The sequence below is a fragment of the Lepisma saccharinum genome, assembly GCF_977018435.1.
Source record: "Lepisma saccharinum chromosome 12 unlocalized genomic scaffold, izLepSacc3.1 SUPER_12_unloc_1, whole genome shotgun sequence".
Lineage (NCBI taxonomy): Eukaryota > Metazoa > Arthropoda > Insecta > Zygentoma > Lepismatidae > Lepisma > Lepisma saccharinum.
The window spans coordinates 9,886,938-9,959,026 of record NW_028142891.1 but is presented as its reverse complement, the minus strand read 5'-3'; the positions used below and the strand labels follow the sequence as shown (position 1 = coordinate 9,959,026).

Below are 72,089 nucleotides of genomic sequence, written 5' to 3'. Positions count from 1 at the left end.
TTCATCCAACCTCTCGTTTAATTTTTCCCCTGCAGCCGACAGAAGAGTGTCGAGATCACCGCACCTCAGGCCGCTGATCTCCCGAAGATGGTCCTTGAGAACTATTTCGCATCCCATGCGAAATGCCGGCGTCGTTCTAGCTATGATCACAAGTTTATTAACATCTCCGTTAACTACCTTTTTGAATATTTTAGATAGTAGTTCGTGCGGCAAATCAGTTATGCAAGCCATGTTGTTTTTTTACTGTATGTTATTTATATACCCCACCCCAATTTTTGTTTCGTGTTCATGGCGATGGTGGTGCCTAGTGCTGCAACTCTTTCACCCAACGAAGCGTCTCTGCTCACGAACCTTTCGAAAGCTGCGTGCTCTAACTTTCTGTCTGCTTCGTGACGTGCATCCAGATCCGTCTGCGTGGTGTTGTAAGCAATGTCGTGATCTTTGCATGCTGCGTCCAACGGATTCACACCCTTGTCTCCTCTCTCCAATCTTTTCTCGAGTTTGGTACCCGGTCCGCAGTACTGGTAGCCAGGTAAATGCATCTCGAAAGGTAACTTGTTGATGATGTCGTTCACGAGTCCCTTTCCTTCGGCCACGTTCCAAAATTTCGGAGGCAGCGTGTTGATGATTTTGATCAGGTAACCTATGCCCTTGTCGTCGTTCACGATGAAGTTGGAAAGTTTCGTGCTGATCATGTCCACGATGCCAACCTTCTCGTTGTAGAAATTACGGTTGCCTGCATTCTCCTCGCCGGCTATCACCAACAATCGGTCCACGAGTTTCCTCACATCATCTACCCAAACGAATTCTTTGGGTAACGTGTTGTAGCGTTTGACGCCGCTGCCTGTTTTGACCTGGTTCCAAATCGGTTTGATGAGATTCCTGTACTTCTCGCCGCTGCTTGATTTCACCCTATTCTGCGAGGCGTCGTTGTTCTGGTACAAGGCATCCGTCATGATCAGAATTTCCTTGTAACTCTGGTAATCTTCGTCGGTGTAATCTTTCGGCTGCTTTTTGGCGACGAGTTCCCACAGTCCCACCGTACCCGGATACCTGTTCCAACTATCCTTGTCGCCTAAATTGACTTTAATGTCGTTGCCTTCGAAGGTCACCTTCGATTTCCCAATCTTCCACACCACACCGCCGCCTTCGTTGGTTTCCATGCTGGGATACAATCCGAACACTTCATCCTTGTCGAATTTCCCCGTGCTCAGGTAGTCTCGTGCCAAAGGTCCCAACTCGATATTATCCGAAGACGACGTGCTGCCTATGGCTCGACGTCGTGCCGGTGCATCCTTCAGTTCGAACGGCGTCGAAGGAATGCTCGAAATAGGCGTGGGTACGGCGTAACTTTTAGCTGCGAGCGGTACGAGTTCGTTGATCAAATTTTTATTTTGTTCCGTGACACTTTTAATTTCTTTACCTAGACCGCTGATGGCATCGATCACAGGTTGATCCTGACGTTTCTTCTCTTCGTAGAATCCGCGATTCTCGGATTTCCAACCTTTGAAGCGTTTCGCGAGGTATTTTCGCAACTTGAGATTTTCGTCCTCGATTTTTCGTTTCGTCATGACGTTATTTATATACGTCGTTTCTCACAACGTTGCAACGTTTAGAAAATCGTTGATTTTGTTTCTGTATTTTCCATCGTTGGGTTTTCTCGTCATGTCGATCGTCGCGAATCCCAAATCGTCACCGTTCCAGCAAGAACAGCAGCGTTCCGAAAATTGATTGTAGTTCATGTCTCCGCCTACGTAGTCATCGTACGCATGCTTGAGGTTGGTCTGATCTTGACGAAACAAACATATGAAATTAGCGTTGTCGCGCACTAACTGTTTTGGAATTTTGGAAAACGTTTGAGCTAGGTAAAAACAATCCATTCCTTTGTGACGACCTTGCGTGAAAAAGTTGCGAATTTCATTTTGATTTTCCAGGATGGCGTCGTCGAACACAACAACTGAATTCTCACGACAATCATCGAGTGGTTTTATTTCCGAGGCGAACGTTGCAATGTCCAGACCATCGTACAGTTTCATCAGTTGCTGGTATTTGGATTGCTCCAAACTTTTCGAGAACACGTACAGGTGCCTGTTCTTCCAATCTAACCAATTCGGTGCGAGGAGAAAATTGTCCACGAGCAATGTCGTTTTCCCACACCCCGAAGGACCTACGATCAGACAGCGGATGCTGTCGGGAAGCAACTTGCCGTTCTTTTTCTTCGTTTGACTTTCCGGATCCGGTAGACGCTTCACCACGTTCCACGTACTCACAAGATCACTTCGTTCGCGTCGATCCAACTCTTTTCCGGAAGTCCCAGCCATTTGACAAACAGTTTGTCACCTTTCCTACGCAATATTTTCTCGATGAGGTACGTGTCGGGGTGTTTCGTTTTAGAGAGTTCCTCTTCGTAAAATCTTCCTTTCAAAATCTCGCCGCTACTATCTTTTATTATATACGTGTGTCGGTTTCCGGGTAAAACTCGAACCACCGTAAAAAGTTCCGTGCTCCAATTTTTTGTGAATCCCTTCTCGAAGGTACGTTTGAATTTGCTGATCCTCACCTGGTCTCCAATTTTGTATTTAGCTTTTTTTGTCGTGGGTGTGTACTTTGGACAGTAAACTGTAGAAATTAAACGCTGCTCGTCGGACTTGGTAACGTCGGCTGGCTTCATGCCTATCGTTCTGTGTACCGTATCATTATAGGTGTCGACGAGTTCCGGCAGGATGTCGACCCATTAGTAATTTCCCCGAAGCGTGAATCGTTTCCACATGTGTGTTTTCAAGGTTCGATTGAATCTTTCCACGATGCTGGCTTTGATGTGACTGAAGGTCGAATAATGTCGAATCTTGTGTTTTTGAATAAACTTTTGGAATACGGCGTTGTAAAATTCCTTCCCCTTGTCCGTTTGCAGAAACCGTGGTCGTCTGCCGCCGCTTTCGCGAAAAATTAATTTGAATGCTTCCGTGACGCACGTCCCCGTTTTCGCCTTCAAAGGTAGAGCCCATGCGAATTTCGAAAATGTGTCTATGACGGTGAGGAGGTACTTGTTGCCCTTGTTCAATTTATGTACGTTTTTTAAATTGCCGCTACTCATCTCCACGAGGTCGCTTTGCCAGAGGTCGTCGATGCCCTTGGTTACCACAGCCAAACGTTCGTAGTTACGGCGTGCAGGTTTATGCAATTCTTCGACGATGGCTTGCCTAGACATTTTTTGTTTAGAGATTACGTTTCAAGAGAAGCACAAGCGTGATGGGATTCAAAGAGGGTGGCACTTCGCTCGTGTTTTGAATGATCAGCTTATCGCCGGCACTCACGTCGAAAACGGTAAGATCTTCGTCTTCGTGTATTTCATATATGTTGCGCGTTTCGTTCCAACGTGCCAGAGGAATATTTCCTGCTTTCTGGACACCACGATTCGATATCAAAGTCATGGTGGGAACGCTAGCTTTTCTGCCGTGAGACCAGTACGAAAATTCGTTTATCTGAATCGTGCCATCGAGGAGAAACTTGTAGTACGGATGATAAGGATGCAACATGTACAGTTTGTTACCTTCGACGAACGTGGAGATTCTCTGTTGATTGGGTACGCTGTTGATTTCGATGGCTTGCAGAGAATGCAGTTTAGCGAATTTAGTGTCGACGCTAACGAGGTTGCTGTGAAGCTGTCCCAGTGTATTTTGTACGGGCAACAAATGCTCGATTATGGTATCCGTTACGGTAGAAAACGACGGTTTGATTTTCACTTCCACGTTCAACTGCTTGTAGTTTTCGTTGAGTTCTTGCAGCTTAGCACCGAAAGAGGCCAGCGTCGATTCCTGCGTGGATTCCAGCACTCCAACTTGATCTCTGATGTTGACGACAATACTCTGAAGGTTCTCGACTTGATTCAATTTCGAACTTTTCTCGGTAAGATCGTTCACGATGCTTCGCATCTCGGTAAACTGCATGTGAAGATCGGCGACGCTCTGCGAAGTGGGCAGCATCGACACCAGCGAAGCAAGTTCGTCTCGAATCTGTTCCACGTTCGCCGTTTCCGTTTCCAATCGTTTCAGCATACGTGATATGTTCCTTTTCAAAGCGTGCAATTCTTTGGAGGTGGGGAGATTGGCCACTTTACTCTCGAGATCGCTCAACGAACTTTTGATGTCGCTCGAATCGGATAGTGCCGTCACCGCCGTTTTCAATTTTTCCAAATCTTCGCTCGAAGGCACGCTCGTCCGTAACGATTCCAAGTCACCCTGTATGTTGTCGAGTACGTGATGAAAATGAGCGAGATTCGTTTCGACGTTCAAATTTTCTAAATATTCGATCTTCTGCTGAACCGTGCTCAGCGTGTCTTGAATGCTCGTCAACACTCTTGCTTCAGCGTGAATATTTTTAATTTCTTCGTTGATCAATTCCAGAGACGCCTGAAGCGTAGCGATGGTGGTTTGAATGTGTTCGAAATCTCGATAGGCCTCCAATTGAATTTTTATGTTCGCGACGTTTTTACCGATGACCTGCAGTTCGTCCGACGATGGTAGGTTCGTCATTGTATCTTCCAAAGTCTGCAACTTGGATTTAATTTCTTCCAACGTGGCGGTGAATTCTTCTTGTAATTTGGAAACGACGACGTGCAAGCGTTCTACATCAATATCGTTCACCACGGTTTGAAGTTCGGAGAAATTCTTTTCGATTGCGGAAGTTCGTTCTTCGATTTCGAGTTTCAATTTTTCCAAATCTTCATTTTTCGATTGAAATTGCTGTAATTTGGCCAAATCATTTTGAAGCGAATCCACGCTCAACTGTATATTTTGAACGCTGTCGTAAGAAGGTACGTCGACATAATTTTTTATGAGCGTTTTCAGTTCGGAATCGATTTTCAGAATGGGGTCGAGACATTGCGTTTGGAGCGTGGCGATTTCCGACTCTAAACTTTTGTTTAAGGTCTCCTGCAAAGCGATCAAATCGGTCCTCAACTTCTTAACTCGAATGTCCAACATGAGAATCTCTTCTGCATGGTCTACACGCTTGGTGTTGCCGAAAATGTCGTTAGGCATTTTTGGTTAACGGTTATTTATAATAGGATAGACGATTCGTAATTCTACGAAGAGTGGAATAAGTTTGTCGTAATCTCCGAGGAGTTCCACGTACAGGTAATCTCCTGCGGAAACATCGTACGTAATGTTAGAAAGCATTTTGTCGTGCTTGATTCGAAAAATGTTCTTGCCGGTAGATATTTTGATTTCGCCTACGTTTTCCGGATTCACGGTGATCCGAAGTTTCCCCTCGATCGGAATTTCATAGAAATGTAAATTGTTATTAAAAACATAAAACATTTTGCCCACATCGTCATCCAATTTCGTCCAAATGCTGTTGAGGTGAATAATCAACAGACCGTTGAGTTTAGTTAACGCGGAAGGTAGAAATTCATGATCTGTCGTCGTGCGGTGTACAGTCTCCATTGTTTGCTTTCGGAAACCAAAAAGATTCATGTTGGTTATTTAAAAAAAAATTGAGGTCGTATCTAATATAAATAACACCACAAAAAAATGTGCAATTTTTAGTAACTTCATCTTTTTTTTCTTAGCAAAAGAATGGAGAAGAAGGAAGCGAAACGTGCATGCGACCAATGTGGGACATATATATCCATTTCTCACTTGAGAAGACATCGGAAGAATGTGCATGGCGAAGGATCAAGTAAGAGAGAGCTCGATGTTGACGATCAAGCGCCACGAAAAAAGCAGAAGAGTGCCGGCGAAAATATTCGAAATATTTTAACCGAGGAGACTTTCCAATCTGAAGAAACATCTGATCTAAACAACTTTTTTCGCTCGGTCAAAAGCAAGTTAATTTCGTCTATCACCGAAGCTTTGTTGCAATGCTCGTTGAAAATCCACCTCATCGTTTCCGTCATTTACGAAAACATGAAAAAAGAGCGAGAAACTTTCCATCATTACACTGGTGTAAAGAGCCTCCACGCCGCCGACGTCGATGAGGTGGATGCCATTTGCAACCAGATGTTTGACGCTTTGTTGAACAAGCACGAGACTTTCCAAAAACGTGGATCGGGTTGGACACTTTGCGGTTCGCCTCACACTTTAACTTTGAAGGTGGCACGATACAACCCGATGGGAGCATCCAGCTACATCAATTTGCCTCCGGAAATAGCCAGTAAGAAAGCCATAATCAACATTCAAAATGAAGATAACAGATGCTTTTTGTGGTGCATCATTGCCGATCATCACCCAGCCAATAATCATAAGCATCGTTTATACCACTACAACAAGCCAGAATATCTCTCAGAATTTGAAAAACCTATGGCTGGCATTAATTACCCTGTAAATCTACGAGACATTAGTAAATTTGAGGCACAGTACAAGATAGATAAAAACGAAAGTATAGCAGTACACATATTCGGATTAGACAAAAACAACGCCATCTACGTTCTCAGACACAGCAACATTAAAAGTAATCGTGTCATCAGATTACTCCTGATCGAAGATGACGATAATTATCATTACTGTCTAATTCAGAATCTTCCAAAATTAACAAGAAGTCAAATTACCACACATCAACATAAAATTGGAGTATGCGACAGATGCCTGAGTATATTCTACGGTCAAGGAAAAAAGAAGGCTGATGAAGAACTCCGAGATCATCATGAAATGTGTAGTAAACATCCGGCCGCGGCTATCAAAATGCCTTCTCGAGACATGACATTTTCCAACTACAAGGCATTACTCTGGCATCCCGTGGTGATATGCGCCGACTTTGAAAGTTTCCAACTTCCACTCGCCACATGCGAACCGAATCCCAGCGTATCGAGCACTACCGAAATTCTACATCACGAAGCCTGCGCTTTTGGATTGATGGTCAACAACACAGGCAATGTTATTTTACATCGCGGCAATGATGCTCCACAAAAATTCATTCAAACCCTGAAGCAGATGGCCATACAATTCGCTCCTCTACTAAGAGAAGACAAAGCAATGGAGTCTCTTACCCAGGAAGAGAAGGAAGCATACGACCATGCCTCTCAGTGTGGTGTGTGCGAAAGTAACTTCACCCTCGAAAATGTCAAAGTTCGCCACCACAATCATCACACGGGAAAATATGTGGCCCCCGTGTGTAACAACTGTAATCTTCAAATCAAAAAACCAAATTTTATTCCTGTATTCATTCACAATTTGGAGGGCTACGACGCCAAAATCTTCATAAAGGAGATGGGATGCGACGCTCAACCCATTAGCGTCATAGCTCGCACCAACGAGAAATTCATTTCATTCAGCAAGAAGGTGGACGTTGGAAATGGCAATCACGTAGAAATTCGCTTCTTGGACTCCTACAACTTTCTGTCTTCGAGTTTGGCGACACTCGCGTCTCAACTCACCGACGATGATTTGGTCGCCACCAGGAAATGTTTCGGCGACCAACATTTAGCACTGTTGAGACGCAAGGGTGTTTACCCCTACGAATACATGACGGATGCTTCCAAATTCTCAGAAACATCGTTACCACCGAGAGAAGCATTCTACAGTCGTCTTAGCGACACCTGTTGCACCGAAGAGGACTACCATCATGCTCAGTTCGTCTGGTCTACATTCTCTTGTCAAACCATGGCCGACTATCACGATCTGTATCTGAAACTAGATGTTACGCTATTGAGCGATCGTTTTCATCTCCATCGCTCGAGAGGAATAGCAGCATATGGTTTGGACCCCGCTTTCAGCTACACCACACCGGGTTATTCTTGGCAGGCGATGTTAAAATCCACGAAGGTGAAGATAGAACTCATCAAGGACGTCAATCAACTTTTGTTTGTTGAAGAGGCAAAACGTGGTGGAATCGTCCAGTGTCCCCTTCGATACGTCAAGGCCAACAATCCATATGTTGCCGATTTCGATGCAAAAAAACCGACAAACTTCTTGGCATACTGGGACATGAACAACCTGTATGGTTATGCCATGTCCGAGCCTCTGCCCATCGGAGAATACGAATGGATGAGCGAGCAGGAACTTCAAGATTGTTTGGAATGGAGCGAAGATCATGAAAATGGATGTTTCCTGAAAGTAGATTTGGAATATCCTGCATCGCTTCATCGAAAACACCATGGATTTGCGATGGCACCTGTGATGGAAACGGCTCCGGAGAAGAAGCTGATGCTCACCTTCAAGAGCAAAAAAAATTACGTGGTGCATTATCGTCTCCTACAATTCTACCTCCGGCATGGATTGGTTTTGAAGCGCGTGCACTCGGGATTGAAGTTTAGACAGACCAGGTGGCTAGCACCATATATCGACGGCAACACTCAACGTCGAGCATCAGCTTCTTCTTCCGCAGACAAAGACCTATACAAATTGATGAACAACAGCATCTACGGCAAGAGCATGGAAGATGCGAGGAAAAAAAGAAATATCAACTTGGTCTCCGACCCGAAGAAAATAAACAAGCGCGTCGCTCAGCCCACGTACAAAAACTTCACGATACTGAGCGACACGTTGGTATTGATCGAACGTGCTCTCCACCACATAACATTCGACAAACCAATCGCCGCGGGAGTCGCGATCCTCGAGTTGTCGAAGCTGGCCATTTACAAGTTTCACTACGACATCATGAAACCACGCTATGGAGAGGCGATCGAGGTGGCGTACACCGACACGGACAGCTTCGTGTACAACATCCACACCGATGATCTATACGAAGATCTGAAAAACATGAGCCAGCATTTCGACTTCTCCAATTATCCGAAAGATCACCCTCTCTTCGACGACAGCCAGAAAATGACGATCGGGAAGATGAAGGATGAAGTCAACGGCCGCATCATCACAGAGTTTGCGGGTCTTCGAGCGAAAATGTATGCCATCAAAATTCAGGATGAGACCGAAATAAAAAAGGCAAAGGGGGTGGGGCGTTCGAGCACAAACAAACTAACCGTAGAAGATTACAAGTCGTGCTTGTTCGACAAAAAAATCAAACGCATGACCGAACATCGGATCACGAGCACCATCGACCAATTGCATACATCCACGATCAACAAAGTGGCGCTTGATCCCCACGACACCAAATTGTGGCTACTGGACTGCAACATCCACACCCGAGAATGGGGATACCATGACGAGGAAGAAATCTGCTCGCACCATTAGACTTCCGCATCAAAAAAAGTACGTAATATTTCTTGCACCACTTTTTTTTTAAAAAAAACAATTATTCAGACTAATTTTTGCATTCACACTTTTTTTTTATATTTTTCTATTATTTTTTTAAAAAAAACAATCATTCACACTAATTTTTGCATTCACACTTTTTTTTTTATATTTTTCTATCATATTATGTACACTATTTTGAGGATATTTTTTTTTTAGATGCTGCACCCTACGGAAACTTTTTTAGTTCTTACACATTCCATTCTTAACCAAATTTTTTTCTTCTCTTCAATCATAAAACACACACATTACACATGGAGGTTCTCTGTAGGGAGTCATGGGGGGGGTTAAAAAAAAAAACCATGAAACTCTACAGAGGCATGACTTTGTTAGCCGCGGCCATTAGAACTGTGTTGGGCACCACGCACCCTCGCGAGGTTATAGGGGCCAGGTATCCTAAAAAAACAACAATTATTATTTTGTTTGTTTGCTTGCGTCACAATACAGGTGTGTGCGCGCGTGTGTGTGGCACATCGTTCCCCCGAGAGAGGTTTACAAAGGTCACGATATACGGAGTTGGAAAATTACGATATGGCGCATTCGCTCATTACTGTTGCCAGCCATGGGTCTCTCTCTCTCTCTCTCTTCATCTTACACCAACGTTGGCATCTCTATTTTTTTTTAGTAGTAAGTAAATTGCCAACACACTCTAGTTAATAATGCTACATATTATACACACACACGCACACACATACTGCGTTGCCATCCACCCATCTCTCTCTCTTTTACAGCAGTGCCGGCTCTCCTTGCCCAGTGTGTGCAGGTTGGCAAAAATTGCTTTATGCGCTGTAAGGCAAGCCTCAAGCAAAATTGCCAGCTCCTTGCTTTAGGTTAGGTTAAATCAAAAAAAATCTTGGTGATTTTTTTTCGAGTGAGGAGTTGGCAACGCTGATCTCCACTTGAGGGCGGTCAACCGGGTTGATTGCACAATCAAAATTGCCAGCTCCTTGCTTTAGGTTAGGTTAGAGCAAAAAAAATCTTGGTGATTTTTTTTCGAGTGAGGAGTTGGCAACGCTGATCTCCACTTGAGGGCGGTCAACCGGGTTGATTGCACAAGCAAAGTTGCCAGCTCCTTGCTTTAGGTTAGGTTAGAGCAAAAAAAAGCTGTGGGTAAGCTGTCGGTTGTTTAACTCTTCCCTTTCTCTTTTTTTTCTTGTAAAAGGCTATGGCAAAAGTACCAGTGGGTTGGCAACCTTGCTTTATGCACTGTAAGGCAAGCCTCAAGCAAGGTTGCCAGCTCCTTGCTTTAGGTTAGGTTAGACCCAAAAAAAAATCTTGGTGATTTTTTCGAGTGAGGAGTTGGCAACACTGCGAGAAAATACCTCAAGCAAGGTTGCCAGCTCCTTGCTTTAGGTTAGGTTAGACCCAAAAACAAAAACCTTGGTGATTTTTTCGAGTGAGGAGTTGGCAACACTGCGCGCGAAAAGTAGGTCAAAAGACCCTTCCAGAGTCGCCGGTTTCACCTACTCTCATTGTAGGTTAGTTTTAATCCGTAAAACATCGTAAAAAACAAATTACGCTGAGAGTAGAAGCCTATTAGCAGGTCGTAGTAGATTACACTGAGGGGGGGCTTACAGTAAGAGGGGGGTAGCCTTATAGGAAAATGTCGTAAGTCATTTCAAATGTAGGTCAAAAAAACGAGATGGCATAAAAAATAGCTTAAAAAGTGATGCCAGAGCTTTTTCTGTCCATTTTTTCTTTCATTGTAGGTTAGTTTAGTGCGTAAAACGTCGTAAAATAAAAAGTAGGTCAAAGGGCCGGCCCAGAGTCGCCGGTTTCACCTACTGATGACGGCACGGACAGCATGTTTCCGGGCTTGCACCCAGCCCCCCGGATCATACCTGCAGATCCTCCGGACTTCCCTCCTCCGGGAACTTTCGGTGCAGTGCCTCTCCATCATCATCCGCCCGGAGCCGCTCCGCGACTCCTGCGCCGGACCCACAGTGCGTAGTTTGCGGGAATTTTAAGGCCAGTGCCCATGGTCCTTAATTCCTTCCCTTTGTTCTGTGTTCCCAAGGCTGATGATCGCGATGTACGTGTAGTGTATGACTGTTCACCGTGGACCACGTGTTACTCATCACTTCCATTTCACCTTCCTACAGCAGCGGATCTCGCGGGCGTCATTACCATGTTACCATTACAATTTGCATGTCCACACCATGCAAATTTCCATGCCGGACAAATACATCGCCCTCCTGCGATCCGCGCCAGCTTGGCTCTTTCAATACCGGCACATTCGTCGAATTCTGCGCGGCTATATAACCTGGGCTCAGGGGACCACAAATTTGACTCATGGAGTGGCATACTTGCTACGTGCTGAATTTAGTGAATTTTGGCCTTGGATTCAAAAGTGCTTACGTCAGACTCATAGTCGCCCCCTGTCTCTGTGGCCCCCAGTGCTTCGAGACCCGGTGGTGATTTTCACCGACGCCACGATTTCCTCTATGGCCGCAGTGTTTGCTGATGGACGCATTTTATTTCAATATTTGAACTTGCCTGTGAATTATATTGGTTTCTATGAGTTCCAAGCAGGCCTCGGGGCTCTACTGTGTATGTACCCTCAACCTGTGTCTTTGTTCACGGGCAATACTACTGTGTTTTATAACCCTAGGCGTAAGATTTGTCATTATCCAGATTTGATGTTTATGTCTTATGTAGTGTTTAATTTGTGTACCTTTGATGTCACATTTGTATTTTCTGAATTAAATAAAGCGGACGGCCCTTCGAGAGCCGCCGATCCCTTCGGGGGAGTTTATGAGTTTATTTTATGTGATCCCTGAAGTTGCATGACAAGCTCATTTCTACTTTTCATTTAACCCAGTCAGGCAACTACAGTGTGTCCCAAAAGTCCCTGAACAGCCATCCTAGAGACTTGTCTCGCAGAAATTTACATGATTTGAGTATATAGTAATACTGTATGGGTAGGGGGAATATGAATGCTGTGTGACCATCGCGGTGGCCATCTTGGTATCCGCCATATTGGATGGAGGTCAAATTTTTTACATGGGAAGGTATATGTGTGGCACATAATTTTAGGCTAGAATTGCACCAGAAACAAGAATATGAAGTCAGTTGTCAGATATCTTTAATCTGTGAAAAGTTATTGACGCAATGTTGAATAAATGATGACGTATAATAAAGTATGGAAATTATGATAACTGATATCATATATCTTTTGTTGCAGGTGTAAGTGACAAAGAACATGGATGTTATCCAATGAGGAACAAATTGAGATCGTCCTCATTTCCGCCGAAAGGAGTTCACGGGACATTGCCAATGACTTCAATCAAAGACATCCGCTTAGGCCGCCAGTGTTTCATGTTAGTGTGGCCAATGTGATGAATTGGTTTAAAGAAACGGGTGCAGTGCACGATAGACATCGATCGGGCGGACCAAAAACCGCCACAGATGAAGAAACAACAACGCCGGTTCTGGCATCATTCGTGAAGTCACCCAAAAAAGTATTTGGCGACTGTCCGCCCAATGTGGTGTTAGCAAGAGTTCGATTAGCAGGATTATGCAAGAACACAAGTGGCATCCCTACAAGATGCAAATACATCTCAGTGAAGATTATCCTGATAGGGTGGTGGAGTTTTGTGAGTGGTGTGTCGTGCAACTTGAACATGACCCTGACTTCTGGCGAAACATTCTGCATAGCGATGAGACATTTTATTATACCAATGGTCAGGTCAACCGTCAAAACATGCGGCATTGGTCCTCTGAGAACCTGCACTGGGTAAACTTGGGGAACGTGATTTGATTTGAATTTAAAAATTTTGGGTGCGTCAGTACTAAGACTATTTTGCACCCATCACATTATACGGGGTCCAGCCCCTTATAGTTACACATAACAACTCTTAACGTTGCAGAACTAAAATCATAAAATATTAAAATTTTCTGACTTTCATTAAAATCTGAGGCTGTAAAGGAGCACTCTGTACAAATAAGGACAAAACACAGAACAACACAAACAAAATTATACTGGCCATAGTGCCAGTCGCCAGAGCCTCGTTAGTTTGCAGTCCAGGGTGTACTATGTGGAAGTGAGGTTGACTATTGGGTGCACTATGTGGAAGGATCACCCCTTACACCCCTCTTTCACTCTTGAAACACTTTTGAATGTTGGCTTGCTGCTTCCGGAGGGAGAGGAGGTCGCTCGGGGAGCTCTCCAGAATGAATTGTGATCGGCTAGGCGATGGACGTATCCGTGCAGCGCTCCAGTTCTACAGCTTCTAACTCTACCGAACCTTTGCCTTTCTCTCAGAGAACTTCTCCACTTCGTGCAGCTTCTCCTTCATTGTACACGGAGGCCAAAATCATCGACCAATCGCGCAGTGAGCTGACTCCAACCAGAGACTTGTGCTTGTGCGACACCCCGAGAGCAACTTTTCACCCCGCGGTGCGCACCATCCAGACTACATTGGAAACATATTGGTCCCCCAACAGACACAACGACGAAGGTGTCCCGTGTGCTATGGATGAGTTCCGGGATCTACTCCGGCAGGAGCTTCGGGGCCTGAACGACAGCATCGACCGAATCCAGGCCCAGCTTCCCACAGCTCCTCCAGCACCAACGGTAGTTCCCCAGACATCGCCGGGATCGCGGTACAGGAACCACCAGTCCCACAACCAGAATTAGATGTCGACGCGGCAGTCACCAATCTCCGAAATAGAGTCAACGACCCGCAACTCCCGACGAGGGATCATTGGGAGATCCAACACCTCTTGCTTGAAGCAACTTATCGTCAACACTTCTCCGCGGAACACACCACCTTGTTTCTTCGTCATTTGCGAGTGCTTGTGATTGCGCTTTCCCGTGGGTGGTGAGTGGCGGCGTACAATGACGCCCAGTGTACGGTGTCCGGCATCACGATTAAAGAGCCTCCACCGGTGCCATGATCAGCCTGTAGACGTGGACAAACTTATAGCAGAGGACGTAGGACCCAGCCCTTTCGGGCCAAGACCGAGGTGCCAACATAGGCGTCTCCCCCTTCATCCGATTGCCCCCCTGCTAGTGCCTGAGGACCCTGTGCCCGATCCAATCGAGTGGCCTGACCCTGATCCAGCGATCATCTTCGACAACCTCGCCCGCAAGTTGGACTATGCTCTCGAAGTGCCCCTGGATGTCGTTGAGATTTTAAGACTGGGATTGGTCGCGCCCGCTTATTCAGATGTTGAGTGACCATCTCCACAAACGAGACGACACACAGGAGCCTCCAGAACAACCACCACAGCAGGGACAACCGGCAGAGAGACACCCAGCCAACCAGGATGGGCTCGACAGCATGTTCCCGGGACTTCGCCGGGCGCCTCGCATCATTCCAGACATTCCGCCGACATTTCCCATCCCAGGGGCCTACGGAGCCACGCCGATATTTCACAATCCGCCATTCATGGGAGACTCGATTACGGTTGGCGAGCACATTGAGCACATTTTGTAGCGCAATAACTTTCACAGATTAAAGATATCTGAAAACTGACTTCATATTCTTGTTTCTGGTGCAATTCTAGCCTAAAATTATGTGCCACACATATACCTTCCCACTTAAAAAAACTGACCTCCATCCAATATGGCGGATACCAAGATGGCCACCACCATGGTCACCCACAGCAATCATGTTCCCCCTACCCATACAGTATTACTATAGGGTCATTCCATGTCAAGTGGTCTAGTTTCAGAAAAGTGCCACGCTCGACCATCTTGGATTTAGCTTAAATTTTGTATGTAGAGTACCACATGTCTAAAACGAACTTTGGTAAAGTTTTAGATTCTACAGTAGAATACTTATTGAGATATAGCCATTTGTTTGACCCCATACCCTGACCACGTAACGTACGACACTGAGATTTCACCAACTTTGATACCTAATATCTCTCTTGATATTCTTTTAAAATGAGTGAAACTTAGCTAGCTTGTACAACTTTATGCGCTCTATTTTATGGTAATAATAACTATTATTTCTGTGCACGCTGTAGGTAGATAAATTATATCAAAGTCGGCCAAAAAAATGGACTTTTAAAAAAAATTGAAATTTTAAAGTTGCATAGTTCCTTCAATAATTATTTAATAGATGTCAAATTTGATGCATAGCATGTCTACAAGTTGTCCTTTAAAGGTTTATAATTTCATTGTGGTAGCTCTTTCTGTTACTTTACAAAGTTAGTGTAAAGTTGACAATTTGTGTAAAAAGTCAAAAACTGAGGTATTTTAAATTCTATTTTGCAGAAAAGTATCTTCTAGAAACGTTTGAAAACCACTTCCATTGGAAAGAGCATGTCTTAAAGCACCTAGAAAAGTAGATTTGATTGACTAACGCCAGCATCTAGTGCCAAAAAAAGAGGGCCAAAGTTGAAAGTCATTGCCATAGCGACAAATATAATTCAAAATGCAATCATGCTGTCATTTAGATTTCTTGATTTTCTCATATGTGTTGATATTATTAGACAAGTTTTCGTTCATAAACGAGCACATTTAACCTATTATACAGATTTTTAGATTCCCATTAGTATGATATAATTTGCTAATTGATTTAATTCGAAATGGACGTCAGCGAAGCAATTGATTATGATTCTCCTATAACCGAATGCACTGTTGGGCAAAAATTGTCATCAAAATGTCACCATGGTTCATTTTATTCCAACAAAATCGGGCTAATTTCTGTTAGCAGCTTGTCAGCAAATGAAAAATTACTTATTGCTCGACGATCAGAAGTTGAGCTTATGGACAATGAATTGGTCTGTTTGCATCACCAAGGAAAATACCTCCTCAAATACGAAATGAGCCAAAAATCGTGTTGCAATCCGTTTGGAAAGCAGAACCACATGATCAAAGGTGGCTTGTTAAAGGTCACTTTAGCCATGTCTGAGGAACTGAACAAAGTGACCAAAGTGAATGTAAAGCCAGGTCAGAAAATTTGCATCAAGTGCAAAGCTGAATACGTTTCTAAGACTGAAGTCACAGCAACTTCTTCTTCTGACGAATTTGATTCAAATGCATCCGATAGTCTTGATCAAAGCTTGACTGCTTTAGGCACTTCTCCATTGAAAATCCGTAGGATAAGCAGCCAAAACAAAGCTGGCTATTTGAAACACAAAATTGAACGTGCACAAAATGTGATAGCAGAAAAAATCATGTCCGTCTCCGGAATGACAGATGATATTGCACAATCTAGTCGCTCTGCTGAATGCAGTTTGTGTAATGATTACACTGACCTTATCAAAGAAATGAAAGCTAAAATCGAAATATCCAGTAGATCAAGAAAAGTTCAGCTGCTGACTATGGCCCCAAGAAGTTTGTCAATAAAGGAAACTGTAAGGAAGTTTGGCGTTTCTGAACGCATGGTCAAAACAGCCCGGAAAATTAGGGCAGAAAAAGGTATATGTACATTACCTGATGCAAAGGTTGGCAAACCATTGTCAAAGGAAGTTGCTGAAAGAGTCAGCCGTTTCTATGAAGATGACGAATTTAGCAGGATGTGTCCTGGCAAAAAAGATTATGTTTCAGTTCGGATTGGTGGTATTAAAGTTCAAAAGCAGAAGCGGTTGATATTGTGCAACCTTAAAGAGCTGTACGTGGCATACCGTAATAAATATGGAGCTGAAATCAGTTTCTCCAAATTTTGCGACCTCAGGCCAAAGTGGTGTGTGACTGTTGGTGCGTCAGGCATGCATTCCATCTGTGTGTGCACCATACATCAGAATGTTAAGCTCATGATGCAAAGTGCTAATATTAAAGATGACTACAAAATGCTAATAGAAAAGGCAGTATGTGATCTGAGTGCCAAGGACTGTATGCTGCACCGTTGTCAAAGCTGCCCAGGTGAAGATGCAGTTATGGTTTACTTAGAAGAAATATTCCATGACTGGGATGCAGAGGAATCGATTGAATTCAAACAGTGGGTTCATACTGACCGTGAAACACTAGAAACCAATGTATTAACAGTGGAAAACTTTATTGAAAAACTCTCAAGCAAGATTTGGAAGCTGACAGGCCATCATTTTGTTGCAAAGCACCAAAGTGATTACTTGAAGTCATTGAAGACTAACTTAAAAGCAACAGAATTGATAGTTCTGATGGACTTTGCCGAGAACTACTCATTTGTAGTGCAAGATGCTGCCCAGGGCTTTCACTGGGAAAATTCACAGGCCACCGTGCATCCATTCGTTGCATATTATGTCGACAATATGGGCAACTTGCAAATTGTTAATTGTTGCATGATTTCTGATAAATTGCAACATGATACAGTGTCTGTACATGTGTTTATTCTAAAGTTAATCGAATTTTTGGTGACGCGGACAGAAGTTACCAAAATATACTACTTCAGTGATGGTTCTGCTGCCCAATATAAAAACTACAAGAACTTTGTGAATTTATGCAACCATAAAAATGATTTCAATATCGAGGCTGAATGGAACTTCTTTGGTACAAGCCATGGAAAATCCCCCTGTGATGGGGTTGGTCGCACAACTAAACGGCTGGCTGCTCGGGCAAGTCTCCAGAGACCTTCATCGGACCAAATATTGACGCCAAAAGATCTCTGACTTTTGTGATCAAAACATAAGTGGAATTAAATATATTTTTGTCACAAAAGATGAAATTGAAGAGAGCAGAACGTTTCAAGAAGAACGGTGGCAAGAAAGCAGCACAATAGCTGGTACTAGAGAGCATCACCAATTCATACCAGTTGGCTTAAACTCGATTAGTGTCAGCAAAGTTTCCAATGACACGATAAATTTTGTTGCCAGAATTTCTGATACCACTATTTTGCACTTGAAATTGGCTGAGCTGTCCCCTGGTTGTTACGTTGCCTGTATTTATGACAACAAATGGTGGACTGGCAATGTTGTTGAGGTTTCAATTGAAGAAAATGATGCATTGGTAAATTTCATGCATCCGCCAGGTCCTGCTCATTCGTTTTATTGGCCAGAAAGGCAGGATATATGTTGGATTCCAGAGCAACATCTCATTTGCATGCTCCCTGCTCCTTCAGTCACATCGTCAGGCCGACAATATCAATTTCCAGAAAATGTGCTGAAGGAAGTGGCTTATAAATGTAACAGAATGTGAAGATTGCTATTAATTGAAATGAAGCTGTGGACATCGGCTTAGGAACCATATAAGATACCCACTTTAGGCTTGAGAACCTAGGATAAGCTGCTCAATCATTGGCTTGGGATCCAGGCAGACACCCACTTGAGGCTTTGGAACCTCGATTAAGAAACCAAATCAAAGGCTTGGGAACCTTGACTAAGAAACCCACCCGTGGCTGGTATTGCACGGCTAAAGGGCGTGGCCCCTACGGCGATGGGGCTGCCAGTTCATGTTCATGAACTGGTAGTGACAATGTCACCATGGACCAACGCAATATAATACTCATAATTTCTCTATAAAAAGCATTAAGAGAAGTCTTAACCTATAAAAGGGCAGAATTTGAATATTAAAATGAAAGCTGTAATAAGGAAATGCTTCTCACTTTGGCCCATTTTTTAGGGCATTGTATGCTGGCGTTAGTCAATTAAATCTACTTTTCTAGAAGGTTTAAGACATGCTCTTCCCGATGAAAGTGGTTTAAAAACGTTTCTAGAAGATACTTTTTTGGAATATGGGATTGAAAATACCCTATTTTTAGCCATTTTACAAAAATTGTCAACTTTACACTAACTTTGTAAAGTAACAGAAAGAGCTACTGTCATGAAATTACAAACTTTCAAAGAACAACTTGTAGAGCCACTATGTATCAAATTGGGCATCTATTAAATAAATATTTAAGGAGCTATGTAACTTTAAACTTTCAGTTTTTTTGAAAGGTCAATTTTTTTGACTAACTTTGACATAATTTATCTTGCTACAGCATGCACAGCAAGAATAGTTATTTTTACCATGAAATAGAGCGCAAAAAGTTGTACAGGCTAGCTAAGTTTCATTTGTTATAAAAGAAAATTAATAGAGATATTAGGTCTCAAAGTTGGTGAAATCTCAGTACCGTACGTTATGTGGTCAGGGTATGGGGTCAAACAATTGGCTTTATCTCAATAAGTATGCCACTGGAAAATCTAAAACTTGGCCAAACTTCGTTTGAGACATTTGGTACTAAACATACAAAATTTCAGCCAAATCCGAGATGGTCGAGCGTGGAGCCCTAGACCACTTGACATGGAATGACCCTATATACTCAAATCATGTCGATCTCTGCACTACAATTCTCTAGGACGGCTGTTAAGGGACTTTTGGGACACCCTGTATATTAATTCACCTGTGGTAAATTGATATATAACCATCTATATACTATTTGAAGATTTATTAATGCTGGTACTGCAAAACAAGAATGTGATGTTTGCATAGCCACTGAGTTACAATTAAGACAGAACTGGAAAAAATGCATTGATGTGGAGGATGTATATGGTACCCTCATGCAATTTTTGAATTTGAATTAAAATGTTTTGGGTGCATGAGCACTGAGGCTAGTTTGCACCCACCACACTGCATGGGGTCCAGCCCCTTATCGTAACAAAAATAAAAGCATGTCTGAAAACTAAAATTTCCTTACCTTGGTTAAAAGCTGATGCTAAAAAGGGCACTCAGCACAAATAAGGACAAAATACAGGACGACACAGAATTATACTAACCATGGGGCCAGTCGCCAGAGCCTCGTTAGTCTGCAGTCCAGGGTGTACTGCGTGTAAGTGAGGTTGACTTTTGGACGCCTAGGTGGAAGGTACCCCTTACACACCTAATGGACATATCAGCTTTCATTTTGCATATATTTTCTGTGCTTGAGTGTTATTGCTTATTGGTAACATGAATTATGCAGTAACTTCAAGTTAAGAGACAATCTTAGGAAATGAAGTGCATATTCATGTTCGGGAGGTCAGTTTCAGTAATGAAAAAAGTGAAATTTTGTAGAGCAGTGTTATCAGAGAATTTCCAAAAGTTAGTAAACTGAAGTAAACTTTAGTGTTAATTGGAAAACGTGTATGTTGAATGTTAAATCAAATATTCCCTGTATCAACGCAGGAGAATGAATAAAATGAATACTATGGTAGCAAGTCATTTATTTTATCATCAATATTACTCTCCATTTTTATTTCACCTGTTAATTATAAATATGATTTTAAAAGTTTGGGTGCGTCAGCTCTTAGGCTATTTTGCACCAGTCACATTATAAGGGGTCCAGCCTCTTACCATAAGAAATATCTTAACTGTATCGTTGCATAAATAAAATGTTAAAATATTCTCTTAGGTTAAGAGCTGAGGCTGTAAAGGGGAACTCAGCACACATAAGGACAAAATACAGGACAAAACACAGAATTATACTGGCCATAGGGTCAGTCGACAGAGCCTCCTTGGTCCGCAAAAAGCAGTCCAGGATGTACTATGTGGAAGTGAGGTTGACGCTCAAGCTTCATTCCATAACGTATTCAAACTCTTCTGTTTTATCTTCATCATTATTGGCTGCCTTGAAACTCAAATGTATATTTGTTTAGTGTACTGAAACGATTCGGGAGGGAAGTTTTCGTTGTGCGGCAGTGTAAATGTCGTTTCTTTTCCTTACATATCATAATTTAAAACACGATGCAATTGCGATTTTTAATGGATTGCATGGCAGCAGCGATTTCGTGTTTTCTACGGAGGTAGCTACTTTCAGCAAATGACAACTTACACTTATGCAAGTTGAAAAAAACATTACTTGATAAGTTATACATTCAATATGAAGCAGTGAGGCTGTTGCATTTATATATTTTTGCTTACGTGATTGGTCACTTTGCACGCACGTCATTTTGTGGCAAGTGAAGACAGTTCAGTTTCAATCTTAACTGCGTTCTGTTTTTTATTGTACTAAAAATTGTGCTGCCGTTACATTGTCTGCATTAATAACATGTGTGTCTTCATTTTGATGCCATATTATAGGGTAATCATGCCAGTGAATGAACAGCCTGAACAGCCCCCAGTGAATGAACGTGGCACATATTTCTGTAAATAATAAGGTATTACAAACCCTCCAATCAAAACGAACAACATATGTCCTTTCGGTAGCCTATCGGAAGTGAGATTATCCCTGATTGGCTGTTCTCGTCAAATGATCTCAGAAGAAGAACATGGCCTACTGATCTGATGTGTTGTAAGATTGCTTTTCCCAGCAGAAAATAATAAGGTAAGTTTTATGCTTCACTACTTTAGATTTACTGTATTCCTAATATATATATAGTTAGTATTACCCATTATAACACCGTATTTTATAATACAAATGTGAGGTCTTGGTTTATTATTGTAAAAATTGTTTCTCAAGCAATGTGAACAAGGTCAGGGGGGGGGGGGGTTTGTTCTCTGGAATGAAAAATGCACACTACCCAATGAATGAACACCTGTTCATTAACTGGTTTTTTTATGTAGTTTGTTATTGCAGAGCAAAACGAGAATTTTGTTTCTCTGTAGCTCTCTTTACATGATCTAATCCAACTGAATCATCAAAAAAAGCTTTCTAGCCAGTAATGGAACAAGGGTATTCATTCACTGGTGTTCATTCATATTCACTAAAAACCAAAATCTAGTTAATAAACAGTGTTACCAGAGAGGTCACAAACTGAGATTTTAAATAACTTTGTTACAAATTTAGGAGATGCAAACAAAATTTAGTTATTGAAGTAATTCTAAGCTACTTGTGTCTCCAGTAAATAGTCCTAATTAGTTAAAGAAGTTACCAAGCTGAACATTAAGAAGCAGTTTAGCTCAAGATAGGCGTAGTGTTTTTTTTACAGGTGTAATCGTATTTATTAATAAAAATACCCATGATTGCAAGGTCAAAGATATATTCACTCCAAATATCAGATACACCTATGCACACCAATGTCACAATGAAATGGATGAAGTTAGAAGTTTTGAATTTAGTAAGCTTTGCATAGATTCACACACAAAATCAAATTGTTTCACAAGTACCAATACATTTAAGGTGTTGGTTATCTAGTCTAATATGAGAAAATGGCTAATATTTTTAATGCACCCAAATATCCTATTAGAAGTGATACTATGAATCAAGCTTTCCTGGTTTTTCCATCTGTTTACTTTCTTCTTTCTTTCTCTCTCTCTCTCTCTCTCTCTCTCTCTCTCTCTCTTACTGTGGCAGTAGTAGTAGTTCACTAACTCTTGCTTTTGTTCTCAGATGGCTGACTATGAAGAGGACAATCAGCTTGCAGCTGGTAGGGCCACTACAAAGAAGAAGTACAAGCGGTTCTGCTACTCCCCTGATCTACTGCAGCAGGCTCTTGAACAAGTGAGGTCTCGCACACTTTCTCTGAACAAGGCAGCTGCACAGTTCCATATTCCCAAAGCCACTTTATCAAATAAGCTGACAGGTAAAACCATAGAAGGAAGACGCATGGGTCCACCACCAGTACTACAACCTGAAGAAGAATCTATGCTTGAATCGTGGATTATTGGTAAGGCAAAAGTTGGTATTCCTATGCACCCTGAAGATGTTCAAGATGCAGTTAAAAAGTAATGGATGAAACAGGGAGGAAGAATCCTTTTAAAGAAAATAGACCTGGGGAAAAATGGGTGAAACTTTTTCTGAAACGCCATCCTAACATTGCTAAAAGACATGCTGAAATCATTTCCAAAGGCAAAGCATCTTTAACTGAGAAGTCTGTTCGTGAATGGTTCCAAGACTTGAAGAACTACATGGAAGAAGAAAACTGTCCTGATATTTTGTTGGATGGTGACAGGATCTTTAATGCTGATGAGACAAGTGTCCAAACCTGTCCTAAGACTGGTAAAGTTTTAGGTCCAAAAAACTACAAAGACTTTTATTCAGTAGCACCTGGAAATGAGAAAGAAAGTATTACTGTCTTAGTAAATGTCTCGGCAAGTGGCAAAGTTGTTCCCCCTATGATTATCTTTCCATATGAGCTCAGAGTGTGCCAAAAGAATATTTTACAGGGAAAAGTGAGAGTGGGTGGATGGTGGCAGCAACTTTCTATGAGTACATTGCAAAGTGCTTCTACCCATGGCTTGTTGCAAGCAATGTGACATTTCCAGTTCTTCTCTTAGTAGATGGTCACAAATCCCACATTAACTTGGAACTAAGTCACTTTTGTTCTGAACAGAGAATTCTTCTTTTCAGTTTCCTTCCAAATGCCACCCATGTATTACAACCATGCGATGTGGGCATATTCCGATCATTGAAATCAGCCTGGCGTAAATGTGTAAGCGGGTGGAAACAAAAAGAGAACAAGACAATTACAAAAGTGACCTTTTCTCCACTTTTCAAGGAAGCTTTTGATTCTTCAGGCATCAGTCAAGAAATGATACAGAAAGCATTTGCTAAAAGTGGACTATTTCCATATGATCCAAATGCTGTGGACTATAATAAGTGCATTCAAAATCGACACCGAGAGATTGCCCAGTCAACTGCTACTGTCCACAGTAATGGTGATTCTGCAGTGTTTCTGAATATTTTGGAAAGTGAACTCCCAGAAGAAGTACTGCAGTCATTTGCAGCGAGATCATCAGAAGAGAAAATGGCTACAGAGCACGATCTACTTTACAAAATTTGGCACAAGTACAAGGAAAAAGTCTCAGAAGAGTCCAATGAGGTAAATGGAGTAGGGAAACAGAGTGGAAGGATACAACAAGAACACTCTTGCTCTGAAAATGGCATCTTAAACATCCCAGATGAAGACCCAAAGGTGGTTGTTCAGCCTGTTCTGCAATTATCCCAAGAAATCACCAGAGATGGCTCTGAAGAACACCCAAAGACCCCAGATGATGTCTGGAAGGAACACCTTCACTGGCCAAAACAAGATAAAAGTGCTGATAAGAAAAGGAAGAGAGGAGCAAGAAAGTTGCCTTTTGCAATTACTTCTACCAAGTGGCAAGAGTATCATGAAATTATACACAAGCAGAAGCAAGAAAAAGAAGAAAGACATAAAAAGACGGAAGTAAAAGAAGCCGTGCAATCAGCCAGTAGCTCCATCACAGACAAGAAAAGCAAAACAGGTTCTAAAAGAAAGCAAATGAGGGAAGATTCGGAAACATCATCAGATGAGAGTGAGTTTTCTGTTCATGATACTGATGACAGCATTGGAATCGAAAATTTGTGTCCGTCAGATGACTCTGAGAACTCTTCCACGGTGGCAAGCATTGTTATTAATTCCTATGTGATTGTCAATTACGAAGGAGAGTACTTTCCTGGTATTGTTAAAAACAAGAGGAGAAAACAGTTTGAAGTAAGTACAATGCAAATAAGTGGCCCAAACCACTGGAAATGGCCTGCAGAAGAAGACAAGATATGGTACCATTCTGAGGACATTTTGTGCAGAATTGACCCTCCTAGAATGATATCAGCAACAGCAAGTCGTTCATCTGGAACATATGTCGTACAAGAAATTACGAAGTTCCGAGATGGAAAATAAAAACTTTTCAGAATTTTTCCTAAAAGAAAAACTTGTACCTGTTTGTAACTTTTGCTGATAAAATGTGTATTATGTAACAGTATTCTTCAGCTTGATACAAGTCATTATTTCTGTATTTATACATATATATGTGTGTGTGTGTGTACATTTTAATGTTAGTTGGTCAGTTTTGTTCATCTTCATATTGATATAGCCTAACTTAAAGTTTTATGGAACAGCAGCACTTTATTGTTTTTAGCATGAACGCAGTTTTAAAAATGTGATAAATATATATATACAATTGCATACTGAGTATCTTGTTTACCATTCATCTCAAGTTGGCCTTTAATTTGTTGCAGTGTTTGCAAATTATCTTAATCTGTTCAGTTACTGGGTCATCATGTGTTTATTAACTGGGATGTCGTGTTCATTTACTTGTCTTTTTTATACTCTACTATGTTTTTGTACATAAACAATTTCCAGCAGATCCATGGGAAGAAAGTCTCTATTATTCAAAATAAAGGTGATATTTGGAATGTCAGAAACAAATTTCAATAAAATTTCTACCATTCCCATTACAGTTATAGACATTTTTTTCCTTCAGTGTTCTTAATTGTCCATTCACTGGCATGTTTAACATGTTATTTATTGTCATTAGCAACAAGTAATATGAACATGGACACCTTGCAATTTATGAAGTACAGTAGAGCGTCGATTATCCGAACGTCGGTCAACCGAACGACCGCTTAACCGAACTGTGTACTCGCTCACTTTCAGATATCTGTAATGAAAAAAGTACGTGACTTAGCTGCTCGTAAGCGTGTAGGCTTGCTTAGACAGACCAAAATAAAGGATTTTTTTAAACGTTAATTTTGTGTACTGTGTGTATTGCTCATGCAAAATGCGTATGTAATATGTACATATTTTTGTTTAATAAACTGTACCACATACTATATATTCCTACTAAAGTTGCCTTTGTACGTTACTTTGTAATACATACTTAAAGAGATGCCTGTTTTTATGAATAAATTTACTGTACAGTACTTCTTTTTGGCAAATAAACATGTACAGTTCGATTATCCGAACAAACCAGTTTTCCGAACACCCATGTCCCCCAATTACTTCGGATAATCGACGCTCTACTGTACAAGGAATGCTACGTATTTTTATGAGGTGACTTGGTGTATTACATTTTCTTAGGTCATCATGGTCAACTTTATTAGTTGTATGTTTGTATTCATTTCTTTCGTATGTTTTAAACTACGGAAGTAGTTGTAAATTGATTTGGATGAAAAATGTGGTGGTGGAATTTCAACAAGTGTAACATTTTCAATAATTTACTTCTTTAGTTATGTTGTTGCATGAGTTTCATACTTCTCTCTTCTCTCGTTGCAGATTTTATTTTTGGAAGTTTTGCTTTATTGCGAATTCATCGTTGAAACAGTTCTTTACAGGCTAAGCAAAAAAAAAAAATCTGTTTCACAGTTCTTTTATTCTGTTATGAAATATTTTTTGTTCAAACTTATATCTTTTTATCTTCCTCATTATTGGCTCCCTTCAAACTCAAATGTATATTTGTTTAGTGTAAATCAGAAGTTATAGTTATGCAAGTTTAAAATAAAACATTACTTGATAAGCTAGATTCAAAATGAGGCAGTGAAGCTGTTGCATTTATATATTTTTTCTTACTCTTACCTGATTGGTAAGACTTTCCACGCATGTCATTTTGTGGTAAATGAAGACACTTCACTTTCAATCTTAACTGTGTGCTAATTTTTACTTTACTAAAAATTGTGCTGCCGTTCCATTGTGTGCATGAATAACATGGGTGTCTTCATTTTGATGCCATATTAAATGTTGTCATTAGCAGCAAATAATATGAAGATGGACACTGGAATGTACGTTCATGATCCGAGGTTGACATTTTTGTCAACAATTCTCTGATGGATAGCTAACAGACAACATTTTCTTTTCTGTGACACTTACAATTTTTTTCATTGAATAACTTGAATTTTGTTTGTGTAATGCACATGCAACTATCACCATTGTTAAGAGATATTAGTGTTCGCTTAGATAAATATATTTCATGATAATGTTGAAAAATTACACAAAGTAGTTGTTTGCTCATGCGACAGGCTATCTTGGAATTTATGGAGTACAAGGCATTCTATGCACTATTTTTGATGAGGTGACTTGGTGTATTAAATTTCATTAGGTCATCATGGTCAACTTTATTGTTGTGCATTTATATTAATTTGTTTTGTATGTTTTAAATTACAGAAGTAGCTGTAAATTGATTTGGATGAAATATTTATGGTGGTGAAGTTTCAACAAGTGTAACATTTTCAATAGTTTATTTCCTTAGTTATGTTTTTGCATGCGTTTCATAGTTCTCACTCTCTCATTGCAGATTATTTTTATTTTTTATTTTTTAAAGTGCGTGTATTCCTACTCGCACCATGCCGAGGAGACTTCGACTGTCTAAATCATCGAAGACGAGGGAGAATGTTGCCAAGCGCAAGAGAACAACAGACCAGAAGCAGTGTGAATCATCTAGTGATGCACTCGCTGCACATTCTCATGATGAACAAATTGATGTTCAACAAGGTACTTAGAATTTCGACCTGTTGAGTGCATGAATAGGTTATTTGCGATACATATTCCATGTTGTTGTTTTAAAGTTTCAGCATATTGAAACTCACAAGATGCTAGTGTGGCTTACTGACTGTGCAATGGTTTTTGCTTTGTGTACAAGAATTGTGTCATGCAAAGGTATATGTGCGTTATTTGTGTGATAAACATAGTTAAAATAGTTTCTTAAAATTATAAAAATGCACGGATAGCCCCACGAACCATGCACAGCAAGGTTAGGTTACATTGTGTTAGGTTAGGCAAACATAGTTACAACTGTTTCTTAAAATTAGACAAATATTTGTTTCAGGTTCCAAAATCACATGAACCATGCACTGCAATGTTAGGTTAGGTCCTGCTAGGTAAGCCACATATAGTTAAATTTATATCTTTTTAAATTTAAAAATGTGCCCATCTCAAATGTAATGAAGAACTAAGTTTTCCCCAATGCATGTATTTAAAATACATAAAATAGATGCATGTTAATGAAATCACATGCATTAGGGTATCATTAGTGACTTTGACACAATCCGATACTAAAATTTGTGGCAATAACTTCGACACTTTACAAATAGACAAATATTTCTTATTTGTGCGTGCGTGCGCACACGTGCAGACAGTCATGTGGCTATCTATTTATACACATGTTTCGTGATGAATGTATTTCTTCAAATCGTTGGCTTACAATTTATCCCTTTTATTTGAAGAACCAGGACTTCAGAACATGTCGACCGTGCATCGAGAGGTCGCACTTCGAGCTAGCGTGGCGAGTCATGATCGAGTTCCTGATCTTGGAGAAGGTAATTCAATGTTGTGTGTTTCTTTCGTTGATAATGTAATTTGCAAATTATGTTCATAGGTGCAAAAACATGTGCAACAAGGATTTTAATTGTTTCAATTTTGTTTTGGATACTGTCTAACATCATTGTATGGATCAATTTGTGGAACACTTATGAATGGAGTGAAAATAAAACGTCAGACTTATGGACGTCAGCCCATATTGTCCTCTTTATGTTCAGTGAAGGAGCAGCAATTTCCAGTTTCGGAACTGCTTTTTGTTTCATTCTGTCTCTCAATGAGTATCCCATCTTTGACTGTGCATATATTTTACGTGTCTCAGACAGATATTGTGCCCATAATTTGATTTTCTTGGAATTTTGTTTCGGATAGTATGTAATATCATTTTGTGGGACATTTGTGAATGGAGTGAAAATCAGTCATTAGACTTATGGAAGTGAGGCCACTTTGTCCTGTCTGTTGAATGAAGGAGTGGTTATTTTCACTTTCGGAAATGTTTTTCAGCAATTGTGTCTCATAATCAACGTTCCATCTTTGAGCGTGCCTATATTTTGTCTGTCACAGATATTGTGGCCATGAATTGATTTCCAACGTACACCGCAAGACAAAGTACTCAGATACTGTTTTCAATTGTTGCAATTTTCTTTTGGATATGTGTAATATCATTTTGTGGGTGCAGTCTGTGGGACATTTGTGAGTGTAGTGAAAAACATTCATTAGACTTATGGAAGTGAGGCCATTTTCTCCTCTCACTTGAATGAACGAGCGGTAATTTTTAGTTTTGGAAGTGGTTTTCAGCAATTGTGTCTCATAATGAACATTCCATCTTTAAGTGTGTATATATTTTGTGTGTTTGAGACATATTGTGGCCATGAATTTATTTTTAACGTACAACACAAGTAGTCTGGTAGTGGTTCTCATAATGGACATAGCAGCTTTCAATTTGCATATAGTTTTTGTGTCTCGTACATATGACATGTATGGAATGAGTTCATGTCATCGATGTCAAATTGATGAAGCTAATTTTCAATGAATCACAAATTTTTAGTGAAAGTTTTTAATTTTGAGCGTTAAGGAAATGAAAGTTCTTTCTTGCCAAACCTTCCCAGGTTGTGCGAGGAACGAAACGTTCAAAGGTTTCGTAGTTTTTGTGAGTTGTTACAACGTTGTGACCACTTTCACACTCACATGTCATATATTTTTTTTTTATAACTTATTATTACAGATCAACATTTTCATTGAACCTAACAACTCTACTGTGAGTTTGTCAGTTGTCTGTCTCATTTTCAACTTTTTGTGTCTATGATAGTACAATTAAAGGATTTGTAGAATGAAATTTGTGTGTGTGTCACGTTTTTGCATAACATTTGTCTCGAAAGGGTGCAATTTGTTTTTGCTTTGTGTTTTCCAACCTCATGAATATTATATATTGAAGTTTGACAATTTGACAGTGGTTGTCATTTTAATGGAGATGAGAAATTATATTTTGCAAATGTGTCACTTTTGTTCTCATTTCTTATGTGTCGCGGATCAACTTTTGACATTTTTTTTTTATTTTTTTCCACCTCCACATTTGTTTCATATGAATAATATATCTGTGCAACGAAAACAAAAGATTGAAATGTTGTGTTTGGTTGACATGCTCCAAAGCAGGTAGTCATTTACTTCATCAGGGATTAGTTTTACATGGCATTTGAGAAATTCACGACACTTTTTCAGCACGACACTAAGAGAGAGTATGTTTCCGACAATCATTTGTTGTAATGCTAATTTTGAATGCACATGGGAAGTTCATTATAACATGAGGAGAACTTTAGTTTACCTTTACTTTATTTCATTTGGGAAATGTTGTTGCATTAGTGTATGACGAGTATGGAGACAGCAGACATTTGGGGTTTGTTTTTAAATTGGAAAACTGGAATGTCCCCGTTATGTCTACAGCATCAACATCCATCGAGGGGCAACTCAATGTCCTGCGACACGTCGAGCCACTAGCAGGTCCATCGTGGTACCATCTGGGGACATCCAGGCCACCTTCCACGAGGGAAGTGGACGATCCACCAGGCCCCTCGAGGATCAGCACACCTGTCATCCACGAAGCGTTCTTCGCAGGATCCCAGACAAGCACGGTCTCCTGCGAGGAAGATGTGGCTCCGCACGACGTGGGTGACCAGCACAGCGAGGTGTGCGCGCCGAGGCTCCTCAGGTCCGCATCCGTGTCATCGGGATCTTCCACCATCATGGCACCGGAGGCACTGGAGTACCTCTGTGATTCCGACGTGCCTGAGGACGATGACGACCACCCCAACGGCCAACATACGTTAGTGGACATACCGGAAGAAAATGAAGCACCACCTGCTTCGCAGTCTAACATCAGACGAGTGTTCGACTTCCATGAGGATATCCCGGCAGTCGAGAGGGGGGGTGGTTGTGGTCGACGAACCACGCGAGAACGTTGCTGCGGCACCCGACGTACCTCTGGCTGCACGGGACCTCGACAGAGTGCCTAGGAAGGCGACTCATGGTAGGGCGTATGTACGGGCCCGGATGCCGGAAACCATCCCGGTATACAATGTTGGTAACCTGGACCAACCATGCCTGAGTTGCGGTGCTCTTTTCTTCAGGGCGGAAAATAGCGACAGACACGGAGACTACAGTGTGTGCTGCCGGAAACACAAGTTTCGACTGCATGATCTGAGAGATCCTCCCCAGCTTCAGACAGGTCTTCTCGCAGGCAACCACGTCATGTCCGAGGTGTACGCCGCGAACATCAGGGTCATCAATTCGAACTTTGCCATGTCGTCATTCCTGACCTACGTGCCTACCCAGCAAGTAGCAGGTCCCACGTTCTTCAACATGTGTGGTCAGGCATACCACAGCATGCATGGCTTACCATGGCGTCCGACCCAGGTTTCTGCGTGACGATGCACATGTGCCTCCAGGTGAAGAGAGCAGGGTTATCCATGCTGCACGAATCCGGGAAACTCTTCCAGCAGTACATCATCGACGCGTGGATCAAGGTTGAGTCCAACGACCTCCAATACATCCGGAACAACCAAACACGCCTGAAGGCCGACACGTACACATCGCTCAGGGACTACGTGCGAAACCGAGCCAGAGAAGAAAACGTGAGACCGGGGAGGATAGTGGTACTCCCCAGGGACCATCCCGGATCCCCCAGATACATGAACGGGCAGTATCTGGACGCCATGACGACAGTCTCACGGTACGAGAAGCCTGATCTGCTCGTGACCTTCACATGCAACCCGTACTAGCCGGAGATCATGTCCAACTTGCGGCAGGGACAGCTACACCTTGATCGATCCGACTTGGTGTGTCGGGTGTTCAAGTGCAAGTTGGACGATCTGAAGGTAAAGCAGCTGTACGGCACGGTCCAGTATCACATGTATGTGGTCGAGTTGCAGAAGCATTTTGAATTTGAATTTGAATTTAAAATTTTGGGAGCGTCAGCACTTAGGCTATCTTGCTCCCGTCAGATTATACGGGGGCCAGCCCCTTATCATTACAAATAACAACTCTAACGTTGCATTACTAAAAATCTTAAAATGTTCTGACTTCTGTTAAAAGCTGAGGCTGTAAATGGGCACTCAGCACACACAAGGACAAAAAACAGGACAACACACACAAAATTATACTGGCCATAGTGCCAGTCACCAGAGCCTCGTTAAGACTCTAGTCCAGGGTGCACTATGTAGAAGTGAGGTTGACTTTTGGGCGCCTACGTGGAAGGTAGCCGTTACACCCCAGTTCCAGAAGCGTGGGCTACCGCATGCACACATCTTTGTGTCCTTCGTGCACGACAACAAGATAGTCACGGAGGAAGACGTGGACAAGGTGATCTCTGCGTATCTTCCGGATGCCGACACCGAGCCGACGTTATACGGCTCATCACCGGGCAGAACATTCACAGACCCTCCGGGGATGCGAACCCAGCAGCACCATGCATTTCGTCGGGCAGGTGCTCGAAAGGGTACCCCAAGCCCTCCAGGGAGGAGACGCGATCTTCCCCAACCGGGGGGTGCTCTACAAGAGACCCACGGACGGTAGGACGTTCACCATGCGGGATGGGTCTGTGATCGACAACCGTAGAGTCATGCCCTACAACGTCCATGCCACCATGAAGTTCCAGTCCCACGTCAACATCGAAATCTGCACCACCTTCAGAAACATAAAGTATCTGTACAAGTACATCTACAAAGGACTGGACTGCATCACCATCGAAGCTCAGCAAGACGAAGCAGGTGGTGGTGTCATGAACTGGGATGAGGTCCAGAATTTCATCGACTGCCGGTACGTGTCATCTCCAGAAGCCATCTGGAAAATCTTAGAGTACCCCATGAACGAAAGATCGCACTCCGTGGATGCCCTGCCGGTCCATCTACCAAGGGAGCAGCCGATATACTTCATCAAAGGGGCGGAGATCGTACCGGAGCAGTTAGCCCTGCCCAAGCCGACCAAGCTGGATGGTTGGTTCACGTTGAACTCCACGTCGCGAGTGTCCCGCGAGCTTCGATACATGCAGGTTCCAGAACGTTTCGTCTGCAATCGAACCACCTGCACGTGGGAGGAGAGGCAGAGGAAGTCCAACACCCTCGCCAGGATAGTCGAGATCTCTCCTTCCATCTTGGAATTGTTTCATCTCAGGCTGCTACTGTTGAACATCAGGGGTGCCACCAGCTTCGACGACCTCCTCCAGGTGGATGCACACCTTTGTCTCAGCTTCAGGGAGGCATGCATCCGGAGGCACTTGGTTCGCGGCGAGGAGCATTACGAGCTCTACTTCAGGGAAGCCGCGAGCCACAGGCACCCCAGGTCCCTCAGGAAGTTTTTCGCCCTGATGGTGACCGTTGTCGGGGAGGAGATATGGCCTGAGATGCGGCACATTTGGGAGATGTATCAAGCCGACCTCATCCACGACTACGTAAGGCACAACGTAGCCGAACGGCATGCGGTAGCACGGACACTCCGGGAGATTGCAGACATTCTTGCGAGGAACGGAGGACCCACCCTGGCAGATCTGAACCTCCCGGAGCTGGACCAGGACATCGTCGATGACGTCCACGAGGGAGAAGCAGATGCCGCCCGGTACGGGACCGACGAACTCAATCCCGACCAACGAGCCATCTTCGACCGGGTTATAGGTGCGGTCATGGATTTGGAGGATGCGAACACAAGAATGTTCTACGTTGACGGGCCAGGAGGAACGGGCAAGACTCACCTCACCAATACCATAATCACACATCTGCGTAGGGGTGACAAGCAAGTGGCTGCCGTCGCTTGGACCGGAGTGGCGGCACGCTTGCTCATCGGCGGATGCACAGTCCAAGGCACGTTCAGGCTGCCATTCACCCTGGACGTGGACACCGCCATGGGCCTCAAGTTCCAGTCGTAACAGGCTCCGTGATCATCTGGGAGGAAGCCCCCATGTCCAGCAAGCACGCACTGGAAGGTGTGGACCGTTTCCTGCGTCGCTTGCTGAACGTTCAGGAACATCCCATGGGATGCAAGGTGGTTCTCCTGGGTGGTGACTTCCGCCAAGTCTTGCCGTTGGTCCCCGGAGGACATGCAGCAGCCATCGTTGCAGTTTCGATCAGGTCCTCCATGCTGTGGGAGACCATGACGCACCTGGCCCTGAAGAGGAACATGAGGGTAGGTGAGGACGAGGCTCACTATTCACAATGGCTTCAGAGTTTGGGGTCTGGAACGTTACCCACGAAGACCAGAGGCAATGTGAGGGATCTAGTGGTGATCCCCGACGTGATCTTGGTGGCCACGAGGGATGTTCTCCTCACGTTGGTCTTCAGAGACGATTCCTTCGAAGACGCGTTCCAGAGAGCCATCTTGACCCCAACCAGCGTGAAAGTGGAGGAGGTAAATAGATTCGAAATGGAGAGGATACCTTTTGAATTTGAATTTGAGTTTAAAATTGTGGGTGCGTCAGCACTAAGGCTATTTTGCACCCGTCACATTATACGGGGTCAAGCCCCTTATCGTCACAAATAACAACTCTATCGTTGCAGAACTAAAATCATAAAATATTAAAATGTTCTGACTTTCGTTAAAAGTTGAGGCTGTAAAGGGGCACTCAACACACATAAGGACAAAAGAACAGGACAATACAAACAAAATTATACTGGCCATGAGGCCAGTCGCCAGAGCCTCGTTAGTCTTCAGTCCAGGGTGTACTAACGTGAAAGTGAGGTTGACATTTGGGTGTACTACGTGGACGGTCACCCCTTACACCCCGGAGAGGATACCTGGCGAGTCGACTACGACAATGATCCTGAGCATAATTTCTATGCCTCCATGCAGATGCTCAACTCCGTCAACCAGCCGTCGTTACCTCCACACGAGCTCGTCCTCAAGAAGAACTGCATAGTCATGCTACTCAGGAATCTGGACATACAGATGTTGATGTGCAACGGCACCAGAATGAAGGTGGTGAACATGATGGAGCACATCCTGACGGTCGAGTACCTGGACAACCGAGACGAGAGGCAGCTAGGTTACATACCCCGAATGACTATGCAGGCCCGCGACCCGATATTACCAAAACCGATGACCAGGACTCAGTTCCCTGTGAGGCCTTGCTATGCGATGACCAACAAGGCCCAGGGACAGACTCTGACGAAAGTGGGGATCTTCCTGCCGAAGCCCTGCTTCAGCCACGGTCAGCTCTACGTGGCCTTTTCCAGAGCAAGGAGAGCGAATGACGTGAACGTATACATCGAGAAGACGGCAGATCAGGGGAAGCTCTTTCCCCGGGACGATGCAGTCTACACCTGGAACGTCGTCTTTCCAAGAGTCCTGTAAGTAGGTAAGTTCCTCTAACGCAATCTCCCGCAATTGATATTGGACATAACATGACGATGATTCTATGAAATACTTGGAAGAGACAGATACAAAATACTCGATGCAAATACTCAGCATTTGTAATGTATCGTACCGTGCATGAGGAAGACACGCAATCCAGGCATCCGTGTTTCTCTTCCACCGCAAGGAATTTTGATTTGCCTCTACGTTCCTACCACTTTCGATGGCAATTTTCTCAGTTTTCATAACTCGTGCACGCTTTTTTCTTCTAACGTAACCATGTTCTTTATGGAGCATCTCCAAATAGGTTCTTATACTTTTTTTTATCCTATCGCATACGTAATTGGGGAAAACATCCTAGCTGCGTCAACGCAAGTACTGGGAGGTGGTATGCTATTTACCGTCATCTTCCTCTGTCATTTTCCTCAGGGGAAGGTTGCCGCTCCGTACATTTTTACATCGATCCAGGTTCAACATCTTCACCATGCTCCATCAATATGTTCACACCATTACAAAATTAGCATACTTTCATGCATCAAGTCCGCACTCAAGTCATCTCACTTTCCAACTAACAAGGAAAGTACTTCATACCACCATTGTAGTGCACTCCATGCAATCACTTTGCTGCATGGTGGCGTTGCACACGATATTCTTCACGTTGGACTTCTTGCCAGCAAGATATTTGTACGTTGGTCATTGATACACTGAGACACAATATGGCATGTACACCTTCCTAGATAATCGCGTCATGCTTGTGTTTTGTCGATTTTCATTTGTTATGCAGTGTTTCAACCTTCGGAACCCAAGAAATACCCATGAACAAAGCTCATGTGATCTAATTTTTTAAAAAAACTTTTTCGCATTGTTTTACAAAGAAAATTCCAATGGTTCGTGGGGCAATCCGTCCCGGAATTGGTGGTAAATTTAAAACTAAAAAATTATTTTAGTTTGAAATTTTTTGAGTCCAAATTTCCCACCGATTCCGGGCTCCTCCCCCTGTGATAATCAACCTACCACCCCCAAACGAGGCCCCGCCTCTGCTCCGGCTTTCTCTATAGAGTCCCTGTCAAAGGCATGAGTCACCTGCCCCAAACTTTTAAATTTGAAGAAACCCGTTTCCAAAATACGGAAAACTTACCTGAATTTCACAACGCATCCACGACATGTCATATTAGGCATATACCCACAGCCCATTCCTTCAACGAGTAGCTTACATTCACTGCCACAATTTGGACATTCCTTTTGCTTTCCTCACGATCCCATGTTCAATTAAATTAAAAAATCTATTGGATCTTCCATACCCAGTACGAATTTCACCGCGCATCCACGACACGTCATGTTTCTAACTTTTGTTGCAAACACACAGTTCGAAACACTGGATACCCAATAAATATGAACAAAACACACACAACGCGTTATGATGTACAAAGGCTATTGTCTGTCTGAGAATTAATTTTCAACAAAGAACATGAATTTCCGCTATCATACATTCCCACATCACACAAAACCTCTTCCAGATGTTAGACAATGCTACAGGAACTTATTACCGTAACTAGCTTCCTGTGTAAAAATTAGAAATCTGTCCGGGGAATAGTAAATTAATACTGAAAAAACTAGTGAAATAAATGTTACTTATAATAATAAGGCAGTAATAGAAGGCACGAAGCAAATAAAATTCTTAGGTCTATATATTGATGCACATCGAACATGGAATGATCATATTAATTATACAGCTAAAAAATATCAAAAGGATTATATATATTATACATACACTGAGTGAATGTGTAGATAGTAATGTACTACTGAAAGCATACTATACTCAGATACATAGCATGTTGAATTATGGTGTGCAAGTATGGGGTAATAATTCGCAAAAAAAAGGCAGAGAGAATAATATGCAAGGAATCCCCTAAATCACACTGTTGCCCTTTATTTGTTAAGTTGGGAGTACTCCCTCTAGTACATAATAATTTACGAAAGGTTTCAACACAACAGTATAAATCACTAATACGAGAAATCGACAGAATCTAAGTATAAGAAGATACCCACATAGTAAATCCCAAAAAAATATGACATATATGGCGGTAAAAAATTTACAATCACCTACTACAAAACTTAAAATCTCTACAAATGACTAGATTTAAGAAGTTGATTCTAAAAATTTTGAAAAATGAGTCTCTCTATGAAGTTAATGAATACTACTCGATTGAATGAGAAATATTTGTCCAAAGAATTTTATACTTGAGATCTTAATACATAAATTTTGTCTTTACAACATGTAACTAGTAATTATTTATTTTATATATGGTACAAATAAATAATAATATAAGTTGACGATGTCGATACATTCTTGTAATGTATTATGGCAATAAAATTCATATCTCATCTTGGTAAAAATTTACTATCCACAAACACGTGTAACTTCTTTGTTTTGTCATTTTTAACATTCGTACTTACGTATCTGCTTCGCGGAACATTCTTTAAGGTGTATCCACATTTTTTTGATCAAAGTAATTTCAATTTTTGGTAAATGTCTGTTATATTAGAGACACATTTCTTAATTTTTGCAGAAAAAACTACTTACGGAAATGAGTTTCTGTAGCATTTTGAAAGTTCGTGGAGGTATTTTCTCACCGTAGAATGCTGCACAACAAGAAATAAGCACTTTTGATATAATAAACTTGCATTTTGTGCAAAGCGACAACATTATGCCGTTGTTCCCATTATGTACCTGCAGGTGGCGCGAGCGTCGAAAGTCACGCGATCTCGCCAGTGTTTCCAAACGTGCCTTTTTTTTTAACTATGCTTACCTAACCTAACCTTGCCGGAAAGGGTCCATGGGGCTATAGTGAATGGTTTTTGGGGCTATCCATCAATCGTTTGTGATGACATAATGAACACGAAATTAGGTATTTTTCGGTTAAGGTTGAAACATTGCATACCCACTCCAAATCGACAAAAGACAAGCACGATGCGCAATGATCCACAGCTGTGCGCACCATATTGTATGTTCCGCAACGGATGAAAGGAACCAAAAGAATTACTCGTAATGAGAAGAATCGAAGTTATTTTCATGTAAAAAGCATAATAGCACCTTCAACTATGTTCCGCAATACACAACTGGTGAGTACGAACCATCCGAAACACATAATATCCGATTTTAATATGTGTCTGATATAACACACATTTACCCAATTTTTCACATTACGTGCGCTTCTGTCTTTTAGTTTCTCGCTTCTGCATAACACAATATGGCACGTACACCTTCGTAGTAGATCATTGCGTGTCGTGCTTTTGTTTTGTCGATTTCCATTGGGTATGCAGTGCTTCCAACCTTCTTAACCGAAAAAATACAAACAGTTAAAATGCGTTGAACCATTGGCGATAGCCCCAAGACACATTACGTAAGGTTAGATTTAGTTAAGTTAGGCAAACATTTAAAATTCGTGCAACTAATTATGTTTAGTTAGGATGGGCAAACATAGTTAAAATTGGTAACATTATAGTATAAGGGAAACTGATTTCTTCAAATTTACAGGAGAAAATATTTACGGAAATCATTTTCTGTAGCGTTGTGGAAGTTCGTGAATGTAGTTTTGATCCATTTTAATGCGAAAACATGTCGTTTTCTGTGAAAATCTCTGTCCGAAATGCTGTTTCTGTTGCCGCCATTTGCTTTCTGCACGAGAGTATAATGTTCCGTATGTTAAGATGATCCAACCCCATAGTCAGTGTTTCAGACTCGCCATGTTTTCACTAGAACATGACTTGTAGAATATTTTTTTTTTAACTATGCTTGTCTAACCTAACTTAACCTAACCTTACGGAAAATGGTTTTTGGGGCTAATGTCAATGGTTTCTGGGGCTAACATCAATGGTTTGTGAGGCTAAAGTTAATGGTTTGCGACGTATTAGCATAATTTTAAATCCGGGCACGAAAGTAGGTATTTTCCGGTGAACGAGGTTGCAACACTGCATAAATCGACAAAACACTCACAAGTTGCCCTGAACACATACGCTATCGCCCGCCATAATGTGTTACAGAATTGAAATAACAAGTAACAGTAAGTACTCGGAAATGTAAGAAATAGACATTATTTTAGTTATTATTTCACCTTAGGAAATGTTCCGCATTCCAAAATAGTGCGTTAGCAATGTAAAAAAGTCTGAAATATATGATTTATAGGTGTTTCCCTTATACTATAATAGTACCACGGATTTTAACTATGTTTGTATTTTTGGTTGGAAACACTTCATACCCAATGAACATCGACAAAACACAACCACGACGCGTTATGATATATGAAGGCGTACGTGCCAAAGGTGGTAACAGTACGGTATGGTGAAAACACATTGCTTCAAATTTACAGGAGAAACTACTTACGGAACTGAGTTTCTGTAGACTTTTGGAAGCTCATGGAAGTGTTTTCTCCCTTAGTTTAACTTATTCGGCCGGAAAATCATGTATTTTTCGACATTAATGTATCTCCGATGCAAAGTAACTCTTGCCACCATTACCGTCGACTACGTGAATCAAATGTTCTGTGCGTTCGATTATGTAAGCCTCTGTTAGTGTAGCAAACACGCAGTAGTTTAACAAGATGACGTGTGAAGGTTGCATCGTGAATTTTGTTTTCCAATTTAATTTTCTGTTTGCCTAACCTAACTGAACCTAACCTTCCGTGAATGGTTTGTGGATCAATTTTGGCTTAAACACCTTCTGTGAATAGTTTGTGTGGCATTTTTTGGTTAATAAGTTTGGAAACAATGCATATCAGCTGACGATAGACAACGTGATTCAAGATTTGCCCGCCATATTCTGTGTAACGAAAGCGAATTAGCAACGAACAATAAATACTTGTAATGTGAAAAATTACGCTTTTTTCAGTGTCAAAAGCGAACTCCAACGTTCAAAAATGTTCCGCTATGTACAAGACGTAAGTACAAATGTAAATAATTAGGAAATAAACGAGCGAAATGTGTTTTCACTATACCATACTGTTACCGCGCAAGGCTATTGTGCGTCGAAGAATTAGTTTTCAACAAAAATAATGAATTTCCCCTATGACACATTCCCACATGACAGAAAACTCCTTCCAGATGTCCAACAATGCTAGAGGAACTAATTTCCGTAAGTAGTTTCTTCTGTAAAAATGCAGAAATGTGCTTGGTATAGTAAACATTTACCCTTATCTTATATTATCACTACATCGGGGTGGCACTACATGTAAGCGAAGTTAATACTTGGGTACCTTGCCTAAAGGTTAAATTAATGTGTAAGTAAATGTTTCTATACATTTCACGTGTCATTTTAGACAATAAGATTAATAATGAAGCAAAATTACATGTGCCCCATTGTGCAATACAAAATATAATTACTGCTTTCCTCATTAAGAAAAATGTCTCTGTTGGGCGTGCCGGCACGGGAAAAAGCACCTGTTACAATTTACAATATAAATTACCTTGCCTGCACATTTCTTACCGATTTCGAAAGAAAAGGAGAGAGAGAGAGAGAGAGCCTTGCCTTGTCGCCTTGCCTAACAAACAGTGGAAGGAACGCCACGGCCACGCCGAAAATGAAAAAGAAGAAAATCAACCAGCGTTGCCAACCCCTCAGCTACGAAAAGTGCTGTTCGAACTGTGAAATTATGCTAGAACGCAACCCAATTGTGCTAGGGCAGTATTATTATTAGTAGTAGTAGTAGTATTATTATTAATTATTATTATTTTATTATTATTAAAAATATATTTTATTACTATTTTCAGATGTTATATTGTATCCCACCCTAAGATCTATGAGGGTGGATGAAGAACTGATGAAATGGTCTATGGACTATGGGATGGAATAAAAACATAATTACATGTCCATATCATTGGCGGCTGGCCAAGTGCAACAAGTGCAGATGTTTTCACCTAATTTTCAAATTAATATTGACATTTTTCATTTGCTTGTTAAATTAAACTATTTCCCAGCAGAACGCACACGATAATACTCAAATAACACGCCGCTCGGCGCTACGCACGTATTGAGTTCGTCCCAACCCAAGAGCAAACACCGCTAGGTTGCGGAAAACTTAGCCGGTTGTCATGGCAACGGTGACGTCACCTAGCGTTGGCCTTGAACGGGTGTCGCCTTCTAGATGAAGCAGTTCTCTCGTCGGAGAAAACATCGCATCCAGTGCTTGTGGCAAAATCTTCGCGTTCTCGCGAGATCTTGTTCCGCGTGTGTGTTTCGCGTTTCCTATCGTGTGTTGTGTTCATGTGTTGAGCTGTGGTTTCTACAATGAACCCAGTAAATGACTTAGTGTGTAATTTGTTGCAGACACCATTTTCCATATGGACGGATGAAGACAAAAAAGACGTTTTAAATTGGGGGGGGGGGGGCACTGGCACTTACTATTTGTTTTCATTGCCTATAAATATACTTCTTCACCTGTTATTTTAGGCACGAGCCGCTACTGGTCCATATCTTTTTTTCAAAATTGTTCCAAATATATTTTACAAAAAAAATAAAAAGGAGGAAAAAACACTCACATATACACTCAAACACACGCTCATAAACACACTGAAAGACGCACGCACGAAGAATTAAAATCATACACACGAACAACGATTTTTCGCCACGGGAGACGGCTTCCGAAATGGTAAGATGCCGACCGAACCGAACCGAACACAAGCTGAAGACAAAGATGGTCAAAATTTGCCGACAAAGGAGGGCGGAACATGAGCTTTACTTGTCAATCCAACTTTCTACTAAACATTCTTCGCAAAAATACAGGCACCGCAAATGGCAGCCCTTATGTCGGTGCTGAGAAAGGACAAAATTTTGAGGGTGGACCACCAAAACCCTCCTCCTCGATTTTATGGCAGGAAGACGCGGAAGAGATGCAAGGCGTTGGTGAGGGACGGGATCCCTGGGCGGGTTTGCTCTCTTTTGTTGGAAATATGTCCACTTCCTGAAATAGAGATGTGCAGTTACTTTTATTTTTAGTTCTTCATAGCACTTTCCTTTGAGGTCAATATCTACCGACGGTTGCAGATTATGCCACAGACTAAGATTATGCTAGATTTGGCTGTTATGCCAAACACAGGGTGCTAGGTGCCAAAGATGGTTAAATTATGCTAGGTTTAGCTCCATTATGCTAGGGTTGGCATCGCTGAAATCAACGAACGTATATGTATATGTGCTTTGTCCTTCAGTATGCGGAGTTACGTCATTAATGAGGAATTCTGCATTTCACGTTCCTCCAAACCACGAACAAAACAACATGCGCAGACCCGCGAGTCCTGTGCACCGTACCCCCGCGAGTAGGGGAGTGGGAGAGTTGACCAGGCTTCCTTATGACCCGAGGTGGATGGAAAAAGGTAAAGCTGCGCGGGGACTTTTTGTCCTAAGGTTTTTTTTATGTGGTCGATCGGGGTGTGCGGGACAGAATTTTTTTAGTCGGGACGGGAACGGGACGAAAAATTTTTATAATCCCGACATTCGGGACGGGAAAAATTCTCAATTTCCCAGCAAGGTCGACAAATTTTCGGGCGGGAAATGTTCGACATTTCCTGAAGCTCTTCAAATCTCGAATTCTACACGTCATTTTCATCCTAAGTGGTTGTTTTTTGCATTTCTGGTACAAAAAAAAGTAAAGTGCTCCCCTGTGCTTAGCACCACGCCATGAAGGTGTATAGGGGGTGTGGGGGTAACGCACCACACTTTCTTGATCCGGTCGTGAGTGGGGGCGATGTGATCAGCATCACGCCCCTGACAGCCTTTACCCCCCAGGGTTTCCCCCAGGTACCCATGTTATTCGACGCTGGGTGGGCGCCGGGGCTGCTTTCAACGTTAGAAAAGTTTCCGGATTTGAACCGGCCGGGGATCGAACCCGGGACCTTTAGCATGGTAGTTAGACGCAGTCAGTTCGGTTATTTTGTTTGGTGCGGTCATAACCATAAAGGGACAGCCAACGAACTCCCCAAGTTACCCTCACCCCCGCATCTACTCTGGCTGCTTCAAGGGGTCAGCGGCCTCTCGCTATAGTCCTAATTGGCTGCAAGTGGTGTGCTTGGCCCAGAGTGGAAATTTCTCTGTCACAAGCAACCGGTTTCCCTTTTCCTCGCTCCAAAATTCCCCGTTCCTGTGAAGATTCCTCGCTGAAAACAGGGGGTTCGCAACACTGACAGAATTTCTGCTAGAAGACTGCCATTATGAAAGAAGGCGGGCAAGATTGCCAACTCGTAAGATAATAGTGTAACAAGTTGTAAGAAATATGTGTGAAACGCCATCAGCTTCTTATTAAAATGAACAATTTCATGCACATTTTCCTATCGATTTTTCTGCTCCTGATATATATATATATATATATACATAGTGTCCATAAAGTCTCACCCCACCTTGGGTTTTGTGAGAACGGCTGTAAATAGGAAGAAATGGCGAAATACGTATTCCATGATGTTCAGGAGGAAACGTTTTGAGGCCAACCACGAGGGGGTAGGCTGGGGTCGACTCATTTTTTTCAAATAGCAAGAGGGTCGAAGAATATGTCGTTTGAAAGGTATTATCATAACAACAATATTACAGCAAATCCGGGGTTTCTACGTAGCTCCAACTGACAATGGAGTGAAATCAAATGTGGAACATGACCAGCATTGGACAGGACTCCCAACTCCAACAGTAGTAATCCTAGACAACAGTGGGAGCTGGAAAAATATTCCTACACTGTAGCATGATTCGGAGATATCCTAGCAGTGTCTACAAATACGTACCCCCCCCCCCCCGCAGAAATGGCAAGCGTCCGTACACGAAACCGCATATCATCGCGCCCCCTGAGATTGCTACCAGGAGGACAAGGACCGACATGCACAATCGCAACTCAAGTCAAATGATGAAGGAGGCATGTAGTTACATGTACAATGTCAACTGAAGGCAAATGGGGGGGGGGGGGGTGTCGTCACAAGATGGTATAACACGTACACCACTAAAAGTCAAATTGAGCTTACCTATTATTTACAGAAGATGTTCGAAATGAGCCTATTCAATGTAAAAGCTCACTGCAGTACCATAGGCCTACAAAATACTACAAAAGGCAATTATGCTGTACCATACGATGAGAATTGAAATCTGATTAATTTGTATTCTTCTTGTAATTAAATATAACCAATTGACATTACATTGCTATAGTACAACATGTTATTGTATCTTATTTTCTTGTTGATATTGCTTTTGTGAATTGTCAGTTTATACAGTGTTAATAACTTTAATAATACTCCTAATAACCCTAAAAATGACAACCGTGGATGATAATACTTCGGAGACCGCATTCCTTAAATTGGGCAAAACCAAAGGGCAGTGAGTGATTGCTGCTACAACCTTTTCAAACATTCCCATTGGCTGTAAGCTTTTTGGGGTAGTAAATAATCTGTGGTGGTTAGGTTAGGTTAGAAGAAGGAGACGAAGAAAATGGTTGTAGTAGCAATCCCAACCAAACCAAAAGGCAACAATTTTCATTTTTCCCCTTTCCCTCCGTGTTTGAAACTAAATGTAAGAGCTCAATTGTCATGTTTATAGGCAAGCGCCGAATTGTTGCGAGAAAGAAAAACAAGAATATGAGATTTTCGCACGGAGCTTAGTCCATACTTCGAAATCTCAAGATGTTAAGTCAAGCTTCTGCATTGGTTTTGAAAATATAAAGCAGATTTCATTGCGCTAATGTGAATTTTTCTTTTAAAAACAAGAGCATTGCATTTGTATGCTTTACAGCGCCACGCCCGTAGCGAGAATATTATTTCGGGGGTTCATCATTTGTGAAGGCGAATAATTGGGAGAGGGGATGGAAGATCTGAAGATTACATTCTCAGTATATTACAACTAATTTATACAAGATTTTTAATCTTTCTAAAGAATACAATAAATTACCATTATACACTCTTGCTAAAGAATAAACTAAATTACCACTATACACTATCTAAATTAGATATTTGTAGGATTTCGAGGGTTTCAGGTCCCACCCCCACCACTCCCTATGGCTACGTGCCTGCGATTGAAATATCAGACATTCGGAAGAAGTAGAACCCTGCTGCACTTGTAAACATGGGAGCTGAAAAAAAGGCCTCGGGGAAAGCGGACCTTTCTGCCGAGATCTGCTGATAAGTACATATTCCCTACAATGAGCTGTGTCGCCTGACCATAGCCTGCTGGATCCCGTCGCTCGTCGCCGGAATCCAGCAGGCGGTGCGGTATCCGGTAGAAATGGCAAAGTAAAATCGCACAAGTAAGAACGGCGAATGTGAAAATTGCAAATGAAAAAAAAAAAATGGTGATATAAATAATTTATATGTAAAATATAAAGAAGAAAAATACTGATGCTGTATTTAACAAAATTAATATTTATTCACCTTTGATTTCGTCACTTTACATGAATTGCAACTTCAGATTATGTACTACTACTCGTAAGAAATCCTGCATTGTTCTTTTGATAGCACTGTAATTGCATGTCGATAAAAAATCTCCTAGTTTTCTTCTTGGGCAGTTGTCTTCTCCTCTTTCACTCTGCATATAACAATCTTCAGATCAGACTGTTCTGCACACGTGTAGAAAGAAGAGTTTCTCTCCACCTTTCCGAGATTTAACATTTTTCATTTTGAAGAGGTAAACAAGTTTGTCTTTCTCAGAGAAATCAGTGACACAAATTAGTGGGAGGGTGGTGTAGATAAGGGCTAACTTGAAGTTCTACAATAACATACACATGTGATTGGTCAGCAGGTGCGCGCAAGGCGTAAACTTATTTTCAGTCAAGATGAAAATCCATGCTATGATGCCCCTTCAAGTTTCATTACACATGCTTCACATTATTTACAAAAGTTACCTTTCATTAACATAGCGGCAGTAACTAATGCCAGAATAAAAAAAAAATGTCACATAGTGGTTCGGATCCCACTTTAAACTATAGGTCTAGTCCCGATTAGCCTTTCTGTGTATAAAGTAGACTTAAAACACGAAATCAGCCATCAAATCAACCAACCGTGCGGGAGTGGTTACCTCAGCGCGCTACAACTCCAGGAGTTCCGGGTTCGAACCTCGACCTGGACATGGTTGTTCTTTGTGTTTGTTCCTTCATTCGTTTTGTCGTATCATCTTCGCGATTAACCAAATGTGTCAAAAAAGCGACGCTACGTAACAAAAATCAAATCAAATCATTCATAGATTGATTATTTGATTTTGTTTACTTAACTTTGCTTTCCGCAATTTTTGGCAAATCGCGAAAACGATACGATAAAATTGATGAAGGGACATAAAGAGCACCCATAGCCAACCCGAGATTCGAACCCGGCATCTCTAGCTCAGTAGTCAAATCAAATCGGTTTTGATTTTCGAAAAGGGGTGGGACTTACGTGTACAATTTTTAAATAGTCATTCCTAATTTTGTTATTTTTCCTGTCTTTGAAGTTATTTTTTTAGGAATACTGGGTCCTAAAGGAGGGGGGTGTTATGACCCACATCAACCGCCGATGGGCACGCCTCTCATTGCGACCCCAAGTGTCGACGTCACTGCACGTCACTGCAGATAACACAGAAAATATCACGGTGGGCCACATCAATATTAACCGGCTGAAGAACAAAGTAGATCTAATCGCAGCTGCGCGCAGCTTCAAACATTATTGTTTACGTAAAAAGCGACGTAATATCGGAACTTATTTATTCTGTGTCGGATGTGCACATTGGAGCATTGTGGTGTCTTTGAAACTCAAACAAAACGACAAACCCTTAATTAATATAGACATCCCAAGACGCCCGTCATTTTTAATGAAAAATAAAAAAAAATATGTTTTGCAGTCTTTTCCGGCTTGCCAAGCTTCGGTTCTCGACAGAGATACAAATCATGACGTCATGAAACCTACTGCAGCGAAGAATACAGTTTTCGATGCGATGCAATCAGCGGGGTACAAGCAGCTCGTTCGTCTAGCGACACGCGTGACCGACACAAGTGAGAGTATCATATACCATTTTTACAAACAAGGAAGAAATACATGCACTGAGGCTTCGCAGAATCACAGGGGACAGTTTTCTGAGAAACCCCATCCCTCCGGAGAGGTGGGAATCTGGTGACGTCAGTTTTTGAACTCAACATCGGTGAAATTCAGCAGTGCCATCTCTTGTTCTGCTAGGAATAAGAAGAGGAAGCAAAAGTGCGAGTGGTGCTCTCAGCGCCACTCAACGTATTATTTCCCAACTTCTTACGAGGGGCCATTTCTCAGTGGGAGGTCCGTGGAGCGGTTTTCCTGCCTTCGATGAAGATCTGCTTATATATCTTTATCTGTGGCAGCACCTTATATTCGATGGTCGAAAAATCGACCAAAATACGAGTAAATCATATGATCCCGTGATTTTTACTATATTTCAGCTTCTCTTTCTCAAGTTCGGCGCCGAAACCGTGTGCATATCTATCGCTAAATACAATTCCCAAAATATGACGTTCGAACCGCTCCCTCCTATAGAAATCCCATGACCGTCTAAGATTTTGCACTTTATCAAGAGCTTCATATCTCCCCCTTTAAAAATTTGTATTCGATCCTCCCTCCAAAATTTTGGACTTATTGTTGATATTGAAAAGTAGATAGAATCCCCTTCAAAAAAAAAATATTCTCAGCCCCCACTAGATTTTCAGTAAGAGTTTCAGGTGCAATAGTAATCACAAGAGTTGATTACGCCCCAAATTTAATGCTCAGTCACCACTAACTAAAATTCCAGGCATAATATCTAAGACTTAACATTGCTATTCAAGAGTTGGCGTTGGGTATTGTCCCACCAACGATTAATATTCAATCCCCTACCAGAAGCCACGTGACAATTTTAGACCTAACGTACAGGTCCATCATAAAACTCACCCCCGTAAAAGTCTAATGGACACAACGTGCGTCCACAAACACACTCCTTCCTCCAAATAATTTTCTTGATCTAATAGATAAAATATAGTGCACCTAAGGTGTAAACGTCTTTACATTCATTTTAGAAAAATATATAAACGTTCAATTTTATACTAATTAAAAAAAATACCCCTCAAAAATTTCGATGGAGCAGTCTGCACCATAATCTCCCCTGTGGGCATCGCTGCACACGAATAATTTGTTCATTGATTGCATTTCCTATAAAGTAGCGTTTACCAAAATTTCAATGTCCAAAAATTAATGATATTTCTCCTTTGAGGAACATTTGTTTACTGAAACATGTAAACAGAATTAAATTTTCATGTGTTTTCAAAATACGCAATAATGAAAATCAATTTGGTTTGGTTATTTGAAAATGTATGAGCAGCTGTCAACAGAAAATATCCAAGTAGATAACAAGAGGGTAGATTAAAATTTCTACGATAGAGTAAAATAATGCATTTTAATTATTATTTTCTCTTCATGCATTTGCACAACGGACATTTCCACTCAATTCTTTTACAGCAATTTTAAAAACTACATCCTGGAAAAATGACCTCTCCAAGTTCTCGCATTTCTCTGCGTTCAGTTTAAGGCAGAAACGAGACTACAAAGTTGCGAGGCTAGCGTTGCGCTCAAAACACGATCCGCCATGTTGATACGTCATGTATGCGTAGCTGGTTTGTCGTCTGCTCCTTGAGAGTTCAGTTTACATATAACCTACGGAGAGCGTATGCGACAGTTTAATGATATGTACAGATTAAAATAATGGAAGAAAGAGCAACAGGGGAAGGTAAATTATGCTTTGCAATGATAGTTGTATTATTCTCCCTGCTGCCCACGTGCAAGATAAATGAAAGAGGTCTCCCGAGTGCGGGTTCTCCAGTCATGCGGAAAATATTGGTTTTGAAATTGGATGCTGAACAAATTTTCAAAAATAAATTTTAAGCTTATATTTATCGAAATTTAACCTGTCGTGCAAAATAAGAATGAGAAAAGTACGGTATTCATCTTTTCATTTTCTTCACTTTCCAGGCAATTTCAGTTTGTTTCCTTTCTGTATGGGCAGTCATTATAAATTAATAAAATATTTTTGTGCAGATAAGAAAAACATAACGTTGAAGATTACATCAGTTGTACAGAAAATGTCAATGTTTAGTCGACTTGTTAACGTCTGTCTCGTGTTCATTTGTAAATGTCTCATGATGCTCTTGTCTCTATTTCGAAGGGCAATTCTCGTTCTCGTCTCAAACCTAAGGAAAATACAGGGTCACAGTATAAACTTTAAGAGTGTGTAAAACGGGATATTATCCTGATTATATATGCAAACCAAACCTCTGATTCAGAATTACAACGAATAAACGGGCGTTGTAGTAATACAAAATTCATGATTGATAAGGGTAGACTGTTCCTCTTTGTGAATGTTCTTTCGGATATGCTTGCTCCATCCTTAGGAGACAGTTGGGGATGCCTCTATGGTTAACATCAACGTTACTTATGCGCTAGACGAGATGGCATTTTGACGAGACGAGACGGGACAGACCAAAAGCTCGACTCGTCTCGTGGGCAACACTAGTTAACTTGGTGCAAACGAGACACGTTGGATGAAACCACTGAGAATACTATACTCTCTGGTGATACATAAATGGTGCTGGTTGTTGTTGGTGGTGAGTGGCGAGATAATTGGTTCTTTTTTGTTATTAATGATGGTAATTTCTGTAGCTATATCTACAAATACAAATACAAATCTGCATATAACAAAATGGTTTCTTGAAATGTAGTGATAAAATAACTCCGAAGTACGTTTCTTGAGTGGCACAAGTAAAGGAGGGTTCACTCCCCTCCCCCACAAAAGTCTCGAACAATTACAATTTAAGTACGAATATATCAATTACGTATGCCCTGTTTGTGTCATGAGAGAAAAATTCTATTTGGTTCAATATTTCTTGTTAGTTCATTCAATTTTTGTTACCCTTTGCGAGTCCAGAAAAAGAAATAAACAAGTGCCATACTGTTGCTACAAAGGAAGTTACATATTTACTGTTTTATTGAATATATTAACATTTTCAAGAACTTAAACGCTATGAAATTACATTTTCACCGGAGGGGGTAGTAGGGGTATATGATTCCTTCACCGGAATCATGGTACGAGGGTCGGTTAATATCAGGGCCTATTTTGGCTTAAATTGACTAAAATTATGCTATATTTTTATTTCTCTGGTGGATTTTGGCTAATCTATAAGTGTAACAAATTGACGGATCATTGTACGAAATTTATACTAAGATGCCCAAGTTTTGGCATCTTTCTCCCCTAGTTTTCTATCCCAATTTGCCGCTACTGTTCGCTTGTTGTGTTCATGTGCTACGACTGACTGGATAATTGTAAAATACTGTGAGTTTTCGTTGTCAAAAGCTTGCTTTTGTTGACTATGTAAATTGAAAAGGAACAGAACACTCAAGGTTATTAGAAATATAGGTTGGGCCAATCCGTTGTTTACTCGTGATGACGAAACGGCGGTAAGATGTGAATTTATCTATGAAATGAATTCCAAATTTATGCGCTAGTGTTGCACTATGCAGATAGGAAACCATGCCAGTAACTGAACACACGAAATCGAGTACACAAATGAGCATTTCCACCCATTTACATTTTGTGGCTTCAGACAAATTGAAAATAAATATAGATAGTTACTTATTGTTATGCGGGACAGAATATTATTGATCGGAACGGGAATTTTTTTTAAAATCCCGACATTCGGGGCGGGAAGTATTCACAATTTCTCGACTAGTCGGGAAATCTCAAATTCTCATTTTCACCTTAAGTGATTTTCTTTGCATTTCTGGAATGAAAACTAACAATTTCCGATAAGTTCCAGACACTTGTAATGCAGAAAACGTCAAGAATTAATACCGTTTTAAAATGACCATTTGGTATTTCCCGACTGCTCGGGATCCAGAAAAGTAGGGAAGTCATTTGCTGTAGTCGGGATCGGGACGGAATTTTTCTTTCCGATCCCGGTCCCGACTTTTCGAGATACCGCACACCACTTGATATTATTATTTATTTTAGTTCAGTACAAGATACATCTCCCAAGTACGTTGAACATAACATATACGTTATATACAGTGGCGTATGCTGGTTCTAACGAGTGGGTAATCTCCGACCTTTTGATCCTCAAACTCCAAAAGTTTCCGTGCAATTTATGTCAAGCTCCATATTGGATTTAGGAATATTGTGTCGGAATGTTTGTCTTATTGCTACGATCACAATCAATTAATTCTCGTTATTTCAGTTTACTATACGTGTAGAATTTCAAATAATAAAACAAGACAGTATTATAAAGCTATAAAAAAACAGCCTGTGGAATATAAAATGAAAGACGTGCACAAGTGAAATAAAAACCCGCAATATTAATTTAAGTGCAAAATTCAACTTACTCCAGGACCCGATTACTTGTACCGTACCACATCCAAAGCACGCTGTTTGTCCAGTTGCACGTCAATACGTGTCTGTGCGAAAGATTCCAGCTTAACAAAGGAAGTTATGTGACTTTTGGATTTTTCATGTTTGGCACAAGTGTTGCAAAGATTACAGTATCAGCCACGCGTCCATACATTCTTTTCAGCCCCGAAAGTAAGCACGGCCAACAAAAATGCAAAGCTTATTAACACTTATACTTCCTGTCAACCATGGTGTTTTGTCATAATTTGCTTGCGAAAATGCCTCACAGTAGATAAAAATTGTGACTCCCACCGCAACTTTGATTTCTTGACCAAACGACTACAAAAAGTTGAAAAACTCACTTTCTCTTCCTGTTCCGCGCCTCATTTAGTGCGCTGACGATGTTTCACGGGGGCAAAAAGGCAGTGATGAGTGAAAGATGAGCTCTCATTCTCTCATCCTCCTCATCTTTCTCATCTTTCTTATTGTTCTCTCATTCTCTTTTTATTCTCCTGTTAATCCTCTCATCTTTTTTTTATTCTCTCATTTTTTTTATTCTCTTATTTTCTTATTTTTTGAAAGATGAGTGCACCTTATCGTAATTTTCCAAGTCTGGGACCAAATGTTTATATATCGTGACCTACGTAAACCTCTCCTCTCATTCTCTCATTCTCTCATTCTCTTATTTTTTGAAAGATGAGTGCACTTTATCGTAATTTTCCAAGTTTGGGACCAAATGTTTATATATTGTGACCTACGTAAACCTCTTCTCTTATCCTCTTATTCTCTCAATCTCTCAATCTCTCAATCTCTCAATCTCTCATTCTCTCATTCTCTCTATTTTTAGAATATTGTCGTCAACATTAGAGATGAAGTTGGAGTGCTGGAATCAACGGGGCCAAATGTTTATATATATCGTGATCTTCGTAAACCTCTCCTCTCATCTTCTCATCCTCTTATTCTCTCATTCTCTAATCTTTTGAAAGATGAGTGCATCTTATCGTAATTTTCCAAGTCCGGGACCCAAATGTTTATATATATCGTGACCTTCGTAAACCTCTCTCTCGGGGGAGGGAACGATGTACCCACACACACACACACACACACACACACACACACACACACACACACACACACACACACACACACACACACACACACGCGCGCGCGCGCGTATGTATTGTGACGCAAACAAACAAACAAACAAAATAATAATTGCTGTTTTTTAGAATACCTGGCCCCTAACCCGCCAGGGTGCGTGGTGCCCAACCCAAAAAAGGTTCTAACGGCTACGGCTCTAGATAACCGCACCTCTGTAGGGTTTCACGTGTTTTTTTTTTCCCCCCCAAACTTCCACGAAACCCTACAGAGGACCTCCGTAATGCATGCAACGTGTACTAACGACTCTAGTGTTATTTGACGTTGTGATATTTTTGGATATAGAGTTTTATTGTGAGATATAGATAAAAATAATTATGTTTATTATAATATTTTCTTGATGAAGATGGAGAATGTATGTGTGTGTTACAAATAAAGTTGCATGCTTTTTTTTCTAGTGTGTGTATGTGTATATGTGTTTTGATGTTTCGACAGCTTCTGAAACGATAAGAAAGAAATTTTATTGTTAATTTTCACGTGTAAAAACAACAACAAATTTTTTTGTGCAAATTTTCTGATTGTCTCTCGTGCTATAGTGCAAAAAAGATATTGTAACTTATAACTAATGAAATTGACATTTGTAACTGATCTGAACTAGTGAAATTCGTATTGTGCCATTGTAACTGATTGTGCTAGCACTAAAAATTTCTTATTGTGCAAGAAAATAGATGATAAAAACTTGTTAAAACTGCTCTGTGACCCTCTCATTCTTCACGTCGTAGGCGAAGGACTTCTCTGCAATCAGGATGACACTGCATAGGGTATCCTCGGGCAAGGCATCGTGGAACTCGCAGACGACCTTGATGTTGGTTCGATCGTTGACCACAACCTTCTTTCTCTTAGATGTGTTGATGACGGTCATGGATCTCCGTGTTTTGAACTCGCTGGGCGTGTAGTACATGTCCACACTTCCCTCGGTCACGCGTTTGTAAGCCGAAAACGCTTCGTAAAGTTTGAGATAATCGTTTTTGGTCATGTCGAGGTTGTAATTCTCGCGCGGGAACACTTCGTTGCGTCCATTTTTGAGATAAATGTTCTTGATCTTGCAGTCGTCGAATTTGCTGGAATCTTTCTCCTGATTTTTGTCCCTCCCGGTCTGAAAGAGCACTACGACGAAATCTGGCATGTCGAACTGTATGTTGTTGAACTGCGTCGTCACGTCGAATTCCATGTGACTTCCCGTCGCCATCTTCTGCACGCACTGGTAACCGTGAAAGTGAATCGGTACCTGCGGACTTTTCAAGATCTCCGCTTTGTACTTGAGGGCGTAGTTTGTTTCGTATTCCACCACTGGCATTCTCAATTCCATGCTTCGGATGATGCACTTGGCTGCTTCGGGTAAAGTGTTAGCTATCGGCGTGCCGTCCGGACCCAAAGTAGCGTATCGCATCAGTGCGTCGTTGTCGTTGGCCGCTCTTCGAAACGTGACCCTCAGTCCTCCCTTCCACATGATCTCCTTGTAATCGGAGAAGAAACCAGGCAGCAGACGCATGGGAAAGAGCACCGTGTGACTTCTCGTCGATATTTTGGTCCCGGCTTCGAATCCCCCGGCCTGGTAGTACGCTGCGTCCGTTTTGGATAATTTCAACGTTCCCACTGCCGTCGACGTGATGCCTGGATAATCTATTCTGTCGATGACGGTGTTATGTTTCCTCACCTCCACCTGCGAGAACAGGTGAGGCACGAAGTTGTCCACGAGTATCAAATTTGCTGCTGCGGGAAACGCGTCTCCGCTTTCTTTCTTCACCACGTCGAATTGAAGGTAGAGGTCCGCTCTGTGAGGATGAACGAACCCGTCGCCTACGTCCAGGTCGTATTCGATCTCCCTGTTCGCTTCGTTGAGATTGGCGAAGGTGCGACGGTTGGGAGGGAAAGATTGCAATTCGTAACTTTCGATTTGCTCCATTTTACATGTATGGTTATTTATTATACGTTGATCTCCACGATGGCCGTCGTAGTGGCACCTGCGAAATCCACCACGTCTCCTTTCTCGTTCGTCACCACCAACTCTATGTCGTCTATGCGGTTGCGACATACTGGAAAATAGATCGGCGAAGAGGGCGTGTAGATGATCGGTTCCATGAACTCGGAACTGGGTTTGAACGTGGCGATGATTCCCGTCTGCTTGTGACTTCCCAGTAATCCGTCCGAGGATTTCGTGATCATGCCTTCCGCCACGTTACAGTGTACGTTCAGAGTCTCTATGGCCAAGAATTTAGGAATGTTGGTTGCTATGTGCTTAATGCCGGCCTCGAGTTTGGTGTCGTTCTCGAAACCTAAAAGCTCTCCCATGGTGCCCAGGTCCACGGTCTCCGTCGCGGATAGGATTTCCACTCTGTGCGTGACCGAATTTTGAGAAAGGTATGTGCCTTTGGGTAACTGAGCTTGCAAAGTGGAAAGATTATATTGTCCTGGCGTGACGACGATGTGTTCGCTTCCTACGCTAATTTTGTTGTTGTGCTGCGTGACGTTAGGTATGAGGTACATGCTGTAGAATGCACGCAGAGCCACGGATTTAGGATAGACGATGTCGTCGTGCAGCGTGAGTTTTAAGATTGAAGATTCGCTCGTGAGATGGAACACGCCCATCCTAGTGATGCTGTTTGAGGTTCCACAATGCTTTCTGGAAATCCTCGATCGTAGGGTTATTTATTTTAGAGAGAAACGCGAGCACGGAGAGGCAGAGATGACCGCAGTTCACGTCTCCGAAATCTTGAATGCGTTCGTCGTTGTAGTATATAGAGGTTTTGTCGTTTTCAGATAATGAATTAAATTTGTAGGTGGAACACCTCCGAAAGAATCGAAAACGAATGCTTTATCATCATTTTTGTGGTAACATATCCAATGCGTGCCTGGATTTTCTTGACCGTCCAAGTTGACTACTCCACATTCTCTTCTTTTCACGCTTGAAGGTAACGAGTCGGACATAAAAACTCCTCTGAAGTGTTTGATTTGTAACGGTTCGATCAGAGATTCAATGTCTCGGTTGGTGAGTGCTTCTGTTTCTTTTTTTTAAACTTCTTCATCACCCCCTTCCCCCCTTTCTTCTCCATGACCAAATTGTGTCGTTTCTGTTCTTCCAATTCTGCTTTGTTCTTCTTTGAGTCGATGACGGTTTTCGCGATGGCGGCACTTCCGCCAGCCAAACTTCCAACGGCCCCCAATGCTGCTAGGATGGCCGGGATGCTGAATATGAAACCTCCGATCTTTTGCTGTTTCCGCGAACGCTGCAAGCGTCTTAATTGAGGTGTGCTGAGCAGCAATTTCATTCCATGTCCTTTCGACAAGCAAGAACGTTTCTTCTCGCGTTGTTTCTTGGTGAGTAACCCATCGAGGGCACCTAGATTTTTCAGATTGGAGTATGGTATCTGGTACACGACACCCTTGGGCTTCATGTTGATGCTCTATGTGTTATTTTCGCAGTATGTTATTTATATATATTCTGAGATTTTTTCTTGTGTAGTTTTTTTACGGTATGTTATTTATATATTTTCAAGGCCTTGCAGTCGCTACACAAATTCTATTACGTGCTTCGTTTTCTTGCCAAAAAGTTCCTTTGTCCCCTTGTATACGATTCGAGTTTTGTTCTCGATTAAAATAGATAGCTTCTCGTCCGATAACATGTTAGCGTATCGATCTGGTAAAAATAAACTGTATTGTGCGTTGAGCAACAGGCGTACCTTGGGACCATACTGGGTAGAAACGATTGAACCGGAAGTTATCGTGTAAGATTTGTCGACTTCCAATTCCCGAATTTTTACATACTCGACTGACAAATTTAGCATTTGTTTTAATGCTTGGAGATCACTTATTTTTTCAGTTGTCATATCGAAGAAGAGAAATTTTCAGTGTGTGTGTTAGGGAAATTTAATTGTTTTTTTTCACCATGTGTGTTATTTATATATACCGAAGATTATATTTTTCACGATGTGCGTTATTTATATATCAAGTTTTTTTGATGCGTATATATTATTATTTTTTTAACAGAGGAAGAAAGTTCGTGCTTCGGAGAACGCGATGATTTGCGTAATGATATCTTCCGTCTCCTGCATAGACTTGTACCAATCTACTGTGTACCATCTTCTTCCCTGCCTTGCCTCGTGCAATTCGTCCAACCTTTCGTTTAATTTTTCCCCTGCAGCCGAAAGCAGAATGTTGAGATCATCACACTTTAGGTCGCTGATCTCCCGAAGATGGTCCTTGAGAACCATTTCACAAGGGATGCGAAATTCCGGCGTCGTTCTTGCCATGATTACAAGTTTATTAACATCTCCGTTAACTACCTTTTTGAATATTTTAGATAGTAGTTCGTGCGGCAAATCAGTTATGCAAGCCATGTTGTTTTTTTTACTGGATGTTATTTATATACCCCACCCCAATTTTTGTTTTGTGTTCATGGCGATGGTGGTACCCAGTGCGGCGACCCGTTCACCCAGCGATGCATCTCTGCTCACAAACCTTTCGAAAGCTGCGTGCTCTAACTTTCTGTCTGCTTCGTGACGTGCATCCAGATCCGTCTGCGTGGTGTTGTAGACGATGTCGTGATCTTTGCATGCGGCGTCCAATGGATTCACACCCTTGTCTCCTCTCTCCAATCTTTTCTCGAGTTTGGTACCCGGTCCGCAGTACTGGTAGCCAGGTAGATGCATCTCGAAAGGTAACTTGTTGATGATGTCGTTTACGAGTCCCTTTCCTTCGGCCACGTTCCAGAATTTCGGAGGCAGCGTGTTGATGATTTTGATGAGGTAACCTATGCCCTTGTCGTCGTTCACGATGAAGTTGGAAAGTTTCGTGCTGATCATGTCCACGATGCCAACCTTCTCGTTGTAGAAATTACGGTTGCCTGCATTCTCTTCGCCGGCTATCACCAACAATCGGTCCACGAGTTTCCTCACGTCGTCCACCCAAACGAATTCTTTGGGTAACGTGTTGTAGCGTTTGACCCCGCTGCCTGTTTTGACCTGGTTCCAAATCGGTTTGATGAGATTCCTGTACTTCTCGCCGCTGCTCGATTTCACCCTATTCTGCGAGGCGTCATTGTTTTGGTACAAGGCATCCGTCATGATTAGAATTTCCTTGTAACTCTGGTAATCTTCGTCGGTGTAATCTTTCGGCTGCTTTTTGGCAACGAGTTCCCACAGTCCCACCGTACCCGGATACCTGTTCCAACTATCCTTGTCGCCTAAATTGACTTTAATGTCGTTGCCTTCGAAGGTCACCTTCGATTTCCCAATCTTCCACACCACACCGCCGCCTTCGCTGGTTTCCATGCTGGGATACAATCCGAACACTTCATCCTTGTCGAATTTCCCCGTGCTCAGGTAGTCTCGTGCCAAAGGTCCCAACTCGATCTTATCCGAAGACGTGCTGCCTATGGCTCGACGTCGTGCCGGTGCATCCTTCAGTTCGAACGGCGTCGAAGGAATGCTTGAAATAGGCGTGGGTACAGCGTAACTTTTAGCTGCGAGCGGTACGAGTTCGTTGATCAAATTTTTATTTTGTTCCGTGACACTTTTAATTTCTTTACCTAGACCGCTGATGGCATCGATCACAGGTTGATCCTGACGTTTCTTCTCTTCGTAGAATCCGCGATTTTCGGATTTCCAACCTTTGAAGCGTTTCGCGAGGTAATCGCGAAGCTTGAGATTTTCGTCTTCGATTTTTCGTTTGTCATGACGTTATTTATATACGTCGTTTCTCACAACGTTGCAACGTTTAGAAAGTCGTTGATTTTGTTTCTGTATTTTCCGTCGTTGGGTTTCCTCGTCATGTCGATCGTAGCGAATCCGAAATCGTCACCGTTCCAGCAAGTAGAGCAGCAGCCTTCCGAAAATTGATTGTAGTTCATGTCTCCGCCTACGTAGTCATCGTACGCATGCTTGAGGTTGGTGTGATCTTGACGAAACAAACATATGAAATTAGCGTTGTCGCGTACTAACTGTTTTGGAATTTTGGAAAACGTTTGAGCTAGGTAGAAGCAATCCATTCCTTTGTGACGACCTTGCGTGAAAAAGTTGCGAATTTCATTTTGATTTTCCAGGATGGCGTCGTCGAACACAACGACTGAATTTTCACGACAATCGTCGAGTGGTTTTATTTCCGAAGCGAACGTTGCAATGTCCAGACCATCGTACAGTTTCATCAGTTGCTGGTATTTGGATTGCTCCAAACTTTTCGAGAACACGTACAGGTGCCTGTTCTTCCAATCTAACCAATTCGGTGCGAGGAGAAAATTGTCCACGAGCAGTGTCGTTTTCCCACACCCCGAAGGTCCTACGATCAGACAGCGGATGCTGTCGGGAAGCAATTCACCGTTTTTTTTCTTCGTTCCACTTTCCGAATCAGGTAGACGCTTTACCACGTTCCACGTACTCATAGAATCACTTCGTTTGAATCGATCCAACTTGTTTCCGGAAGTCCCAGCCATTTCACCAAAAGTTTGTTGCCTCTCTTGCGCAAAACTTTTTCGATAAGGTACGTGTCGGGGTATTTAGTTTTAGAGAGTTCCTCCTCGTAGAAGCGCCCCAATAAAATTTCACCGCCACTGTCTTTTATTATATACGTGTGACGGTTCCCGGGTAGAACTCGAACCACGGTAAAAAGTTCAGTGCTCCAGTTTCGTGTGAAACCCCTGTCAAACGTTCGCTTCAATTTACTAACCCTCACCTGTTCTCCAATTTTGTATTTAGCTTTTTTTGTCGTGGGCGTGTACTTTGGACAGTAAACGCTAGAAATTAAACGTTGCTCGTCAGACCTGGTAACGTCAGCTGGCTTCATGCCTATCGTTGCATGCCGTGTGTGATTATAGTCGTTAACAAGTTCCGGAAGAATAGTGACCCACTTGTAGCTTCCCTGAAGCGTGAAGCGTGACCACATGCGCGATTTCAGAGTGCGATTGAATCTTTCCACGATGCTGGCCTTGACGTCACTGAAGGTCGAGTAATGTCGAATGCCATGTTTTTGAATAAACTTTTGGAATACGGCGTTGTAAAATTCCTTCCCTTTGTCCGTGTGCAGAAACCGAGGTCGTCTGCCGCCGCTTTCGCAAAAAATTGTCTTGAATGCTTCCGTGACGCACGTTCCTGTTTTCGCCTTCAAAGGTAGAGCCCATGCGAATTTCGAAAATGTGTCTATGACGGTGAGGAGGTACTTGTTGCCCTTGTTCAATTTATGCACGTTTTTTAACTTGCCGCTACTCATTTCGACGAGGTCGCTTTCCCAGAGGTCGTCGATTCCCTTGGTTACCACAGCCAAACGTTCGTAGTTGCGGCGTGCAGGTTTATGCAATTCTTGGACGATGGCTTGCCTAGACATTTTTTATTATTTTTAGAGATTACGTTTCAAAAGAAGCACAAGCGTGATGGGATTCAAAGAGGGTGGCACTTCGCTCGTGTTTTGAATGATCAGCTTATCGCCGGCACTCACGTCGAAAACAGTAAGATCTTCGTCTTCGTGTATTTCATATATGTTGCGCGTTTCGTTCCAACGCGCCAGAGGAATGTTTCCTGCTTTCTGGACACCACGATTCGATATCAAAGTCATGGTGGGAACGCTAGCTTTTCTGCCGTGAGACCAGTACGAAAATTCGTTTATCTGAATCGTGCCATCGAGGAGAAACTTGTAGTACGGATGATAAGGATGTAGCATGTACAGTTTGTTACCTTCGACGAAGGTGGAGATTCTCTGTTGATTGGGAACGCTGTTGATTTCGATGGCTTGCAGAGAATGCAGTTTAGCGAATTTAGTATCGATGCTAACGAGGTTGCTGTGAAGCTGACCCAGTGTGTTTTGTACGGGCACCAAATGCTCGACTATGGTATCCGTTACGGTAGAAAATGACGGTTTGATTTTCACTTCCACGTTCAACTGCTTGTAGCTTTCGTTGAGTTCTTGCAACTTGGCACCGAAAGAGGCCAGCGTCGATTCCTGCGTTGATTCCAGCACTCCAACTTGATCTCTGATGTTGACGACAATGTTCTGAAGGTTCTCGATTTGATTCAATTTCGAGCTCTTCTCGGTAAGATCGTTCACGATGATTCGCATCTCTGTAAACTGCGTGTGAAGGTCGGCGACGCTCTGCGAAGTGGGCAGCGTCGACACCAGCGAAGCAAGTTCGTCTCGAATCTGTTCCACGTTCGCTGTTTCCGTTTCCAGTCGTTTCAGCATACGTGATATGTTCCTTTTCAAAGCGTGTAATTCTTTGGAGGTGGGGAGATTGGCCACTTTACTCTCGAGATCGCTCAATGAACTTTTGATGTCACTCGAATCGGATAGTGCCGTCACCGCCGTTTTCAATTTTTCCAAATCTTCACTTGAAGGCACGCTCGTTCGTAACGATTCCAAGTCACCCTGTATGTTGTCCAGTACGTGATGAAAATGAGCGAGATTCGTTTCGACGTTCAAATTTTCTAAATATTCGATCTTCTGCTGAACCGTGCTCAACGTGTCTTGAATGCTCGTCAACACACTTGCTTCAGCGTGAATATTTTTAATTTCTTCGTTGATCAATTCCAAGGACGCCTGAAGCGTAGCGATAGTGGTTTGAATGTGTTCGAAATCTTGATAAGCCTCCAGTTGAATTTTTATGTTCGCGACGCTTTTACCGATGACCTGCAGTTCGTCCGACGATGGTAGGTTCGTCATTGTATCTTCCAAAGTCTGCAACTTGGATTTGATTTCTTCCAACGTGCCAGTGAATTCTTCTTGTAATTTAGAAACAACGACCTGCAAGCGTTCTATATCAATATCATTCACGACGGTTTGAAGTTCAGAGAAATTCTTTTCTATTGCGGAAGTTCGCTCTTCGATTTCGAGTTTCAATTTTTCCAAATCTTCATTTTTCGATTGAAATTGCTGTAATTTGGCCAAATCATTTTGAAGCGAATCCATGCTCAACTGTATATTTTGAATGTTGTCGTAAGAAGGTACGTCAACATAATTTTTTATCAGTGTTTTCAGTTCGGAATCGATTTTCAGAATGGGATCGAGACATTGCGTTTGGAGCGTAGCGATCTCAGACTCTAAACTTTTGTTTAAGGTCTCCTGCAAAGCGATCAAATCGGTCCTCAACTTCTTAACTCGAACGTCCAGCATGAGAATCTCTTCTGCATGGTCTACACGCTTAGTGTTGCCGAAAATGTCGTTAGGCATTTTGGTTAACGGTTATTTATAATAGGATAGACGATTCGTAATTTTACGAAGAGAGGAATAAGTTTGTCGTAATCTCCTAGGAGTTCCACGTAAAGATAATCTCCTGCAGACACATCGTACGACATGTTAGAAAGTAGCTTGTCGTGCTTCATTCGAAAAATGTTCTTGCCGGTAGAAATTTTGATTTCGCCTGCGTTCTCCGGATTCACGGTGATTTGAAGTTTCCCGTCGATCGGAATTTCGTAGAAATCTAAATTGTTATTAAAAACATAAAACATCTTGCCCACATCGTCATTCAGTTTCGTCCAAATGCTGTTGAGATGAATGATCAACAGACCGTTGAGTTTAGGTAACACAGAAGGTAAGAGGTTATTGGAATTTGGTGATGCAGTGTCCATGTTGCCTTGTTTGCGAAAACCAAAGAGATTCATTGTCCTTGTTAGTTATTTAAAACATTGTGCTTTTTTGCTATTCTTCAAAACATACGGAGGAAAAGAATGAAAGGGGGAGCCCTCAGGCGATGAAAAGTTGCAACCTGTTATTATGTTGTTAAGCTCGCTCAAACCGAGGCTCATTAAATTCAACTCTTATTTTTCATCGCCCGAGGGCTCCCTCTTTCATTCTTTTCCTCCGTCTGCCATTCTTCTTCAAAAACACAGCGGACTTCGTGACTATGGGGTTACGGTTAACACACGTCACATTTATCGCTTTTATTGTAGTGCCCCCACTCTCGCGTGTGGATTTGACAATCGAGAACGCGTAACTTGTTGTCTCTGCCATCCAATGCGACCTTGGTTACGCGCGTCGTGTACAAATCATGCAATTTACTTGCAATGCGATGATCGGTGCTAAGTTGCCTTTTACCATAAAAAAGGCATTCTTTGTAGTCTTGCATGCTAAATTTGCTGGTACTTATTTTTCCTACCCCCTTCGCCTTCTTGATCTCTTTTTCTTCTGTAATCTTTACACAGTACATTTTGGCACGAAGCCCCGCAAATTCCCTGCTGTAATTACCAGCCGCTTCATCTTTGTATTTTCCAATCGTCATTTTGTTTTCTGTCGAATGTAAGTGATGGCCTGATGGTAAGTTGCTAAAATCAAACAGATGCTTCATCTTAGTCAGATCATGTTCGAGGCTTGGTGTTTGGATTAGAAAAATGAAGCTATCCGTGTCAATGTAACATATTTGGATGTTATCTCCATAAAAAGGTTGAAACTGATCGTAGTACGATTGGTACATGTGCAATTTTGATAGTTCAAGGACGGTGGCACCTATGGCAATCGGCTTGTTGAGCATCACTTGCTTCTTGTTCCTCTCAACAAATACTAGATTCTCGTCGAAAATAGTGAAGTTTTTGAAGTAGGGTGACGCGACGATCTTCTCAAATTTCTTTTCGTCCGTGACCAACGTTGCGTCGATGTAATTACGCACGTTCTCCATCGTCTTGCCGTAGATGGCGTTATTGAACAGTTTGTACAGATCCTTGTCTGCAGGCGATGTCGATTGCGCTCTGCGGCGCGTGTTCTCGGCTATGTACGGTTCGAGCCACTTGCTCTGTCGGAACTTCAATCCTCTATGAACTTTCTTCAACTGCAAGCCGTGACTTATGTAAAATTGGAGGAGTCGGTAGTGCAGAACGTAATTCCGCTTGTTCTCCATGCTTAGTATGAGTTTTGGCTCCGATCCTCCAGGTGGCTTCTCCTTGGTGGGGGCCAGGGCCAATCCGTGATGTTTCTCGTGAAGCGTTTCGGGATAATCGAGATCCACTTCCAAGAAACAGCCCCATTCATTATCTTCGCTCCAGTTGAGAAAATCTTCGCAGGAGAGTTCCTCTTCGGTCATCCACCCGTAGTCGCTGATGGGAAGACACTGGGACATGGAGTGGCCGTACAGGTTGTTGACATCCCAGTAGACAATATAGGTGTTGGGCTTCGATGCATCGTAACCAGGCGTATGAGGATTGTTTGCTTGAGCATGGCGTCGGGGACATTGGACGATGCCACCCCGTATCGCACTCTCCATGAAAGCATACTGTTCCTTCTCTGCGATGAGGCCCAGTTCCACGTTGGTGTATTTCATCATCGATTCCCAAGTCAATCCCGGCGTGGTGAAGAAATACGCAGGATCCAACTTGTATATCGCGATGCATCTCTTACGAAACGATTCGAAAATATCCATCAGAAGTGTCACGTCCAATTTCAGATAAAGATCGTGATAATCGCGAAAAGTTTGGCAATTGAATGCCGTCCACACACTACGAGCGTGTTCGTAGTCCTCTTCGGAACAGACGTCCTCCGTGAGAGAAGAATAAAATACCCCCCGGGGTGGAAGTTCCGTCTCGTCAAATTTGTCGAAATTGTTGACGTACTCGTAGGGGTAGACACCCTTGCGACGCAACAGATTCAAATTCTCATCTCTCCCCGAAAAACATTTTTGCTTGGTGGCCACAAGATCTTCGTCGCCAAGTTGAGATGCAAGGCTTGCGAGGCTGGAGGACAGGAAATTGTAAGAGTCCAGGATTCGCACTTCCACACTTCCTCCTTCTTGGAGAGGGATCCACACTCTCACCACAATATATTTCTCGCTCGTTCTCGGGATGATGCTGATTCGAGAAGTTATGTTGTGGAGCTCTTTGACGAAGAGATGTGTGTCGTACTTCTCCGTGTAGTGCAGAAACACGGCAACAAAATGCGACTCCTTAATTTTAAGATTGCACGAATTACAGATGGTGCTTAGAAATAATCCATTCTGGTGGTTATGGTGGACGACCTTGTAATTTCCGGCGGTGAAAGCCTGGTTACACTCCTCGCATCTTGTCGCCGCGTCATGTCCCCGTTGTTGTTCCGTCGTGAGAGCAGGTGGAGAAACGTAAGAGCCTTTCAGGCTGGGTGCAAGTTCTCTCGCGCATTCCGCTATCTTCTCAACAAAATGTTTTGCCGCATCGGGTCCGCAATACAAGATGACATCATTCAATTTTTCTCCGTAGATGGAGAAACTGCAAGGCTCGTGGTGAAAAATTTGGGTCGTGCTTGAGGTAGAGGGATCAGGGTCGCAAGACGTCATGGGAACTTGGAAGCTTTCAAAGTCGGCATAAAGGACGACGGGATGGTGGAGAAGAGCCTGGTGTTTCTGAAATTTCATCTTGGTTCCGGGTTCCGGCATGACATCTTCGGGTTCTGCATTCACGGAGCCAAAACACTTGTGCTGTTCTCTCATCTTCTTACCCCCGCGAAAAATTCTCAAACACCGATCGCAAATTTCCATCTTATCGCGATTCTTGGTGATCTGTCTTCCTACTAATCGTGAGAAATTCCGTATCAAACTGTAACGGCCATCTACAAGCAAGAGTCGAATTACATTATTCTGGCTTCTCGCAGGTCTTAACACACGAATGTTGTCGCAATCGTCAACCCCAAACACAGAAATATTGATATCTTTTCCTTTTTCCTCTCTATAGTTTTTTTCAAATTGATTGATCTTATTCAAGGGCACAGGATAGGAAATTCCTCTCATCATATTCTCGTATCTTCCCTCGTATCCTCTGTAATTGGACAGACGTTGGGGGTCATTATTATTTGCTGGGTGTAATGCAGCGATGACAGACCATAAGAAACTCTTCTGATCATTACTTTGTATGTTCAATACTGCATTTTGCTTTTTTTGTTTTTTTGTTTTTTTTTTAGCGCTGCGTAATGGTTTGAAATTGCAGACTCGAAGTTCTAACATGTGGCTGCGACCGCAAAGAGTCCACCCACTTCCTCTACCTTCAAACTCTTCTTGTTTTTGTGTCAAGTGCTCAAATAGCCGTGTCACTATCTCGTCAAGATCCTCGTTATTGTCATCGTGTAAGCTCTCACACCCTACGTAAAAGCTGAAAGTGCTTGACTCGGACGAGACAACTTTCTCATACAGCAGAGTCAAGACGAGATGAATTTTAATTGCAACATTGACGAGGCAATCACGTAATTTATCGACTACCAGAGATTTCACATTGTTGAGGAAGATGCTCGAGTCACACTTTTCATCGCTTCCAGATTTATAAGTCATGATGCGTGCACTTTTATTCAAAGCACCCTCCTCATGCCCATCAGTGCGAGATTTCTTTGCCGGCGGGGCTACGACATCATGATCTGGTAGACGACATTTTTTCAAATGCCTAGCAATATTAGGTTCAGAAATCAACTTTCCACAGTTGCAACATGCCGCTTTCTCGCCAAGACCGGAGGGACCTGGTTGCGGTTCCATTTTTTTCCTTCTGTTATTTATATATATACACAGAGAAATTTTTTGGGGGGGTTGTGGTGATGGTAGTGGAAAGCGCACTGAAACAGAAGGAAAAAAAGTTAAAAAATGCTAGATATTTTTCCTTCCACATATATATTAGACGCAAACAGTATGTATGTATGTATGTATGTATGTATGTATGTATGTATGTATGTATGTATGTATGTGTGTGTGCACTGTTGTAGGAGGTTAAAAAATATGGGACATGTAAGTGTGTGTCAATTTTTTATGGCTCCTCTGAATATGTGTGTGTCAGACGCAAAACAAAAATATTAATATATCATGAAAATAAAAACTTACCTTTCAACAGAGATGGAGAGAAACTTCAAAATAAAAACTTGTAGCTCACTAAAACTTCCACGATGATATATATGTATACTGCCAGACAAACAATTAAGAATACTGAACTCCCACGATTGACGTTCACCCTTCAAGAGAGATAGAAAAACTTCAAAATAAAACTTGTAGCTCACTAAAACTTCCACGATGATATATATGTATACTGCCAGATAAACAAATTAAAAAATACTGAACTGCCACGATTGACGTTCACTATGATAATGATGTACAAAGAAGAAACTACTACGTTATATAGGAACTCCTCTTTTTTTTCTCCTTCTCTCCTCCCTACTCCACGCGACTCTCTTTGGTGAAAACACAATGAGGGCTATGGTCAATATCCTAGCAAATAAAACCCTTGTTAATTAATTCATTCATGCCATATTTTTTTCAACAAAAGATTTTTGTGATGTGCACAATATTCTGTAGGGACAAATAACAATAAACGGGGCGTTGACAGTTCCACCCATGCATGTATTGTCGATTATTTCCCCTCGGCCTCTATTCCACGCCCCGTCAGGGTGTGGTGTGTGAAACAAACGATTCCCAGCACAAAACTCAAAAAGCGGAAGATGCTGCTGTGTTTGCTTCCGCCGCATCCGCTTCTGATTCTATTGTTATCGGGGATGTAATAGATTCTTTATTCAGAACCGTGGGAAAGCTGAAAAAAAATAGAATCTCTTCGGGCGAAAAAGAATGTAAGGTGAATGGGTTCGGGGAGGGGTTGCTGTGGATAGTTTGGTCCGTGATGAAAATGTTACATTGAGCGATGAAACACAATTTCTCCACAGGGACAGGAAAAATTCTACCGAGCGTCGCTATCCATGCGAACATTAGAAATTGCCTGAATAGCTTGGGGGCTTGGCATAGGATTATCGATTTTCGTTTTAGAGAATAATCTATGTAAGATTCTAGCATCGAGAATAAACAACATTGATTAAATTTTTGACAACATTCGCAGTACAAATCTAAACTCGTGATGATTTCGCCGTTAGAACCTTTTTTGGGTTGGGCACCACGCACCCTGGCGGGTTAGGGGCCAGGTATTCTAAAAAACAGCAATTATTATTTTGTTTGTTTGTTTGTTTGCGTCACAATACATACGCGCGCGCGCGCGCGCGCGCGTGTGTGTGTGTGTGTGTGTGTGTGTGTGTGTGTGTGTGTGGGTACATCGTTCCCTCCCCCGAGAGAGAGGTTTACGAAGGTCACGATATATATAAACATTTGGGTCCCGGACTTGGAAAATTACGATAAGATGCACTCATCTTTCAAAAGATTAGAGAATGAGAGAATAAGAGGATGAGAAGATGAGAGGAGAGGTTTACGAAGATCACGATATATATAAACATTTGGCCCCGTTGATTCCAGCACTCCAACTTCATCTCTAATGTTGACGACAATATTCTAAAAATAGAGAGAATGAGAGAATGAGAGATTGAGAGATTGAGAGATTGAGAGATTGAGAGAATAAGAGGATAAGAGAAGAGGTTTACGTAGGTCACAATATATAAACATTTGGTCCCAAACTTGGAAAATTACGATAAAGTGCACTCATCTTTCAAAAAATAAGAGAATGAGAGAATGAGAGAATGAGAGGAGAGGTTTACGTAGGTCACGATATATAAACATTTGGTCCCAGACTTGGAAAATTACGATAAGGTGCACTCATCTTTCAAAAAATAAGAAAATAAGAGAATAAAAAAAATGAGAGAATAAAAAAAAGATGAGAGGATTAACAGGAGAATAAAAAGAGAATGAGAGAACAATAAGAAAGATGAGAAAGATGAGGAGGATGAGAGAATGAGAGCTCATCTTTCACTCATCACTGCCTTTTTGCCCCCGTGAAACATCGTCAGCGCACTAAATGAGGCGCGGAACAGGAAGAGAAAGTGAGTTTTTCAACTTTTTGTAGTCGTTTGGTCAAGAAATCAAAGTTGCGGTGGGAGTCACAATTTTTATCTACTCCTCACATATTCCCGATTTTTGTATTTGTGTGTAGAAATAAGTTCAAGCGATGACACTGGCCTACCTGTATTAACAATTTGCAACTTCTCCTGAAAAGATCTTGTTTCAAAAGGTTTCACCAGCAAATCTTGTATCACATGCATTACCCTTTAACACAGCACTATCACGACAAACACTAACACCTAAATAAATAATAAACACGAAGCACAGCACGAAGCCAACGACTACACGCATTCAGTTTCACGCGCCAATCTTCTGTTGTTGTGTTCCTGGCTCAGAATGAAATTCCCAATGAATGATAAAAAAAATCCCTTTCCGAGCTCGAAATGACAGGTTTTTAAAATTTCGAATCATTGCAGGTCAGAGCCAGAATTTTATTTCGGGATGGGGATCATCCCTTATTGGCAGCCGCCACATAAAGTTGAAACAGTGGGGTTAGAAGTCCTAAAGATGAATCTCAGATTATTACAACGTATTATGCAAAGTGTTTAATCCTGCTAATGAAGTAAAATTAATTACCACTATACACTTTTTTAATTAGATATTTGTAGGATTTCGGGGAGGGGGGTTTCAGCCCCCCCGAGTCCTCCACCTGGTTACGTGCCTGGTGTTTTTTTTTTCGTTTTATGTTTAATTCGTTCATCTTCATCACTATTAATCTAAACAGGCGGAATATAGCAACTTAAATTAACTAATATATATATATAAAATTTATTTTTGATATCTTTCCCTTTAAAAAATATTCAGTTCCGTGAAAGAAGTATTCTCGCTGCTTTTGAAGATTAGAGAGGAGAAACAATCACTATTTTTGTAAATACAAGGATGGGGGGGGGGGGAGTCAGCAAATAGGTGCTTTAATTGCTTAAGCTTTGAATTTTAATTCAGTTTGCTTCATCTTCAATATTTAAGCTTTTCCCTTTTGATATATTTATGTTCAAGTAACAGAAATCAGCAAGACAGAAGCAAATGTAAAGTGAAAATTAGCGTAGAATTGGTTTGCCCATGTTATTCAGTTATCCTGTTCTTCGCACTCTACCAGGTACGTTTTCCCTAGTTCAGCGGAGGGAACGGTAAAGGCTCTGAAGGTTGAGAGTGCGACCGGTGGACTCTCACAAGAAGGAGCTTACCCTGGGCACGGAATCACCGCGCCTGAGAAGCAGTGTTTCCTCCCCCTCTTTCCTTTCTCCTCCCTCCTCGCCAAGGGTTGTAAGGAAAGCGGGAGGAATGACGTCAGGGTGAGATTCCCTGAAGTCATTCCACGGGCTGGAGAAATGTTGCCGGACATTCGGCGGCAAACGATTGGAAGTATTCGCGCGCTGGAAGCAAGGAAATGTATGCATCGAAATTGGTTTGGAAGAATATTGTGAAGAAATGTATGTATGTATATATATATATATTAAAAAAAGAAATACAGCCGGGTCATCTGCGATTACCTAGATGACCCAGAGTATACGCCGCTGGTTATATACGTTTTTCAAAAGGATTCTTCGGTCACCGAGCTTTGGATTCGTGTGGGAACGCTAACGTGAATCATGCTAATGCTAGAATCTGCAGTGCGCATTTCTGCCCAGAAGATTATGTACGTAATTTGAAAAGTCAACTTTTAGGTTTACATCGAAGAAAGATCCTTAAGCAAGATGCCTTCGACTTCTTATTATGAGCAGGAATGTAGGGAGTATAATCCTGGTAAATACTTCGCTTACCATTTCTTTGCCATTGGTGTACAATTCTCTCTCGCTTTTTCCCTACATATTCACATAAAGCAATAAAAATACAAACTGCTAACTTTTCATTCCATTTTGGTTATTTATTAAACGGTACGTGTTTGTAATTATATTTGATAAATTTCCTTGCTCTTCCGGCCATTTAAGTCAATTGAGATGATGAAGAAGTGATAAAATAGATGAATGACCAATCACAGTTCCCCTTACTTAGAAGAGCGACCACAAGAAAAAGAACCTTCGTCGAAAAGTCCCGCGCACCTTCCTCCTCTTCCGTTCAACTCGGGCTATAAGAGAGCATGCTCCACTCTCCCTCTCCCCTCCACACTGGAGTACGGTGCACAGGACTCGCGAGTCTTTGCTTGTGGTTCCACTATAATAGTAATATAAAATTGTACTCACCTCACTTAGTTCTCCGGCAGTTTGTTTCTTTATACATCATATTTGGAGAAGATACAATCATATACAATTCAATCTATAGTTGTACATACACTGTATATAACACACCTGGATGTATAGGAAAACAAAGAAATGAGCAGAATTTTCTCTTCGGTGAAGATATTGAACCTAAACCAAAAGAAACTCAAATAATGAATTCGACAATGTAAATTGATGAGATTTAGTAAATCATTTGATGAAGTGAACTAATTCTGAGTGGACTAATCGCAAAGTACATAATCAACTCAGACCCTTTACTTCTTCATTGTATGTGACGTAAAGTTCCCGCCCAACAGTTTGACGACGTTAGTGGTTATCGCATCTCCTTTTCTACAGCCTGCAGTACACATCCTCATCTAGACATTGTTCTTGTTCTGGTGTTTAATATCTGAATACTGCAACACTGTCGTTTTGTCATTTCACGTGACTTCACATTGAAGTGATGCATTCACTTGGCCGGTCACACGTCATCGCACGCAAAAACTTCAACCGTTACCATGGTTTTGGGCCAGGGCTGCAGAACACTCATGCCAAAAACTTTTACAAGGTAGTTCAAATACAGGTGTATGGCAGTAGCGGCTTCTGTCTATTAGCACATTCGCACGTGCACATCCAAATAAATCTGTAATGCAAATCATTATTATTGTACTTATTTATTGAACTCTATCTCCTTCGAAACATCAAGTGTTCCCATTAATTTCTATATTCTTGCAGCCAAAGCGAAAGAAATTTGTACAAGGGCAATGTTACATTTCTGTGATAAAGACTAAACCTAAATCATTTGTCACATTGTAATTTCGATCCTATTGACTTTATTGAACGAAAGAGAATAAACAAATTTAATCTTTTCATTGTCGTTAGTAAGATCTGTGACAATAACTTAAGTTTCATTGAAGAAAAAAGCAGATTAATATTTCCATTTTAACGTTCGCTTGGGAAATAAACATTTGGAATATTTCCTTACACTGTTTTTTTACATTCTGTTAAAAAAATCGTGAAGAATGTTAATAAATTATGAAACAATAAACATTATCACTGATTTAATAATCAAAGTTACGAACAGCTTCACAAAGGCAAAAATAAAAAGCAGTTCATATGAAACAGTTTTAAAAATTTAATACATTTGTAGTTCATATTAACATAGCTAGGTAACAAAATGCTTTCTGTGTAAAAACATTTGTATTTCAAACATAAGTAATATATTCTTGGATAGTTTTACACACGAATATTTCATCGAAGTTCTTGTTACACATCGCAACTTTGTATTTGAATGTACAACATATCTTCCATTAGCCTCCGATTAGCATAAAGAAGCATAAAGCGGGATAAAATAAAAATAAATGTACACATGTATCAACTTTGACCCGTTGCATAGCTTTCTTTCATTAAGCACATTTTGAAACTGAAAATTTGTGTAAACAATATGCTTTTGTAGACGTAATATTAACCAACGTTTGTAATTCAGGGTAAATTATTTGATATTTCTAAAAATATGTTGACACGTTGTCCACATTTACGAGTATATTTGATGCCTATTCCGGACAGATGAAATGTTTACATCATGAACTATTACTCTTATTTATTTTTTAGTATAAAACATTTGTTACTTAACTTGTATCTTTTCGTAGTGAGTGAATCACATGGAATTGCCCCAAAAATTTCTCATTTTTAACATCTTGAAGAAATGTGAACGTTACTCTTACCTTTTTCATTGTAATTGCCTCTGCAATTGAGTACACAAGACTTATACACCATACCTCTTTCACATTTAAGCATATTTACACGTCATGTAAACTCGATTACAGTTCTCAAATTTGCATTACAATTCCATATTCACTAAA

At 41.6% G+C, this 72,089-nt stretch overlaps 2 protein-coding genes across 2 annotated transcripts; both read left to right on the top strand.

Moving 5' to 3' along the window:
* The first annotated feature begins 31,962 nt into the window (after positions 1-31,962).
* LOC145982169 (uncharacterized) lies at positions 31,963-33,414 on the top strand. Its single transcript, XM_083115736.1, has one exon. The coding sequence runs from the start codon at positions 31,963-31,965 to the stop codon at positions 33,412-33,414; it is 1,452 nt and encodes a 483-aa protein (XP_082971862.1).
* A 32-nt stretch (positions 33,415-33,446) lies between these two features.
* On the top strand, positions 33,447-34,835 carry LOC145982168 (ATP-dependent DNA helicase PIF1-like). The gene is made up of 2 exons (XM_083115735.1): positions 33,447-33,893; positions 34,335-34,835. The coding sequence occupies exons 1-2, from the start codon at positions 33,447-33,449 to the stop codon at positions 34,833-34,835; spliced, it is 948 nt and encodes a 315-aa protein (XP_082971861.1).
* The last annotated feature ends 37,254 nt before the right edge of the window (positions 34,836-72,089 follow it).

Coding starts and splice junctions, on each gene's coding strand:
- LOC145982169 (XM_083115736.1), top strand. CDS start 31,963: ATGCATTTCGTCGGGCAGGTGCTCGAAAGGGTACCCCAAGCCCTCCAG.
- LOC145982168 (XM_083115735.1), top strand. CDS start 33,447: ATGTCCAGCAAGCACGCACTGGAAGGTGTGGACCGTTTCCTGCGTCGC. Junction 33,894..34,334: donor CCAGCGTGAAAGTGGAGGAG/GTAAATAGATTC, acceptor GCCTCCATGCAG/ATGCTCAACTCCGTCAACCA.